Below are 72,089 nucleotides of genomic sequence, written 5' to 3' on the forward strand. Positions count from 1 at the left end.
AAAAACTCAGCAAAGAAGGTAAAGTGTTTGCATTTCTTGATCAGGAAATTGTTTTGAGATTATCCCAGTTATTTAAAAACTGTGGAAAGCAAATTTTGATCCTACATCTGTTTCTGTCAATAACCAATCCTGCATAGTTCTATGGCTTGATATTCAGGACACTGACCAGAGAAAACAATCACGATTTTCCCACTGACTGCATTTTGGGCCTCCAGGAGTTACTCCATTGCCCATCTCAAGCAGGCTGTACAGGAATTCTTTCGAGTGGAACAGCAGCGTTGCTGTTAACGTGTCAGTTCATTTTTATCTGTAGACAAATCATTGACTGCTCCCAGGAACGTTTCTCCTTCTGCTTGTATTGCCTTCATAGGAAAATGAATCATGCAAAGTAAGGCCTATGCAGATCATGCTGCTTGTGTCCCTATTTTGGAATCCTGGGTTTAGAAGATTTCTAAATTAGCATGGAAATCCCTCAGAACACCTCGCAGCTCTTTCATTATGAAAAACAGTCTCTGCAGTATTACCTGCATTCACACCCCCCCAGTCTGAGGGATAGAAGTTGTCCTTGAGATAAATTTGAAAAAGACAAATGCAGATCCTCGGTTCCAGAAGAAGCTGATAACGTCTGCTAGCAATGGCATGAAAACAAATTGAGAGCCACTTCCTTCTGCACAGATCTGTCATTGATGCACGGAGGGAACAGTCCTATCAGCTTGATCTAAACCTCACTGTCACCAGAACCACGGAGCTTTTGCCAAAATCCGAATGATTGCTTCCTCTAAAGGCATATCTGAGATTGTACAAGATGGAGCCCTAGAAGGTTTCACTTCACATCCGTTGCAGTGGGCATTCTGGAAATCGAAGCACAGCGTGGCACTGCAGCCGCCCGTCGGCACCGAACAGCACAAGAGTGGGCTGTGCTACATAAGCACCTGGTTCTGGAAGGAGGGTCTTGCAGAACCGCTGCAGTGGTGACAGCTTCAGTAAGACAGGATCCTTGACACCCTTAAGATTTCTATAGAGCATTTCAGCCATGAAGGATGGACAGGGATGTCTTTTATTCCTGTTTTGTAGACATTGCTTTTCCAGAGCCCCATAAATTTTTTGTAATGCTCTGAATGGACTTTTAAGGAGTTGAAGTATAACTTTTCTGGCTTAGAACAGGAAGTGTTGAAATTTGGGGTAAAAATCAAGTAAAATCCTGTAGTCTTCAGGGTGATTTTAGGAGCCCTGTATCTAATGCATATTTAGTTAGCAAACTTAATGATCATTCTTTGTCATGTACCCATTGACAAAATGATAGCAACATTTTCTTTTGAAGTGTTGATCAACAACTTTTTTGGCTACCTACAAACAATTCTGTAGGCACTCTTACAAATGGCTCCCAGAACAAAGTTTCCCTTTGTAGCCAGATCTTTTTTCAATTAAAAGCTCTGAGTTTTGAAAAGCCTATTTAAATAAACGTGTGAAGAACACTGAATGGGTTTCAACGGCCTTTCCATTAGTATTATCCCTAAACAATTCACAAGCACGTTTCAGTCATTAGAGTAGTACCTGGAACATGAGATGAGAATATACCATGCAGGTCATACCATTGTCTTGTAGAAACTCTATTTCATAGAACAGAAAAACAACTCCCTTCTCACAGCTGAAAGCAATGGCAGAGTCTAGACATCACAAGGTATCGTAAGGTCAGGAGACATTCGTGTTCTTTGCCACTATGGAATTGCTCAGGAGAAGGTGGAGATCAGATGTGGATGGATGGACCTCAGAATGCAAGACCAGATATACTCAGTATTACCAACAGCAGTGACTTACTGACCCAGGATGTGAAGCAGCAGGACCAACCAGAAGGTCTTTGTTGTTTCCTTCTGGCCTGTACCTCTCATCAATCTGTCTTTCCTGGGAAGGGCCAAGTCCCACTGTGGCCATCTTTCCCTGCCTCTGGCCATGCTCCTTTCCATGTGGACACAGTCTGCCTGCTGCAAGGTATTGAGTACTGAGCCCAGAAGAAGGAAAGGGGCTGTTGAGAAGGACAACGTCTGGGTGAAAAAAAGAGGTTGACTGCATGACTGAGACTAAGAGAGTGCGCTGGGACACTGAAACTCCCATTTTGTCTGTGTTGGTGTAAGTTGTTTTGTTTGTGGAGTCTGTTATGGTCTGGTTCTCAGATGGGTATAGAGGGACTCTGTGGTTTTTCTGCCTGATGTGTTATCACGTGCTAGTGGGAAAACAAGGCTGGGCAGCACGTGCATCTGTGGGGCACAGTCCTACTGTGCTCTGTAATGGCTTCTCATCACCTCTGCAGAGACTTCACAGTCCAGAAATGACGTACGTCATATCAGCCTTCCTAGTGTCTCCCTGTTCTTTACGTTTAACAACCTGGCTGAGTGCTTGTTTTGTGGAGATCTTGGGCAGCACAGCTGAAGTTAGCAGGAGGTAAGTGATATTTACACTGCTGTGAATTGGACTTGGACCCCCCTAGAACCTAATATCTGCAAGGTGGAAGAGACTGCCCTCTCTCTTTGAAATGGGATGGTTCACAGTCTGGCATGAAAGATAGGACTGGTACAGGTAATAGTGCTTGTAACGTTACTGGTGGTGTCTAGGGGCTTGTTTTAGGACAAAGTGGGAGCCCGTATAGGTGCAGGATGTATAGAATTCCTGCAAATGTTGCTAGATACTGTTATGAATCCATGAAATCCATTTCAAGCCATGAAAAATCCAAAATTTGGATGGAAAATGCATCCAAAATTGGATGCAATTTGGCCTGTGATGAACACGTGAGCATGGAGAGTGTCTTGCTAGAGGATACAGTGGTTGACTAGGTGCAAGGTTTCCTGATGTCCACTCTGTCCTAGGGCCCATTCCAAGGACACAGCACAGCCTGCTATAGGACACAGCAGCATTACACAGGATACCAGCTAGTTTTGAGTCCCTGTCAAGTCTTTCATTCTCTAATAAGACTACAGTTCTGGAAATGTGGGTCCCAGTTGTAGCCATGTTTGTCAGGGCCTACGGAATCTTAGTCTTCTTGAAGACTCTCTCCCTGTCTCTCTTCCAGTCAGGTTCTGTATCTCAGTCCTACACCATGTTTACTCTTGGCCAAGGGTGAGATTGAAGTGCCACACCTCAGCAGTTCTGATCTTTTCTGCAAATTCTTGCTTCTCAAGGATTGTGTGGTCACCATACTGTTTCAGGGAGTTCAAATTTTGTTCAGGCTGAGATCCCTTAAGCTTTTGGCTTGTCTGTTTCTGGAGTCTCCAGGTTATCTGAAGTTAAAAAGTATTTTGCTGTCAGTCTGGAAGTCCTCATGTGTTCCCAAGTGTGCACATCTCATACTCATATTATAGAAAACTGTATTTCTCCCCAAAAAGACTAAAACTGGGGACAAGATGTGAGAAATAGTTTCTCGGAAAGTAAAAACCCATTGGCCAGGTACTGATTTATTGATATCCTCCTCCTCTGCCTTTAGATTCAGTGTTAGGAGTGGTACTGTGTGTTGTGTTTGGAGGCAGTCTTAGCAGAGGGCTCACCTTATTTGAGCCATCTCACGGATTTCCAGCAGAAAAGATGGAAAGAAAGCCACCAGCAGAGTTACCATCAGAAACGGGGAGAGACTTGTATTTATGTACATTCTGGAACTGATGGTCAGACAAGGTTAGGGTGAGAGCTGGGTTAGGGTTAGCATCCTTTCTGCAGTTAGGTGATTGCACACTGCAACACCTCTCCGTTTGAAAGATAGACATCAGCCTCTTCTCATCTGGTCCTTACTTTCTGCTTAGGAGAGTCGTTTCTGTCAGAACCGCTGTCGTGGCCCATGGCTTTCTAAGATCTGAAGGTCACCGTTTACAGAAGACTAGCTTTCCTTCTGTGGAATTTAAGAATATTTTAAGTTAGCAAGAGTTCTTTTCAGAATGTCACCGTTAAAAGGCTGCATTTTCTTTGGCAGTGTCAGTCTGAAATACCTGTTCCCGCCACAGGATGGCAGCAGTCGCCTTTGACTCTCATTTCCGTGTGCGGCGCTCCAAAGCTAAACTGTTCACACTAGGTCAGTCTGTGAAGATGTGACAAACACAGGAAATCTTTTCTATGTTCTTATTCATTATTAATGAAAACCGTGTTTTACAAGGTTTATTACCATATGCTGATTTGCTCAGCTACAAAAGCTGGCCCAGGGATGAGCTCTGAATACCTTATTATATAGTCATTTGTACAGAAGTTAATTCTCTGGGAGATTAAATACTGAGGTGAGGTATGTAATCCCTTTTTAATGCTCCCCAGTGAGTAGATATTTAATTCTTACCAAATTCTGAAGGGTTTCCACCTGGATTTCCAGTGCCGAAGGTCATCTAAATGATCCATCACTGCAATGGGATGGGATCACTGCAGCGTGATGCCCAGCTGTGATACACCTTCAGTTTCCCTGGAATTTAGTGCCTGTTTGAAGTGCCTGGAGCCAGTCGTTAGCACTTTGATGACTTGTATTTACTTACATCTAGTTTGCTGTCATCTGAAACAAACTAATTTTTACATCCAGGATTCTTTTAAGTCGCTTGTAGAGGCCCCTGGTTATTTCTGTGGTTGTCATCAGCTGTGACTAGTGACCTGTGCCCCAGCAGTGACTGGTAAAACCACTGTATTCAGTAAAACTCTATGTGAAAGCGGAAGGGGATTTATAGGCTTTTACCATATGAAGGATTTTGTGAAATTAAATTATTCTTTGAATGTCCTCCTTTGTGAAGGCTGAGCCTTTTTATTAGAAAAGGCTGGTTTAAAAAAATCAAGAAGTGCAGGCATAAAACAGGATTTGTAGCCAGCGAGCTCCCTGCCCCAGCAGACAGCACATCCTGCTGCCTCCAGCCAGGGATCCCCATCTCCACCTTCGGAGGTGCAAACCACAGCCCTGGCGTGTGGGGCCAGCCTCTCTTCCTCCCCAAACTAACAAGGTGCATAAACATGAGTCCTGCTAATAAGGATGGTGCTGCTGAAGAGTTGTTTTGGCTGCTCACAGAACCAGTGGGAAAAACAGCCAGACTTTGAGCCTTTCTTCTTACCAGCTTGGGTATCTGTGCTCTAAGTCACAGGTTAACTCAGTCTCTTCTCTCTTTTGGTCATGGTGTGTGTTCATAAATCTTCCTCTTTCACCTTTTTTTTTCCTCTTAAACTTGGAATATTTGGGAGGTGCCTCAGGTGCAGGCCACCTCATTGGGGTCAGAAAGGCAGAACACGTCAGTGGGGTAGAGGACAGGAATCAGGAGTGTGCAGCACGTGCTTGGTGGCACTCCTGAGGTGAGGCAGCCACAGCTGGGAACTGCCAAATGAAGGGAGATGTGCCCTCTGAGGGGAAGGAGGCTACCTGATGTCTAGGGAGCACCAGAAACTCTACTAACAGGGCATAAAAACAAGGGTGAGGCAGTCAGCATGGTGGCTGATGTGAAGGGGGTGTGAGGAAGGCAGAAAGCCCTAGACCTCAGGGTAGCAGACTCGAGGTCCTTCAGGCATCTTGTGGATGGGGTACTCAGCTATACAAAGACAGAGGTAGCAAAGTAAAAGAGTTAACACAAAGAAAAATCTGACTCGCAATGAGCAAAAAAAAAAAAAAGGTGCTATAAATTTCAGGGGTCCTGCTGAATAAATTTCAGGTGTCCTGCTTAAATAAGCAGCTCATATGAGCCAGTATGGAAAGCCTAATACCAGACAAGACAAGACCTGAGTCTCTCAAAGCTATTAATAGCACTCTGGCAGGTAGACTTTCCTGGCTGCCTCTGCTAGCCCACACAGCAAGGTATTAATTGCTGTTCCAGAGCAGTCTACCAAAAATATGCTTGTTTTTGTCCACTCTTTTCCCTGCACAGATGATGGGAAGTGTCCTAAGTGTCTTTGCCCAGCTGTTTGACACTATGTCCCTATGGAATCTGAGAAGTCATTTTCAGTATTTGAAGAAAAATATCCTGAGGCAGTACATTACTGAGATGACACATTTTTATCTCATGGAGGTGGATAATCTGAGGCTGTGCCAGCAATAGTACTGAGAGAAGAAGCACTTCTGCTCATCTGCTGCAGAACACTTTTTACTATGGTGTAGGAGATAGACTCCTTCCAGCATTGGCTGCAGAGGATCACAGTAGATTGGGGCACATCCACATCTCAAGTGAGAGAAAGAATACCCTCTGGTGACTAATGTGGAGGTCCTTGGCATTAGAAAGAGAAACCATATATGGAGAGCTATAAGGGGGGATAGAAAAGGCACAGCCCATCTCTATCATCATTGGGTAGGTGCTAGACCAGAGGGAGGATGAAGGACCTATTTAACAAAGCTTACCTCCTTCTTATCCCTGAGATTTTAGCAAGTGTATGTCAGGAGAGGGAACAGAGCCATTGGCAAGATCTATATGATCTCACGTGGGACACAGATTTAGGTAGTAGATTTAAAGATTTGGGAGGGCAATTCTGAATTAGATGTGTCCGGTCAGAGCTCTCCACTTGTCATTCCTGCAGTGCTTGTGCAGGTTCCTGAGCTGTGTACTGTGGCACAGGGACAGTGCTGAGAAAGCATCTGGAAGATGATTTCCCTCCTCACACAGGTCAGAAGATTGTCTTCTTGGCTAATGGCTGCTTGCAGTCTTTGTATTCATCCAGCCTCAGTCTTCTGCTGGCAGCAGCTTTTCTTCCCAGAAGTCCCAAACAGGGTGAAAAATCTAACATTTCAGCAGAGATCTGTCTCAGCTGCCATGCTGTGAGTGCCTTGCCTGCTGGTTTTGCTGTGGGGAGAAAAGGATTATCTCAGCGTACTGAAGCACAACTTTCTGTCTATGACCAATGGCTGTCACTTTTGTGAGTTTATCTCTGTCACTTGGAATAACTTGGATGTCATTCAGTGTGACTTTATCTTGACCTAAGTGGAAGTGAACATTCAATAGTAGTACTGCCACAGTATGGGTAGCTCTACCAGCTCCTCTTTCCAGCCAGGCTGTTAAAGAACCAGTTCTTGTAGCCTTTTAAAGAAAACTCTCAATAGCCTTGAGCTTTACAGTTCTCCTTGTCAAACAACACAATATGATTGAAAATGTTACGAGAAAGCAAATGCATTTAATCTCTGACGTAGTATCAGAAAAGATCCTTAAAACTCACCACAGGTGCAAAAAAGGTTCAGATCCCTCAGCTGATGCATGAGCAAGCCCTGAGCTTGGCAGCAATCTGTTGGGTTTGCCTGGGTAAATAAAATGTCCTTTGTGGAAAGCATTGGCACCCTAAAGATGAAAAGTCCTCTTCAAATTTTAGACTTTATTTTTCCAGTTTGCATTAATAAAGTGACCTGAGGACTGGCTGACAGTGTTTTGAAAACTCACTTTTTGTGTGTTTATGAACAGTGATGGTCTCTGTTTCCCCCTCAGCAGATGCAGCCCTGGCTGACCCGCTCAAAGGATCATGAGCAGAAGCGGCAATGTGGTGAAGTGCCTGACTCCTTGGCCATGTTGTCAAGCTGCACAGTTTTGATGTGAGTAACTCCTCACCTCTTCTGACCCCACTTGGTAGCCTGTTCTCTTGCCCAAACAAGCAGCCTGTTTGCTTATACACCAAGCAAACAGCCCTGAAAAGCTGATACTGCTCCTTTTGAAGTGCTGAAGAATTTTACCATTCATTTGCAAGACCAGGGAGGCTGCATTTTTCAGGCAAACCACTCTGAAATGCCTACTGGGGTTGTTTGTTCCTTCTTCTTCTCTGAAATGTTATCTACTTCTATCCTTTCCCTAAAGTGCTGTCAGAGTGGAGTCCCTGTGAACAGTGCTGGTGTTTCAAAACTTTCCAGGCAGAGATGAGAGGATGTTTGCTCTTCCTATAGGTTGTGTTGTACTGAGTCTTTTTCTCTCACAGGAGTGCTGTCAGTCACATGGAAAAAAAAAAAAAAAAAAAAAAAAAAGGAATATATTTGTCTTTAGATATGTCTTGCTTCACTGTTTACCGTGAGAAAGGCTGGCATCTATAGCCTTTCTGTATACCATGGCAGCTTGAAAACTGCTGAGGTGATGGTATCTCTATTTTCTGTAAAACTGTTGATCTCAGCCTTGTTGAAGACAGACAGATACCACTATTGCCCTTTCTTAACATCCTTCTAACAGAAGAGATTGGGAAGACATGTTAGTAACTCTCACTTGGCATTATTAAAGGCTGAGAAAGCTTTTCCTGAAACCTTTTGTAAGCTATATGTCTGAAACTACTTTTCTGTTGCAGGCAGTTGGGATGGGCACATCAAATTTGCCAGGGAGGAGCAGGCTGATAGTGTGATGGCACACATGCTTTTTCCTTAGGAAAACATGCTGAAAAGCACTCCGTGTCAAAAATAAAAAACCCATTGAAGTGAGACAATCTACTTTCTGGTTTTGCACAAGTCCTGGGGTTTGGATGGGAAAGAAAATAAGTAAGCATTTCAGATCTGTGAAAACCTTACAGAAGAGACAGTAAGGAGAATGAGCCTTTGCCTACACACAAAAGGTTCAGGAAGAGAGAGTGGGGCTGGCAGCAGAGACAGGGAGAGATACAGGCTGAACAAAAGACATGGACATTTGCCCCTTGCCCTCATCATCCCACCATCATCCCACCATCACCCCCGTCCTTTAGTAAATGTGTATGGCTGTGTGCACGCTCTATCCAGCTTTCAGGTAAAACCTGGAGCAGTTGCCTGGTAAATTGAAGTGGCATGAGCTGTTCTCTGGAGGTGCTGGGGGTGAAGCACGGCTGGTGGTGGTGATGGGGCTCAGGTGTTAGGAAGTCAGTGGGGCAGCAGTGCTGCCGCTCCCCTGACTCTGAGACATGCTGTTGTGAAATCATCACCCATCCGTGTTTTATCTATAGGGTAACCTAGAATGTATCCGTAGTGCTTCCAAAATATTCTTAGGCATAGATAGGGAAGCCAAAACCCTAACATTTGTCAGAGCTTTATGGCATTACAAAATATACATAGGTGGTGACAATTTCCACTTTCTTTCACTTGCCTTGTTGCAAATGAGCACGAGTCTTCTTTTCAGTAAACAAAAGTTTAATGGAGTCGAAGTTTCTTGTGTAAAATCCCACTGCTTACATGGATGTGGAACTGCTTCCTCTCAAACAGAGTATACTTTAATTTGGTTATAAAATATTGTATATACAGTATGTTGGCAGAAAGCTGTCCGCTATAAAATGCCAACTTCATTTCTCAGCCAGAATGGAGTTCCTGCACAAAACACTCGTATTCTGGCACATAATGATGCTTCTGTTAGAACTGTTCGTGTGAGGAAATAATATCTGTGATAAAACTCATTTTCATTACCACATGGCCCAGATACCTGGGATTTATACAGAATTCCTTTGGCAGTCATACAAAAGAGCCAGTAGGTATCTAGTAGTAATCCAAACCTCAGTTTGCTTTTCCAGAAATTGCACTGCTGCATTCTTCCCCAAGTTTGGAAGAGAAACCGAAGTGGCTTATCCAAAAATAATGGTCTCACTAACTTTCCAGAATGTGGACATTAATCTTATTTTCCTATATCCTGTTCAACAAGGGACCTCTACTGTTGTGTAAGTAAGAGTACAATGTTTGCTTCTCTTTTAATATACTTTTGATGGATGGAAGAGCACTATCCTGAAGTAAACTAATTCATTTAATGGGAAGGTGATTTCTACTTTTCTCTCTCTTGGGAGCTTAAACAAGAAGGCTTGTGAGTGCTGACGTTTTAATGTATGGATCAAAACTTAGCATGGGAAAAATATAAAAGGGTGATATTTGATGGTAAGAAATAATGTATAGTAAGTAAAAAAAGAAAAAAAAGTGGCTGGCCTTCCATAAAAATTTCATACTCCTGACTTCATAATGTACTGTTATATAGTTTTTGAGTAATTCTCTGACCACCTGAAACTGTTTCTGAGTGATCTGGTAATACGTTAGGTGCTTTCCAAGCTCTAATCTCATTTGGAGGAGTGACATTCTTGGTACTCTGGAAATGTCCATTAGTACTGTTAGTGTGTGGGATGTACAGGAGCGTGAACCAGGTATCAGAAGAAAAAGCATTTTTCCTTTTCAGCATCCTGGGAGGATGCATGCCTTCTAATTTCCAACAGGAAAGCAGTAAGTGTATTACAGGAAGTCTAGAAAGGACAAGAGCAGAAGAAAACAGCATGTCTAGGATTCCTCTGCTATAGCAGCCTCCCAGACTGATCATTGTTATGAGACACTTCTATTATCATCTCCCACACCTGCTGGAATGCTGGTATTAGAGATCTCATTGAAGTCTATGTTATATAGCTCATAATAGCAACTGGCACCTGCAAACAACTCAGTGGATTCAGCTGATGGAAACATAATAACAGGTAAAGATTATTTATGTTTTCTGTAATTTCCTCCTCCTGTGTTATATTCTCTTAATCCAGGATTAAATTCTAATTATGGCTAAATCCTTGGAAAGCTCATCAACTTGAATGCAAGTTTTAGGCAGCCAACATATCTGAGGTTTGAATAGGAAGTTGTAGGGTGAGAATCCTACTACCTTGTAATTTCTGGGCATTTTGTGCAAGGCAAGCACAAATTAAATGAAAAGAATGAAGAAAGAATCCTTGCAGGCTCTGTTCTCAGACATGATGGTAAAGGCAATGGAATGAATGCACAGTGCCTTGGGGTTTTCTCTCATTTATGCTGCCTGCACACAATCTCATACAGATAAGGTGAAAGTCTACGTTGTTTTGCTAGTTTGGCTGTCAGAGCTGAGCACGTAAAGCAAAGGCATCATCAAAAGGGGAACCCACATTTTTATTCAAAGTGGTCAGTATCAATTTGCATAACTTGACACAGGACAAGAATAGGTGGAGTTAAGCAGAAGATTTGCTTTGTTCTATATTTTTTATATGAATGAACAAAACTTAACTGAAACCAATGCAGCTCTATCCAGCGACTGCCTGATCTCTGTAACCTGTAGCCCTACAAATAGTTATTGCTATTGCTAGTTATTTGCCATAGGCTATGTACTAACTCTGCAGTATTAAGGCATGTCAGACACGATTTGTCTCAAATTGCCATGGCCTGCCTCCAACTTTGTTTAGCTGGCTTACCTGTGACAGCAAATTTTTTTTTTTTTTTTTATTATCAGGTGCCTATTTCCTGATTTGTTTTCCTGATTTTTTAAAATCCTGGGGCATAACCACAATTTTTGTACACCCAGAAGTAGCAAGTATTTATTCTTGTGTAGAATGAAGTATTTATGACACTGTCTTAATGTTGCAGTGTAGGAGAGTATAGTCCTGGCCTGACAAAGGAGGACTTGTTCACGGCATCCCAGTGTGCAGGGGAGAAGAGTGCAGACACAGAGGGATAAGAGAAGAGGGCTGGAGCAGGGCAAAAGCAGCTTATAGGTGGCAGAGAAAATAAATATGTATACAACACATGTAAGACACTTTTTATGTAGGAGATTCAGGCTATGTAAAGTTGCAGACCAAATAAAAAGAGTGAGGTGTAAAGCATGAAAGAAAATGTATGAAAATAGCCCCAAGTGGACCATAGAAATAGAAGAAAGAAATCATTAGGTTCAACACACAGCTCTTTAGTCTGCAGCAACATCCTGCTTCTCCTGGAAAAGAAGAGGGAGAAACCTCTTACCACCACCATCATACTCCTCCCAGGAAAACTAGTGACTCCCTGTAACCATTCCCTCCTCTGAGCGAAGCCTACAACCTGAAGACTTCAAGAGAAAGAGTGGAAGGGTAAGTATGGCACCAGGGAGAAGGGTAAATGCTAGGAAATGTGGGGTTTATTGAATTATTATTGAGACCTTTTACATTTTGAGATGCTTTATGTTTTCCTTTTTTTTCTCTCATATAATTATCTAATTCACCAAATTTGCAATAGTGTGTGTAGTCCCTAGAATGCAGCTGTAAGATTCTCCTGACATTAAAGTTCTGGTGAAACATGAAATGCTGGGGGTTTTTTCCTGCGTTTTCTGCAGAGACTCATTGTTTTTCACATGAGTTAAAGTGACAGTTCATTTGATGCACCTGCCTCTTATAGCATACTTCAGAGTTTGGTAAGCAGAAAAAACCAGGATATTTTGCCTTTCTGAACCAACACCTAAGGAATAAATTTCATGTCCTCGAAAAACATTTGCTCACAATAATTTGTAATAACGTGTCATTTACAATTAGTAAGCAGTAAGCATGCTCTGTATTGAATATATCTGACAGTGAAGGGTAGCTTCAGTTTTGATCCTATTTGTAAGTGGTAGCATCTTCTGTTTTCATGGTTCACAATATTTCACAAAATCCCTAAGTTCTGCATGAAGTGATTCACTTCACTGGCAAAAGAGAAGCAGCAGTATGCTTACTGATATAAAACAGCATTTTAACAGTTTGATCTAAATGTGGCAGCGGTTTAACAAGATTCGACGGCAAGACACGCTTGATTTACTGCACAGAGGACAGGTCAGACAAAACTGTCAGGAAAGGCATCCCATTGAGTCATGAGGTTCAGAATGGTCTCCCTTGCATTCTAAACTCCTTCTCAAGAGGGGAGTTTAGGTGCAGCTGGACACAGACTTAGCCCCAGATTGGGTCAATGTTTATGTCTAAAGGATTGTATGTGCACAATCTATTCTTGACATCACTCAGCTAAGACTTCAAAGTTTCAGCACACTTAGTCCCAACTCACTTACAGTGTATCTGACAGGATAAGGACTCTTTCAGCCCTGAGGTGTAACTTTGAGAGGTGTCCCCGCTCAAGGGGAGCTCCTGGCATGCACTCTGCTGTGATGCAGGAGAATTCAGTGGGCTCTGGACCGTCCACTATTTATGGAGTAAGATAATTTACTTATAGTCATATTTACATACTGACTACAGACGTGAGTTTGTTCCAAATTTGCCTTGAGTCAGACACTGACCAGCACTGTGGTTGGGTGGGCACACTGTTCAAACTATCCCTTAGCTATTGTGTTATGATCTGTCTCCCCTGGACCCACTTTGAGCTGGACACAGCCAGCGTGACCAGACGCATCCATTGCGATCACCGCTGGTGACTGTCACTTGAGCAGGGTGACAGGGAAATACAGGTCACTTTGGGGGTGGGTGGCAGGGGGAGCACACTGACACATACTGCAGGCATATGATACAATGCTAGCCCACCGCTGGGGAAAAAATATACTTTAGTTGTTCTCCCTTCTCAAGTGGAGCACCAAAGTGCTGCTGCAACACTGACAGTGAAAGTGCCCCAGTAACACAACACCAAGTCAGTCGCCGCTTTGAAGTAGGTTTGTCTCAACCTGCTGCTATAATGAGCTTGCCAAGGATGACTGGAAGGCCAAAAAGCCAAGTTTTGCTAGAGCAGGAACTACAATAACATTTTTTTAATTTAAAAAAAAAATAATAAAAAATCACTGCAAGTCACAAAGACAGGTTTGACGTATAAGTGATCAAATCTTGAACTCTCCCACGCCACAGAGATGCTTCTGCCTTCCAGCCAAATTTCCACTCTCTCAGTGGTTGTCAAGAGTTCCTGATCCTCTCTCTTCCTTAGGAAACTCTATCATCTTAGAAGCAGGACTTCCCACTCTTCACTGTGATCTCTCATGAATTGATTCAGTTTCCCAGAGGGTTTTAGTTTTCTTTAGCATCCCGTAACCTACTCAGTGTATTTTCAGCTCAGATCAGGGAGTTTAAATAATGCAAAGCATCAGCCACCTAATCTGCACAAGATAGTTTTCCCTTCCCCTGAATCATCTTTCAGCATAAAAGTAGCACTTATTTGAAGCTGCAAGATAGTCTGTTTTCATATCAGCATCACTTTAAACACCGTGTTCCCTGAGAAATTGCTACATTTCAGACTGTATATTGCAGTAATAAGTGCTAACCAAGCATTTTTTCTGACAGGTAATTTTCTAGCTCTGTCACAAGCTACAGAGCACAATTCCTCAGAGAAACTAGCTTTCAGGATTTATGAGAATATGGGTAGAATATGAAGCAGAGTGAGCTAAACTCCATTAAAATCATGGCAGAAGCATGGATTTTACAATATATTAATTATATGATGTAATAATTTTCTTAACTGAATTTAGCAAGTAAACTAACAGGAGCTGAAATGTTGTTTGGACATTCAACTAGAAAATGCATCAAGTGCATTTGTTTTCATGGTAAAATGTCACAGCAAAAGAACAATTGAGGGTTAAATGGGCATGTTTTGAAACATAAATGGTTGAGCATGTTTCGTATGACAATCACTCTTCAATTTAAATATTTCAGATGTGTTTTTCTGCTATGAAATTGGCAGTTGCTATGTTACCACCAGTTGAACCTCAGCAACGTGGGAGCAGATTCAGGTCTGCTTTCTTACAGATAAGCTATTCCAAGTGGCATGCAAGTTGCACCGTCATTCCCATTCATCCATTGACATGTTTTAAGCATTACTGACTTGATCTGTTTCTAGACCTTTTTTTTTCCTTTTAATTCAGTGGGTGTTAGAAAAGACCCTGTGCAAATAATTTCAACAAGTTTGTTTTCTTGGAAACTGTGGACAAATATGTGACCTGATTTTGTAAAAATCATCTGTTACTGACATGAAATGCATTTTCTGACTACCTCAATTAAACCCGTAGGCATAACTGATCATTGCATCATTATTCCTTGCAAGACTAAGTGATACCTTGTTGGATATTGACAGGTTTTATTTTTATCGTGAATAGTCTAGTAAAAAACACAAAGTAGAAATTAAAATAATTTAATTTTTATAATCTATGTAAAGATGTTCCTACTAATGTACTATTGGATTTGCCTTGAAATCCTCCTGATTGATATTTCTGTAAAATTTCACAAAATTTTTGCCTTCCAGAGACAAAACTGTAGTTCTGTTCCACAGAACCACTTTCTATCTGCTTATGGTTTATTTTAACCCATCCTTTCTGCACACTTTTCCTTTTGCTTCCTCCCTCTTTTGCGCCTTTCTTTAATCCATGTGTAACAAATATCATACAAGAATAGTGCTGTGAGAACTTATGCTAGCTTTCCGACAAAATCATTCCTTTGGCAACTGCCAAATTCTTGATGCTCCTCAAGGGAAATAGGTGCTTGTTAGAAGCATACATCATATGTTTTCAGTCACACTCAGATTTTAATTTTTAGGATTTTTCTGTTACAATGTAGTGGAAACAGTCAGTAAACTGAACTCTAATGTATCTTGCCTGAGTGTCTCAGGCCAATTAATGCTGTTGTGATACTTGCCTTACTGTGCTGGTATATATGTCACTTCAAATGCATTTAGAGAGGTGAGTAGGGATTAAAAGGCCGTTGCACATTTTTAGCAGCGCAGATAGGGGCTACCTGATGGCTTATATCCGCTCTAAATTGGCTTTGCCTGCCACCTCAGAGACCATTGGTTGGTTTGGAGTGTCCATAAAATGGGCTTCATTAACCTGTTGTGTCAGAACCCAGCCATTTCATCACTCATTTTAGTCACGTAACCTGAGATATCGGTGGTTCCAGAGGGTTTCTTCCTTCACTAACTTTCCAATAACAGCCATGTTACACCTTCACGTGTAGTGAAGAATGAGTATTAATTTCTTATATTCTTTTATATAGAGAAGTTTCATCTGCTGTTAGACTTGAAAGGCTTAATGATACTTGTTAGGCTTAATGACAGTCTTAAAATCCAAATTCTGCTTTTACTTGTGTCAGTGAGGTTATTAGATTTCAGCTGGCAGGGAGGTGTGCAGGGTTGACCCCAGCCTACTCATGCCATTGTGCAGTCCCTTCCATGAAGTTCTGTGGAGAGCAGTTCACAGGAGGACTGAAATGTCCAGCTCAGACGTGCATTGCTGTGACACTGCTGTGGGCCCTCCTGCTCCCAGACCCCTGCGTTGGCTGGGTGCCTGCCTCCCACCTGACTTGGCAGGGGTAGGTAGGTGAAATGCTGGGGTTTGAACCCCGAGCCCCTGAATTAAGGTGGACATATGGGTGATTCCCACAGCCCTTCATAAAGAGGGGGTGAGTTTGCCTTATAGCTTCCCCCCAGGGTGCGGCCGGCCCTGCAGGGAGAGCCAGAAGGGAAATGAGCCCCAGGGGTCCTGCATTGAGTTGACAAAGGTCAGGTGTCCCTGCTTGGGGATAAAAGCTGGGACCACTGGCAGGGAGTCAGGAGGGTCTGTCTGTGGAGTGCACTCCCCAGAGCTTCCTGGTTCAGGGCAGACCTCCTGACTCTCCTGGAGCTGGGCCCTGGTCTGTTTAGGCCTTTGCGAACGTGGATCAATCAGGTGAGAGCCACCATGTGGGCACCTTTTTCTTGTGCTTTTAACTGGCTGGTCTGGCTGTTTCCCATGCCAACTGTGGGCAACCTCGGGTCACTGTTTGTACCACCTGTTGTGGGCTGCGTCATGTTGTTTGTGGGATCGTTGGGGGTGACATGAATCATGTATGAGCTTGTTGACCTGTTTGTACCCCCGGTGGTCATTCATATAGTAACATTTCTGTCTACAATACAGTCTGCATATTGGTTCATCTCCCTGCTGGTGTTATCATTTTTATTGGGCCTGGTCATTGGCAAAACAGTAGGTAAGATCATCTGCCATCTACTGAGAGAAAGACCTTGCAACCAGGTGTCGAGTCCTGCCTCCCTTCCCACAGGTGATAGGAGGTAGGTCTCACAGCTCTGCAGGCAGGTCACAGCAGAGAGGAAGGCACGTGGGAGTGTACCGCAGGAATCATGGCACCAGTCTGCCAAGGAACACTTGCATTGCTTGTGTTCCTTCTGTGGAGCCAGACTGTAGTTCCTACATACTTAGGAAAGGGGTATTTTCATGTCCAAACCATTTTTTTTTTTCATGTCTTTCCACAGTCATAGCTATGTCAAATACAGTAATATCTCCATACCACCCCAGTGTTTTGGCTTTCTTCTATTTATAGAACTGCCCACACTGTATACTCCTCTAATCTTTCCAAAGCACTTTGCAAAGATAATAGAAGCAGTCAGGGATAATCTCTGTGAGACCAGTAAATTGGCAACCACCAAAGCACTGATAAAAATGAAATGATGCAACTCTAGTCTGCTGAGGGAGACTTCTTGTCCTTCGAAATTACAGTGACCTGTGGATGCATGAAACAAACCACAGGAGCTTGCAAAGCCCCTGTTCTTTATCGAAGGGTGCCAACAGAGGGAGTAAGGAGAAAACTGCAACCAGGCCAAGATAGTAGTTACTCAGTGTAGTGTGTGAAGACCAAAAGAGGAAAAAAATCATCAAAAGGGATGCTGGACCACGGAGAACAGTTCACACTGATTAAAAAATATCCTTTTGATAGCAAAGGAAAAAAATAATTTTCATCTCATTATTATTGCAAGGTACAAGGCTTGGCAGAAGACTTTCTCGCTGAAATGGAAAGTTGAACTGAAGCCTTCATGGAGCTGAGCGATTTCTATGTAACCAAAAGAAACTTGCAGCTGGGAAAAGTCAAGATTCAAGCTGAGGATATTCAGGCAAATGATATAATTTGCTTTTTATTGTAGCAAAAGGGAAATAATGATCATTGTTACTTTATTACCATTCAAAGTGCTTATTCCTTAAGAGGTGATATAAGTAAACCATGCCATTTCTTTGAATGGCTTACACGAAAAATACTCTTCGGTGGTTGTTCCTCTTCCTATTTAATCAAAGTCACAGACACTGGCATTTCTGTAACAGCAGATGCCAAACTCAGATTTGGAAGTCCAGGCCTGGGCCAAATTCCATGGAAAAATTGCTTGTCCATAAAGGAAAGTGGTGAGCAAGCATGCTCTGCCACCTCAGCACTGCCGGTGGTGTGGACCAACACTCCCCATACTTCTTGTGAGCGTGGCTCCCCACGAGCTGGGAACCAACACCTTGTTCCAGGTCACCAGGTCCTGGCTGCACAAGGTGAGACATGCGTCATCATTGGAGGAGCTAGCTGTTCTCTTCCTTCTCACAAGGCTGAGGATTCTTGCCCAGAGGCCTTGGACTTCTCCCACAAGCGGTCTGTTGGCTGACTGATTAATTTTCTACAAGAGAGTAGAGGGAGTATGGATCAGGTAGGCAGTTTGTGCCCAACTTAAAGTGTCGTTCTTTTCCACATCTTTCTCTTGGTAGGTGATGAAATACACTCCAATGAAGACATGGGCATCCACAGACAAAGCTTTTGTCTCAGCTGAGGACCTCTTTGACCCAAGTTCCTTGTCCTGAAGAGTAGATGATATTGCTGGGCTTTGTTGGGGGGATTGAACATTTGTGAATGTCCCCAAGTACTGCCTTCAGGCACAACTTTGTTCCAGCATTCCATCTGAACAGTGATCCACTTACAGACAGGTGGATAACTAGCTAGAAGAGGCTGCTGTAGCTCAATGTTGAAAAGCTGTGGGTGTTCCCTGTAAAAGCTGATGCACATCCAGGGCTTTGCTGGGGATCACAGGATGCGTAAACGACAACCTCAGAGAGCAGCACCACAGCAGAGAAAAGACTATATGTGCCAGGCATGCTGGACAGCCTTCTGAGGGATGTGTACATGGTCAAGCAATGCCCAAAGATGAGGCTACAATGAGAATATTGAACAGTTATGGGAGCACCACGGTGAAGGACTTTGGCCTTCAGAGCACTGCTATGGACACTGTTAACCATCGAGCTGCTAAGTCCCAGGTCACTCTGTCACAGTTTTCCAGGCAGTGTGTTTTAGTTGGCTTGTCAGGGTTAAACTCCAGCTGTTCATACACAGGCTTAAGAAGAAGGCTCTACAAAAAGTCATCAGGAGGTGGTCTGTAGCTAGTGCTTGGGAAAATCAGGCCACTTGGCTACTTAAATGGGATCTGTGGAAGCTACCAGACCCATGCTACAGAATTCAGGCTGGGGAAAGAGAGAGCACCACTCCAGTGACTTGTACAAGAGTGAGATGGCCGGAGACAACTCAAGCCTAGCACCCTTGCAGGGGACTTCAGTGAAGAGAGTGTGTGGGTCACTGTCCTCACTATTAGCAGGAAGGTGAGAGGCTCCTGTCTTTCACCATGACATGGTTTTTCTCCCTTCTCTTTATAAAGGACTTCCCTTTCATTCTCATCACATTGTCTTTATTCCCCTGTCTCATGGTGAGGCTATCATAACAAACAGAAGGAAAGCTTGACAGGAGGAATCAGTCTGCCTCAGATGGGACAAAACCAGCTCATGGACAGTAGAGGTTCCCAGTGTGGTGCTTTGCTTCCTTCAGCCGGCTGATTTGCTGCTCAGAGGGGAAAGGGAAAAGCCGGCTGGGGCACCAAGAGGTGCACAGAGACTTCAGTCCAGTAAGAGTGTTACTCACCAGAAATATTTTGCTGCTCCAGATGAATTAATTCAGACTCAATTTTTAAATTTATGACTACAGCCTGATTGGTAAGAAAAGCTCTATCTGAAATATAATCATCCATACCTCAGGAAAAACTAAAAATACTCCAGACAGACTCACTTAAATAACAAATAACGTCTCCTCAGCAAGATGAGTTCTCATTTTTCCAACAGTGTGGCAAAATCCAACTATACTTGGAGCACACTAAATTGGGGAGTGGTTATCAGTTGAAAAATATGATTCAAAAGACTTAAATTTTGTTTTCAACCTGTACTGCAAATTATCTTCCCTTCTTTCTAAATAAGCGACTATACTGCTGGTGAAGTAACTTCATAGTTGATTTATTCTGCTATGCTAAAGTCACACTCTCAGGTGGTGACACCTCCCTGTTGTTTACTGTGCTGCTTTTTATTAAAGTTTTGTGAGTTTTTTTCTCAATTTCATTTGAACTAGAAATCTACTGGTCTTCAGTGAAGACAAGAAGACAAAAGTACTGCTATTTTAGCAACATATCGCTAGGCACGGTGTGTGTGTGCCTCTGAGCCTATATGTTATGTGGTATCACCCTATTTTAAAGGAAGTCATCTTTTTGTCAAATACACAGTCCTCATTAAAGATTTCTGCATGTAGCAGTAATAAGGATATGAGGAAATCTCCTGTCTTGGGCTGGCTACAGATTCACAGGCTGTATTAGTAGATAGGATTAGTGAAGAAGAACAGGCTGCAAAGCTCCTGTCCCTTGAGATTTCCTTCTTTAGATCCTTAGTCTCACTAAAGAGCTCCATTGAATACAGGCAGCAGAAACTGAGGAAAAGGCTGGAACCATCTTATTTGGGGAGACGTACTGAAGGAAGGGCAATCTCTGGGTCATAAGCTCCACTGAAAATGTCTGTCCAGCTTTCTTCACAGGCACCCTGGAGGAACAACAACATCAGTTTTCTGAGCAGAGAGGCAGCTGTAACAGAGCAAGGAGAGACTATCATAGGTTTCTACCTACTGGCTTTAGGTATGTACGTGGCTTGGATGTGAAGGAAGCTCTAAGTAACGTTTGATATAAAGTTCAAAGTGATTAATTTGGGTTTTATCTCTAATGGAACAGAATGTTGGAAAATGCAACTTTTTTTCTTCAGCTATTGCAAGATTAAAGAGGCACACCTTTCCTTTGTTAAAAAGATATAAATAATCAGTGTAGAAATCTCTAGGGGGAAAAAATTGCCAAGCCTCTAAATTTTTAACTGATGTCCACAAAACTTTATATGTGGGAAGATAAAAAAAGTACCTTACCAGGATTTCATGATAATTCTGCTTCTTCTCATGAATTCTGAATTCTGATGAGTTCTCTGATTTCCAGAGTTGCTGATGGTCAGATGGTATCCTCCAGTTACTTACTACAGAGACTGAAAATACAGTTCTGTAGTTTTAAACTTTTAAAAAATATTTTTATCTTGCTTTAAATGTTTGATGCACATAGAAATAAACTTCTTCAAAAAGGATCTATGAAAGATCTAAGTACAAACATTATCGCGTGTTAGCAGTTGCAATACCATGTGTTTATTTTGGTCCTGCTGCAAGACAGCTATTGTAAGGATTTGAATAATAACACCCAATACGAAATCACTTTGATCTTAGTGTAATTTCATTTTGTTTGTTTAAATACTGTCTATGTGAGGCAGACTTACTGCAGGATACAACAAAACGTTATGAAATTTCAAAGAATGCGTGTTTGCCAGGAAAGCAAAATTTCCAACCATAAACCCTCACAGGAAAACACAACAAAATGTAAGTCTTATTTAATCTATTCTTCTAAACAGCATATACAAAAATGTTTGTTTTTAAATTTATCTAGACAGATTTATTTTTTTGTGTTACCTTATCACATATTGCAAGTAGTTTACTAGCCCTGATTATGATTGAGAATGGTCTATGGAAGTTACAATGTAAAATGTTGAGTATTACATGAGGCTTTCTTTTTTTACCTAGAGGAACTAGGAAGGAAAAAAGTGTGTTTACAATAAGAACAGAGAGTCTAGCAGAAAAATGCATGGCTTCTATCTTAGGAAACTTAATTAGAAGAGTGGCTGTGAGATAAATCAGAGTTGTTCCAATTTATCCCCCGCCTGTTCACATCCGCGTATCCCTTCATGAATGGCTGGGAAATGGCTGCACCATCAGCTAATGAATTAATCAGTTGCACTTAAGACTAGAAAGAACATCTTAGGTCAGCAGGGCCAGTCCCCTGCTGTGACAATATATAATCTCATTTACAAAGCTATTGTGCTCCCTCATGTAACTGGCTAAGGCTTTTTTGGTGTTGCTACTGCTCAGTTGACAACCTGTTCCTGACAGCCTGTTTTGTTTCTCTGTTGGGTAGGAGCCTTTCCCTAAATTTGTGGCTAAAGTAACTACATCAACTTTATACTCTTTTTGTCACTCCTTTTAACTGAAATATTTATTCAGCCAGTCTGTGTTCCTGAAGGAACAATCATACACTGTGGTCAATCATTGTATTTCTATATTAAGCAAGTGAGGGGTTTGTTTGGGTTTTTTTGTTTTTGTTTTTTTGGGTTTTGGTTGTTGGGTTTTGGTGGTTTTTTTTGTTTTATTTTTTTTTTGGGGTGGGGGATTTGTTTGTTTATTTTTTTGTTTGGTTGAAGGGTAGGGAGAGAGATTATTATAATTTATCTCCTCTCATAATATCCTTTCTCCTGACATCCTAGCATATCATCCTGGCAGAGTTTTACACTGTCTTTTTTCAACCTGGACTCTTCTTTTCTCACTTTTTTTTCTTTTTTTTCCCCCATTCTTTTTAAAACTTATAATCATGACAGAATGCAGCATCCAAGCAAGGTCTTGCCATCACCATTCACATTAATATTCAGACTTCTCCAGCTCTATGATTACTCCTAGTGTTGCCTCCGCTTCACACTGGTAGTTCAAACTTCTTCCCTCAATCAACCAACAGAAGTGTTTTCCTCTGCTCCTTCCTAATGGTGACCCCACATCTTCTTCTTTTTCATTTTTAAAGTACCTAGGTGCATGAGATTTTAAATTGTATATCTGTTGGGTTTTGATTGCTTCAGATTCTTCTGCCAAGCTTACAAGTGCTTGGCATGTCATAGCTGCTACTCTTGAAACTTACCTCCAGATTCAAAACTCAGGCTGCATTTCTTGCAGAGTATATAAACCAATAAAAGCACTACTCCAAGCTATGTATCATGTGGATCTTGTTAAAATGTGATGGAAGTAGGTATACCTCTTGCAAGTAGAACTTCTGGAAAAAAAAATAAAATCTATCAGTTATACATTGTCTTTTTCTCCTCAAAGGTCTGCTACTGCACTTCTGCAAGCACCCACTATAATGATTTGCAGTTATTAGTTTTATGTACACGGATAACTTAGTCTGCCTGGGGAGCAATGATATGGCAGAACAAAGTACTCTGTTACGTAGACACACTCTTGCCCTTCTGACAGCAGAGGACAAAGACCAGTCCCTCTAATACCTGCTCGTACCTGTGCTTCTGTAGGGGTCTGGAAAGACAATTTGCATTTGCAGATGTTTATGGGTACTTCTTTACACAAAGTCCTGAAGATGTTAATAGTTTATACTTCTGGTTTTTTGATGCCCTGGAAAATAGCTTTAGTGATTACATTTCTGTAACTGTTACATGTTTTCCACTTTTTTGAAACTAAGTGTGCCAGTGCAACTTTTTGCAAATTCTGATGTACGTTTCTGACACCAAAGGGATGCATGTGATTGGTGTTAGCACTTACCCAGAAGATGGAGCTCCTCTGAATCTCTTCAACTCCACAGGATAAAGTCAAAAAAACCCAGCTAGATTTGGCACATCTTCCCACAGTCACACATCTTCACAGAGGATGTGAATATCCAAGAGCCGAGTCAATGCTCCATCATTCTCCCTGATAGTGCTTTGGCCAGGGGACTAGCAAAGTGAGGGAAAAATGCAATGCCAACCCCATAGTGGTGAGCCATCATAGCATGCTTAGAGGGACTATCTGCAGGTGACAGCAGTCACTGTGTTACCCTTTGTTAGGTCAGCTGCATCAGCATCCCCTTTTTGAAGCCAGCACGTTGTTTCCATTCTTCCTTTCCATGAGGTCAGAACTGTCTTTGACAGACAGGTGTGAGCTTGTCCTGTTGCTAGCATTACATCTCACCCCTTTTTGCCTATACCCTAGGAAAAATCCTTGTATAATTGAAATTATTAGGTGCAATTTAGAAGTACTGCCCCGAGTTGCTAGCTAAGCCACAATGAGACCTGGGGGGGGGGGGGGGGGAATTGAAACTTTTTTTTCTTTGTAATTGAAATTCTTAAATAAATTGTTCTTTTCCCTATTTATACACATTTATTCTGTGCTTGTTTTCCCTCACGTCACGGTTAACTGGAACTGTTAGAGTGAATGCTTGGCATAAAAGGAAATTTTAAGTCAGTACGGGAGAATATTTGTTAAAGAAAAAATCGTGACTTTTTGCGAGTGTTTATATCAGAAAGGTGTGCTGACAGCATTAGTAACTCCATCAGGAAGCTGGAACAGACCACAAGACCCAAACATGCCTTTAAATGGCACATGTTTCCAAACAGTAATAGTAAACTGTTATCTGACAAGTGACAGAATGAGCATTATTTTGAGAAGTTGTTTGACAGATAAATGCAAGAAGATGGGAACGGAAACAAGCCATTCACAAAACATTCGTCCACGGAATGATCACATTTATTGAATAAATAATCTCTTCACTCTTTGTCAAGTCTAAAACATGATGACTCTCCTACTTCATGCCAACGCTGGCAATATGACCTGGATAGGATAGTGTGTATGTATAATTAGCAGCAAAAATTAAAAATGGAGCAAGATCACTTCACAGTTGTAATAGTTAATGACAGCTTTGCAAATTCTCTGGATTTTAGCACCTTTTCAAATAAAGTTTTCTAGTCTGAAAATCTTTTACAGCAAACCTCTTGAGACAAACATTTATGCTTCTGTATAAGTAGTTGAATCAGTAACTGACTGACTTAATTCATGCCTGCTCTGTATCTAGGTGTTCAGTTCAATCTCTGTGCTAGAGGTAAGGTTATCTGCTGAAGGAAAAGCATAGCTTGTCTTGTGACACTGAACCTTCACCTTTTGATCTCATTTTTTGAATTCTTCCACTTAAGGCTCCCTGTATATTTTATATTGCAGATGGATAAGTTGTAAAACCCATTTTCCTAATTCATTCTTGTCAGATTTTACAAGTAAATGCCGTGCAACAATGTCTTATAAGAACAAGTGTAAGTACAAAGCATAATAACCTATCTTATCTGGGCATTGATGAAGTCATGTATTAGAAATGTGGATGACCAGCTCAAAGGTGTCAACTCCCTTTGTGCATGAGAGAAAAATAGGATATGTCTGGATGCTCAGGCTGGGCTAAACTGGCAGAAATCTTTGTAAAATCACTGTGTTACCTCTTAGATGTTCCCAGAGTTTAACAATCTCACTGTTCTGTGTCACTTTCAGCAGAGGTATTTTCAATACCCTTATTCACTCTCACTGGCTGCTTTTTTGGTACTTTCTTTGCATGGGCTGTTGGACAGCACACTGATACAGGACTTTGTTAATAGGGTTTCAATTCCTGAGTACCATCAGCTTGCTTTGGCAGCCTTTCTGTGCCTCCCCCAGAAATCACAGATAACAGCACCACCCTCCTTTGTGGAGTACTTTCTACATCTCTGGATCAAAATTCTCTGTTAGGGTGTATTATTCCAAGGGAAGGATTGCTACTGAATTATATAAGGGCAATACATTTTTAATATTGCTATCCATCCTGTTCCTCCTACATCCCAGTGTTTGCGAATGTGGTACCAAGTACTTGTAGTACTCTGTGGGTGTCCTAGGAGTGCAGGTAGCTGTTCAGTATTCAGCATTTATCAACAATCATTTAACCTATTCTATTCTGATACTGCCAATCTCACAGTAGCTGTTAGTCCTACCACGTGCTAACAAACTTCAGTAATTGCATATTATCTGTGTATTTTGCCACATCTGAAGGGCCAGCATCTATCTTCTATGAGTAGCCCATATCACACATTGTTACAGCTTATGGGGGAAATGTGGTGATTCTTCTCTGAAACTCACGTTGGGTGGAAACACTGTTCCTTCCTATCCTTTTTTTTTCTCTCAGCCACATTTTGATTTCAGTTAAAACCTGTCCTTTCTCACCACAATTACCTTAAGATGGCACCAGAGTTTGAGTTTGGGGTGGGGTTTGTGTTTGTTTTGTTGTTTGTTTTTTTTTCTTTTTCATATATACTTTTGTGAGTGAAGGAGTGCTGACAGGCTAAAAAATAAATAAATAGAACAGAAAAATAGAAAAAGAAACTAGTTGCCTCCTTTCTTTTCTATCCTTCGTTTTATTGTGTTTCCAGCTGATGACTCCAAGGCCTTATAGTGCTTTGAAGTTCAGAAATTTTTCTGGGCTCCTGATCTCCCTGTGATTTACCCTGAGGTACATGCCACCTGCAAAGCAGTTGTGGAGATCTCTGCCCTCACTGAGTGTCAGAGCTATTGCTGTGCTCCCTCTGCAGTGCAATTTCAACCTTTTGCCATGTTCTGCTGTCAGGGTTTGTAGGAGAGGGGGAGGGAGGTGGTTTGGTTTGAAGTGTTCTTTTGGTTAGGGTTGTTGGTTGGTTGCTTTGGTGTTTTAGTGTTGTTTTGGGTTTTTGTTTCAGTTTGGGTTTGCTTTTTGGTTGTTGGTTTGCCTGGGGTTTTTTGTGGTGGTGGTGTTGGTGGTGTTTTAATTTTTAAATCAGTCAGACAACATAGTCAGACCAGCACATCTGCCTGATGGTGAAGATATCCAGTGTCCTACAATCACTGTTCTGGTTGATAGCATTTTATGTGACCACTGTTTTTGTTATTCCAGTTTACTGAGAATTGAGTTCCTCCATATTATTTTTTTTAATCACAATATTAATATGTTCTACTGCCCAGGCAGATCAGATGTTTCAGGGACTGGATATGCCAGTGGAGGTTCTCCACCTGCTTTGATTAAAAGAATTGTGCCTACCTGCAGAAGTCATACTTGCTCTGTAACCTCTCTCTCAATGCATCCCTCATTCCTACCCTCAGTGTTTGAATGTACTTGCAAAAAATGATCCCAGACACTGTGTCATGTCACCTCCATCTAAAATGTGTATTGTTGTTTTACATGATATTTTGCTCCATTTTTTCCTTAAAATACTTTAGCTGAAATCTCCCTTACCATCCAGGCTAGGGTGAATTTGCTATATATATTCCCAGGATGTGCACGTGTCTGGCAGTCTAAGGCTAGTCCTCCTATCCATTCCTCTGCACTGACAAAATTTTGCTCTTTGCAAAGGAGGTGCTATTTTATTTTGTCTGCCATTCTAGTGCTATACCTTCCTATTGACAAGGAAAATATTTCCATGCCTACTGCCTCGAAAACTGTCTTAGCTTACAAAAGGTAGAGCTGATGTACACAAACAATGCACCTACTGTGTTTGCAATGCAGGCTGCCCTGACACGTTCCCAACGCCGTCCTCCTCCAGTGCCATGCTGGGGCTATTTGCTATACCTAGAATCAGGGAAAAGAAACAATTCCTGACTTAATGTGCGTGCAGCCATTGGAAATGAGATTAATTAAGAAACATTGTCACCAAGTGGCCAGAATAAGATGTATTATTGTTGATCTTATCTTTATAATGAGATATATATGTAAAATATATGCATGTATCTCGGTGTGACATGTCAGCTCTTCCCAGTTCAAAAGCTCTTTAAATAAACCATGTGCACTTGCAAGCAAGCCAGAGCAGCTGTTGCTTGGCAATTTTGCAAAGAAAAGTTATAAAAAGGAATTTGCACTGCAGCAAAAGCATTTCATAGTGCTGAATGGAGAGTGCCCCTTTAACCACCTCTCCTTCCACTCCAGACTACCCAAAGCACCTCACCAGGCAGTAAGTACCCAGCCTCTCTGTTTGGAGAGCCAGCACCTTGCTCTTTGGCATTTCAGCTTGTGATTCTCGCAGGTGACCTGGAGATTCAGAAACAGTTTCCTCCCCTCCCTTTCTAGCCAAGGCAGCCCAGAGGCAAAGTGATGGGTGCCTGATATATGGGGTTGTTGATGCTTCCTAAAAAGGCAGCTGCTGTCTTGCTACAACATCAAACCTATCAGCCATCTTTCATCTCATCAACTCGTTTGAATATGCAGAGATGCTGTGCAGTGTCATTGTGTCACATCCCTCTTCAGCACATCTATTCACCTCTTGCTGCATCAATATACACCACCCTTACTCTGGGACATCTACTGCTTGTGCCTGGAGAGAGGGCAATGGATCAACTCTTTTCTCCCTCACCTGGTAGTTAACATTGTACCCTGACACCACTGAGGGGAACAAAAGCACCACCTGTCCTGGGCTGCAGGCACTCGAAAGTGGTGTTGTTTTGCTCCACATTGCCAAGGTGAAGTGAGGCCACCTATGTGAGCAGTGGCAGAGCTGGTTTGGGAGGTGGAAATGGGAGCCAGTGGGGAGCAGCTGGGTGCCACCCAACCTGCTGCCCAACCCTTATCCAGCAGCCAACCCTTGAGCTATCACCTTCACTGGCTAGGTCCCATTTTCAACACTGATCCTGCCACTTATGAGTAAACATTATGTTAAAAGTAATATGTTTCTACATGTCTACATCATTCCAAAGTGTGGGACACCAACTACCAAGATCATGCACTGATGGGTGGAGCAATAGCCACGCACATTTGGTAACTCTAGGTCTCTCAAACTGAGTAAGGGGCTGACTTTCACCAGATTTACAGGAATCTTCCTTGTGTTTTCCTCATGTAACTAGCCACATACAAGTCAGGTATCTCTGTACCTAGAGAGTAAGGGAAGACACAACTTTCCTTAAACCTAACTAAATAAAGACTTTAAAGCTTCCAAAAGGTGTCTTCTAAATGTTCTCTTCATAGAGATTATCAGGTGTATTAATGGAAAATATTCCCACCTGGGACAGGCTTTGCTGCAAGGAAATCCTAGAATGTTCTAAGAGATCACACCTAATTGTATTAGCTGCATTTCTTAAGGGAGGACTGGTAAAGTGGCTCTTTGGCTCTGTGAATGAACTTTCAGTATCCATTATTGTATACAAAGTACCTAAATAGCTGCAGCTTTTGGCAGATTTTTTGTAGTCTCTGCTCCACACCACCAATATTTCCTCCTTCCTTTTTTCCCCAGCTGTTACGCTTCATGAATTTCATCTGTTCACTTTAAAAAAAAAAAAATTATCTAGGCCCTTAAATGGTGGATCTTCAACAGATGCAGCAGAATCTGTTTGTTTTGTTTCATTGCTGGAGTTATTCACTTATTCCTGCTTATGAAATGTTCCCAGCTACTTTAAAGGCTTCATGCATAGGTTTTCTAATGGACAATCTGGCTTAATTTGTTTCTGATGGAATAAAAGGGTAATTTTAGAAGAGGTGTTGCACATTTACGCACTAAACTGCTTCTTGCTTTATTTGCTTTTTGATTTCATGAATTTAAATTTTTCTTCCAGGTTGGCTGTCTTGGTTTGGAAACAGCATTGTGATTTTTGTCCTATACAAACAGAGACATCTTCTGCAGCCCACTGACTACCTCACATTTAACTTGGCGGTATCAGATGCTAGTATCTCTGTGTTTGGTTATTCACGGGGGATCATTGAAATCTTCAATGTCTTCAGAGATGATGGATTCATTATCACATCAATATGGACTTGTCAGGTAAGACTGGATTACACTTAATTAGACAAAACAGGTGCAGTTATTTCTGTGTATATGCTGTATAGAAATAACCAGACAGGCCCAAAAGAGTAAAAAGAAATACTGACTGACCTTCCAAGATGGCAGTGTTCTGTTTTGTTACACCCATAAATCTATGCATACGATCAGTGTTTGACCAATTTTCAGTGATTTTTTCCCTACCTATTCACAATAGCTCCTACTAGCTTGGGGGGTTTATTTCATGCTATAGCTCCCATGCATGTTGGAAAGGTAAGATGTAGGGGGACTGTCTTCATCTTCCCTGAAGTCAGCCTGGTTGTTGGCATTCTAACATTTGTCTTAAAGCAATGTAGACTCCTGCTTGACAAAGCATGTAGAGCAAAGCTTCCTCACACCACTTGGGTATACCCATGTATTTTAGCATACAACTTCCTGTACTAAATCAGTTGTAACTCTTCTTACTATTAAATTCTTTATTGATTCATTGCCTGTGGTAGGATGAGTGACTTAACTTTATGGCATAGTTATCCCTGAACTTGGAGATAACTTTTTGTTGGAGAACTCAGAAAATGTTATTATTTTTACTTCTGAAACACACCTGCATAGACAGAATATAAATGCATCCCATGGATAGACAAGCAGAAGCCTGGATCCCTGGTGCTTTTGGTAACATCTGTGAGAAAGATTATACTTCGTGTGTCTGTTTCATGAGGGGATCAAAAATCTGAAAATGACAGGATAGCCTACAGCAAAATATAAGAAACATCATGATGAAGGAAAAGGGAGAGAGAAATAATCCTATTTTCTTTTGTTGTTGTTGTATTTTTTTAATTTTTTTTTTTTTTAAAGAGGAAATTGAAATATTGTGCAATATTCATGAAAGAACTTTTACGGCTCAGGTCTCCTCCCTTTCAATACAAAGATTCAGTTTACTCAGAGAGGAAGAGTCCCCACAGAAGACTCTTATTAACCTGGCAGTTAATTCAATCAGTTGTAGCTTAATCTAGAAATTTATTTTCTTGTTTAAAATGTCTATAGCCATTTGGCAGAAAAGGATTTATCAAAATGAAGCTAATTATTTCCTCAGCAAAACCCCACTATTTCTTTAATGAGAACACCTATAATTGCTACCAAAGGTCTGTTAAGGAGAAACATCAGGGACTTTAATTCTTTTTATTAATGAAAACCTTTGAAGTCATCAGATAAACAAAGACATACCTGTAAACTGTAAAATTCACACCCACACTCAGAATTAAACAGATTCCCATTTTTCCCTGTTTCAAGGAAGGCAGGAGCTTAAGAAAGAAAAGGTTCAGTTCTAACTTTGCTGCAGACTTCCTGTGTTAGACAGGGTAGGCCATTCAGTGTGAAATCCTGAATCAAGATCTGTGGCATAACTTAACATTTATAACCCTGCAGGTTGAAAGAGGTAACTTTAAACGACCCTTCTGCTTCCCTAGTCCAAGCTTCCAGAGCCTTGTCTATGCTGGGGCTCCTTTATTGGGGCTGTAAAGCAGCACATTCGGGAACTGACTTGGCATGGCAGACCATGTTTGTATCTCTTGATTTGTATGTGAGCCTGCTGTCAGCAGCCTTACAGCTTTCTTCCACAGTGCTCTGCCTGGGAGTCCCTATTTGGCTGATTTTGAGCTGTTTAGAGTCTCGTTACAATGATCTGGATTTTTTTTTTTTTTTTGGTAAGAAGACTGGCATGGAGGTTTACTTAATCTTGCTGTATTTGAAATGCCTTTACAAGGAGAGAAGCAGTCCATAACATTTTTCAGGTACCCAGACAGTTTGTTGGTCAGGGTGTGTTCAGTAAACTTGGATATCCTGGTTTTTAAACAGCATTCATTTGTAAAATATGGTTATCAAGCAAAGTTTTAAGGTATTGAAAACCAAAGCTTTTGTGCAGGACATTAACAATGGATTGGCTTTTCTAAACACCCTGCTCTGAAAAATATTAAAGTTTCTGCTCTGGTAATCTTCTGTAGAGTCTAGAATTTAACATTCCTCATTTCAAATAGGAACCATAACTGTATTAATACTAACTGAAAATTCATGGTAACCTAGAAAAGTCAATCTGTACTCTGAATGAATAGTTTGAATTGATTGTGACTTACTGAGTGGTTGATCTGGCTGTGGCTTGTTAAGAGAAAATCAGGAAGGTTTCCTGTTTCCATCAAGATTTTGTCCTGTGTTGGGGGTCTCAAAAGCATCTTTAATGATTCTTGATAGTAATCGTGTTCTTGATTGTTAAGCCTGCCAAAATAGAAGTCAGTGATGAAACTTATGTGGAAGTAGAGTGGCTGTTCTTGGGAAGAATATTGTGCAGAAATAGGAGGAAGCTTCTGTGCATAAAAAGGATCTGAACGTTTGTGTGTGTATGTGGACAGCCAGCACAAAGGTCATTCTAAAAATGTGCAATGTTGAACAGTGGTATGGTTTTGATTGCTTGATTTTTAGTGTTTACAAAATGTGATATATTTGTAGTCCAACTAGAATGGGTCTGACATCAGGAACATGAGGAGGAAGGAGCTTGGTGCCAAGGAAGGTAAAGCTTTCTGTCACGAGTCTCCGAAGTCAGTGTCTCTTGTTCCCTTCACCACACTCAAGCTCCTCTGCAAGTAGCTGGGATGACAATTTGGGCTGTTGTGCATGTGAACACCACTTTTTCCTTAGCATGGCTCAGGTGTTTTCTCTTTATTTGTTTGCTGAGTCCAGAGGACGGCCTTACTTGGCTTCCTGTCATTGTCCATTTCACTACATATTTGCTCATATTTGATCAGTCAGCTTCTGCTGTCAGGTGTGCTTAAGGAAACTTTATTTTCCCAAGTTAGCCTGTCATTTCTGTTTATGAAGAAATTCCATGAGCTCACCTCACTTAATCCACCTAACTATTTTCCTTTCTTCTGACTCCAGCCTCCTTCTGTGCCCTCAGGTAATATATTTCAAAATTAAGGTTCACCATTCTTGGCTGCCCCAGTTAAAGGATGTGGGGAGAAGACAGACAGGTAATTCTCTTTCAAAACAGCCTAGACTCTGAAAATTCTTTGTAACAAAATATACACCTCTAGCTAAAGAACCATCTTGTGGCACACCTGCTCCTGTTCTTCTCTTCTGCATGGAAGAAACACAACTATTCTTTCCCCTGCCATTTTTTTTTTTTTTTTTTGGGTAGGGGGATTCTCTGACAGAGTTCTCCTCTCAGGAATGAGGCTGCATGATAGGTCTGTATCCAAATGCTGCCCCTGCTGAATGTTGTGTAAGGATACGTTTTTTCAAGGGTGACTTTTGGACTCGTTTCTTGTTTATCCCTTCCCTGCTCTACCACTCTGTCTTAGTCCTGGTCTGGACAGGGAGAGTACAGTCAGTCCCTAGCACACTAATTTTTTAGCTTCTAGTAATATTATCAGTAAATAAACTAGTTCATACAGTAAAGTTCAGGTGACAGAATGTAAGCCAGTGACCAAGAGCCATCTGTTCCCCATATATCTAGTGAAAAGCTACCTCAGGATATATTTTTGTCCTTTCCATATATTTTTTTATTAGTTTAACTAGAAGTTGCACTGAAACCTATAAATAATACTGCATGCAAATATTCTTACATATAGGAAGTAGAGAAACATTAATTCTGTCTTGGTAAACACCACCATTGCTTCTAAACCTTATTAATCAACCAACAGACATTTTTTCTTGTATCTGTTAATCATGTGGTGAATATAAAAGATGCAGGCTTCAGGAAGCCTCTAAATATAGGCTAAGGATTATAACCTATCTGATCCCTATAGGTGCATTGCCATCATGTCAGAAACCAAGGATGGAATGTGGGGTAACTTAGAATATTAAGATTTGAAACTCTTCATAAACCTGGTAGTTCAGCATAAGCTTGTTTCCACTAAGTAACTCCTCTAATTTTATTTATTTTTTTTTAAGAATACTTTTTTGTTATTTTGACATTACTTTTATAAATACTTAAGAATTTTACCATGAGGGTCAAGTAAATTTACTGCTCTTATCATGTGCTCACTCTGTTGGTGTTAGACTTCTTTTAAAAAAAAAGTTTATTTCTGATAGTTTATAATGCACAAGATGTATCTCAGGTGTGTGCAGCAGAGCACAAGGTAGTTCTCTCCAGGTCGTGGTACCATCACAGACATAACCACAGTTACTGACATGCTGATTGAAGCTATTATCACAGATGCACTCACCTTACTATCAGTCCAGGTATCCCTGGCCTATCTGGCCAGTCAGATGGTGCCAGAGCATCCCTAGCAGATCTGGGATGCACATAAACAGCCTCAGGAAGAACAAACAAAAATACATTCAGTGTTGAGGTGTTGGTGAGCACCACAGTAACCTGCCTGACAGGATTCTGCAGACACAGCCTCTGTCCCTGCAGCCTGCCCTCACCATCCAACCCAGGGCCAGCCTGGAGCTACCTGCCTTCAACCTCTTTTGCTGAAGCTGCTTTGTGTTGTGCAGAATAATAAAGCCACTGAGGGGAGCAGAGAGAGAGAGAAATGACTGTCTCACCCCTTGGTTGGGTTTACATGGTAGCAGAGAGGAAACCTGGTTTTGAATCTTGCACTGCTAAATGCTTTGAAGCTTTATACAGCACTTCTGTATTTCTGTCTGGCATAGCCTGGACAGAAACAACTGGCAATGCAGTGGGCAGGAGTAAGCCCCATATTGCATGCATGTATTGGTTTACTCTGTTTTCCCTAACTCATTTGTGCACACAGTTTGCCTGCCAGCACCAGACCTCTGGCTTACACGCATCCTGAAAGGGCATGCATGGTGTGGTTGGGAAGTCCCAATTTTTCTAGAAATGCCAGACTCAGTCTGCATGCATTGAGGAGCATGAGACCCACAGAAATGTCTGGAATTTCTTGCACTTTAGCAGACTTTTCAAAATTGTTGTGGTGTAGCTGATAACGTTGCCAGCTGAAATCCCAGATAAATGGGGATCTCTAAGAAAAGCTAGAGTAGATGTGCAATAGCCCTGCTTTAACAAGGCTGTTCTTGGACAAGGAGGGTTCCCCTCCTTCCAATGGGTGTCTGACCACTCATGTAGGAAGTTTGTTTGTCATTGGCCCTGATGTTTGTTTGCTGTAAGGACAGTGGAACATCCATGTACAATAGTCTTAGGGCCCCTGTTCCCAGGCAAGGGATGTGGGTCTGAGCACATTTGGGTGGAGAAAAGTGAATCCAGGTCTCCTGCACCCTCCATGTGGATAAAGAAGAATGGAGCAGCAATCCCTCTGCTTTTCACAGTGACGCTGCTTAATTTTTGAAAGGTCTGGCACAGTTAGGGGAAGGATATGGCAGTGAATACCAAGAAATCCCAGTCTTCTGTGGTCCGGAGCAAGACATTAAAAATCAAGAGGGAGGTAGAGTATGCCTTTCACCTTGCTCTGTTGGCTACTTTAGGAGTCTTGTTTCTTCACCAGCTTTTGCCACATCCAATCTAGGAGGCAAGCTTGGATCCATAACCCTCCTTGCACCAGGCAAGCAACCAGAGCCTGCAGATCTGAGCGTGGTGGCCCTTACCCCCTTTTGTAGATTCATCTTCCAGTCACTGCCTCTTGCTAGCACCTTAAAAATCCAACTTCTTTGCTTTTATTAAATGTTTAGAGGTCTAGTATGACATTTCTGAGAAAACAATTTCCATCTTTTGTAAAAATTAAGAGGTGGGGATCTGAAACACCAGAAGAAAAATTGCAACAGTAGAAAATTCTGAGATCAGTAAGATAAAAATATATGGGCTCTTTTCAGGAATTTTGAGGGGAGGACTTGTAATCTTGAGTAAATTATTTTTTATTTTATTGATGGTATTTGCTTTCTCAGAACATGCATTTATCTCTTTTCCTATATTGTAAAATATTGCTAAATCTTGTCTGAGGTGGAAACAGAAGATTAGTAACTTCTTATTTTAATGGAATGTTCTGTAAATTGTCTGATAAATCAAACCCCCTAAAGACATTTATGTTCTTTTATAACTTGCAAGACCTATCAGTTGTTGTCTCAGCTAAAGTATTGACTCTGTTGACTCAGTTTGTGACTTTATGTGTTTGGAAATGCCAAGACAGTGTTGACGTATTACTGTATGTGGTATAGTATTCCCTCACATTCTGGGTGAGATAACTGGCTGGTGGTAGCTCAGCAGTCAGCATGACTAGATAATGAAATCAATGGCCGACAGAAAGGTCTGACAGGAAAGCTCACAGGCTTCCTTTTTCCTTCCTTCTTAACACTTGGAAGATTACTGAGGTATCTGTACATGCTCTTCACCAAGCTTCTTCCAGAACAACCCTCCATTCACATTGCTACATCATCCATTCAGTTTTTCCTTCACAAAATCATCCCATTTTCAACTCACTTGATATGTTACAAGCACCCTCTGCCTCTCAATCTTCCAGCAGCTGTATGTGTGAGTATCCTGCTCACCATAAAGCTCTCACTCGTAAATCCAGACAAATCCACAAGCTGTTCATCTTCATGCCTAGCAACCATCTATCCATCTATCTATCAAGGTGGATAAAGGTTTACTCTTACACACCCTCCCTCACAGCTGGCCACATGGAGCTGAAGTGATGGTTGCTGTTACTGTCCTTGCCCACATGTGAGAGCACTTGAACGTTCTTCCATGTTTTTCCTCTTCTCTCTCCCTTTGGGGAATTGTCTGTGCAGACACACCTCAAGCTCACTAGTGCTTGCACACTGTGGAGCCAGAAGGCATGCTGCAGGATTACCTTCATCCTCAACACTGCCTTCTGCAGTGTCTGAATATGGCAGAGGTTTCCCATCTGAGCTAGCTCAACCTTGCTTGGTGTAAAAATCATCTTACAATATCACTATACCTCCCAGTGTCAGAGTACGTAGCTCTAACATTGAGGCTGAGACAGAAGAAAAGAGTTTATTTTTTTCTTAAATTGTAATAGGAATGCGTGCTTAGTTGAAAAATGTTCAGCTACCTACCTATAAGACATTAAAAGCAATCAAACCAAATTTAAAAGGAGAATGAAAAATAGTTATTGGCTACCCTAGCACAGTACTGTGGTGTGCTATTGCTGGGATTTTACTTATATGTAGCTTTACTTATATATAGCTTATTGTTCCTGACATTTCAGTAAGATGAAAATAACCCAAAGTCAAATAATAGAACTGGCACTAAGAGCATTAACAGATAAAACAGGTGGTAAAGGTGATGAAGAAAAGCTGTGTAACATTAGCTCTGTATTCAGCTCACCTTAGCACACTGATTCACTGTGAAAGGTAGGATGAGGAGACTGATCTATGAATCAAATTCAAAAAATTGCCCTTTCCTTTGCCTGTGCTGTGCTTCAAAAATCTTCCTCTTCCAGATATGTTTTTCTGAAAAAAAAAAAAAAAAAATTGTATCTCAGATACGAAGACTAGATTGTAATCTCATTCTTATTTCCTTGAGTAACTGAGATTTGGATACTAAAAACAAATAGCTGCAGAGCTATTGAGCTTCCCTATTTCTGAATTTCTGGTCCATCTTGATGTAACCTGAAGAGTGTGTACACTGCAGTCAAAGAGGTAAAAGCAACTCATGTGGACATCTGTGAGCTAAATTTTAGTGAGAAAAATACTTCATCTGCAGGGAAGAAGGGAAAGCTATACCTCTGCATGAACAGAATCATCAAAAGCTGTACCTCTGCATGAACAGAATCATCAGCAACATAGAAGATCATTTCAGTGTAGCTAATGTGACTGCATGGAAGTTACCCCAGTTTTCATTAGCCGTGAATTCCCCCTCATTTTCCTATAAATTATCATTTCTGCAGTCAATTGCAATAAAATAAGGAAGTTATGTATCTGGTACTTGAAAAATTATGAATGCTCAAACTGTCTGTTTCCTTGTTTGACAAGTCTGACTTGGCCCTTCCCATGCCATCCAAGCACTGCGTCAAACCACACGCTGCTGCCTGGAAAGGACGTTTGGTGCCTGATAGTGCCTCCACAGAACCAGACTAAGCTTTGATTCCTGCACTAGCTTTTCCTCTCAGAGGGCTTTAAACATCCTTTCCTTGTTTCTTTATGTGGAAAATAGTAGCCTTCCTCATTCTTCTGTGCTGATGTGTGAGTTTCTAAGAGCTTAAATGCCTTCTCTCAAAAAAATACTGTCCATCAATTACCTTCAGCATTCAAAGTCTTCTCACCACTGGGCTGAACAAGTTGTGTTCTTCTGGCTCCTCCCTGTGTGCCACATCCTCTCACTGATCACTCTGATAATATCTGTAAGTATCTTAAATAGTCCTACCGCAGGTGTACTTATCTTCTATTTCACAAATATATATTCCATTAAGTCAGTACCCCACTAGTGTATAGGAAGCAATTTGGGTCCTGATTCTGATCCTGTCCTGACTGAATCAGTGACAAGATGACTGTTCCTTGCAATGGGCTGTATATGACATGACATCTGGTATTTTCACACCACTGTCCCTGCAGAAGAGATGACACTGCACCTACTGGTTTTACCCTTCCTTCCAGGCTCTCCCTGGGCTACTAGGATTCCTTGGCAATTCATGTGACTCTCCTGTTAGGAGCTGTCAGGTCAACCTTACCCTTACAGTATCCAGAGGAGCCAAGAGTATCTACTGAAGAGGAGATTCCCTAGTAACCATGCAGTTTTTTAGGCTTTCAGAGACTTAGCATATTCTTGTCTTGGCCACTTAATGGCTGAGCTGGTACCACCACTAACATGCCCTGCCTTGTGCCTAGGATCTCCATGTGCTGAAGAATAAGTTCACTGGTAGGCATTCAGCCAGCAGTCAGAGATGACTTTGTATTACCCTGATGATTAACCATACGCAGATTCCCTTTTGCTGGGAAACAGAACAGACTATTGTGCTTTGGAGAATGTGGAAGGTCACTTGTAATCTCTGGGTCATCCTGGCAGAGACCATGAACAGTCTCTGGGACCACTGCTTCCCTTGAGATGTATGAAAGCCTTCAGAAACATCTGCCATGATATTCTGAAAAGGCAGAGATAGTACTTCTTTGCTTTGAAACTTAAAGCATTACTTTAATCCGATGTTAATGGATCTCAGTTATTGGGGTAGGATCACCACAGGCCACAAAGCCAAGCCTTGCTTTCTGTGGAAATGTAAAGATGAGACAAAGTGACTCATGAGGCTGTTTTCTTCTATCTGTCTGTGTATCTCTTTCTATTAATGGTGCTGCTAGTAACAGTCTCTGAATTAACGCTACCGAAGTGGAGAAGGTTTGGTTCAGGCCCACTGCAAAGAGTTTTATGCAGTGTAGCACCGATGTTTCCAGGGGGGAATGGCAGATTTTCCCATCTAGGGCCTCTAAATTTCCCTGTACGGTACTTCACAGAAAGACAATGGCAGTGCATTTAACCTGAAGATGTGAATCTTTCCACCATGTTTAGATCATTGGGTGGTATGAGCTATATGCTCGGTTGCTTCTCCCTCATTCATTCTTCATGGGTGGATGGGAGAGACATAAGACCTGCTGAGATCTCACAGCATCAACTCAGAGCTAGAAACCAGGTGCACCCAAGCACATGCAGATGAGGTACTTGAAGCAAGATTATAATCTGATGAGGCTGTGAGAGGAAATTCTGAGAGAAATTTCTGTCTCTTTGTTAAATTATGTGCACTTGGTCAGGTTGTCACACTCATACCCATGCTGCTTGATAGGACTATATAGTACTATGAGTATCAGTTGTCACCTGAGAGGGCTACAACTTTAATAGCCAAGAGTCAGCCCAAAGTAAGTGTACGATGAATCTCACTTGATTAACCCAGTATATAAACCTAAAATAACCACAAGAAAACAAGTAGATTTATTCTAGATTCCCTAACATTACTAAACCCAAAACTGGGCCTGCATATTTTAATAGCGGGCAATAAATATACATTAACTATGTAGTTTATGTATAGTTGCATATCTGTACACGTAACTATAGGAAAAATTTGAATGCAATATCTAGCCTATCTTTAAAACATACACAATCAACAGAAAGGTTTAATCACTTGGTGAATGCAAAACACTGAGTCTGATGCTCCCATTTAATGGCTTAAACCATCTAATCCTGTGGCATATCAGTTCTCACTGTTTATTAGTAAATGAAGTGCCTTTTTTTGTTAGAGATCTATAATGGTTTGGACTAACATAATCACCTCTATGAACAGCTACCTTTGAAGGCTGCTGAGATATTTTAAAGGGTAGAATGCAATCATAGCTGAGCAACGTTGCATGAGCAAAACATGTTGTGGAAATTGTGTTAATTAAGTCTCTTTCACTTCCTGTATTGTAGTAAATCTTAAACTATTTGAGTGCTTTAGGAGCACTACGCACTGGGAGTTTTAAGTAGTCGTCTTTGAAGAATGATTTTGATTAAGAACCTTGGTAGTTTCCCATTTGACAGAAGAGCTATTATTGTCCAGTTGAAACATTATTGATATATTGGAGGGATGGGAGAATTTTGTTGTCATCAGACTTGAGTGAAATATTTTTCTCACTGACTGCAAGTTTTAAGAATGTGCTAATTTTTAAAACATACGCTATTCAGATGTACCTACAATTGTTTTTCCAAATACATTTCTTAAACATGGATTGACTTAGGTGCTTTTTTGTCTCTTGAGGTTGAAGGAGGTTTATTGCCATTACCTATTTACATTATGATCTTGGAATATTCTGATGTGCATTCAAAAATATTCTGAAAGAGATTATTCTGCTGACTTTAAATTTATGCAATGGAAAAATAATCCCTGTTTAAAGTTTATCTTTTTCTTTACATATTCATTATCTCATATTTAACAAAAGATAAAAACAAGACATTGCAGTTCTGAAGGGAAACAAATCGACTTCAGAAAATTGAAAGAGATTCTCCAGTTGGCCAGAGGAGGGAGTGATGCAGCTTTTCTGGCCGGCAAGATCAATGTTTCAGCCTAAATTGAATGTAATAACTGTTTTGGCAATCTGCTTTTGCACCATTAAACCTCGATTAATGCAATAATACGAACAATAAGTTATATTTTACTCTGTCTGCTTTAAATGAAGACAACCCTTATGCATTCAGTAGGGATGCATAAGTATTAAAGGTAATAAAAGTGGGGCACACCCAAGCTCACAGCGAAAAATTTGATAGTGCACTGGGGATTCCTGATTCTCCTTGTGTGGAAGCAAAGCTTAAGAAATTAATTGCATACAGTAGGAGCTTTCTGTATTGTGGGTTGTAAATAGTATACCAGGAACATTAGTGAGATTTAAAATCAGGCACAAGTACAAGACAGAAAAAAATATAACTTTTTCTTCAGTTGTGTCTTAGCTTCCAGGCAACATAAAGATAATGAGCAAGTTCTGTGAGTATCTATATAGCCAAGGGAGTAATCTTAGTACAGCACTGAGAGAAAAAGCTTTTAAAACTGCTAAACTACTCCTGTTTCTTAATGACTAAAATGGAAAGCTGGTGGATCAAAATTACCAGAATTAATAATAGGAAGGAAAAAACTGCATTGCACAAAAACGAAGGAAGTATTATGACTGTAGAAGGAAGAAGTTGCCTGGGAGGTAGGATGAAAGAAGAGGAAAACAAGAAGCAGTGAAGGGGAAGAGTATCAATCTTCCAAAGTAATTAAATGTTATCTACTATTCTAGTATTTTGGCTGTCATTCCATATATCTTTAAAGATGTAGAAAACTGAGAATATAACCTATTTTTGTTACCTACATATTAATATCCCTGCCTATGGAAATCAAGTCTGTGCTAAAGCAGTTTTTCTATTGCTAACTACTCTGGGTTCCAAGTAGTCACTTTGGTTTCTACCTACAGTCAGTGTTGTCTGTTCAGGAGCAGAAAAAGTGGAAGAGATCTTTCTTCCATATCCAGTAGGTGTATGCTTGAAGCAGCTTATCTACAGCTAGAGTAAGATCCCTCATTTTCTTCTGAAGATGTACAAGTGACACCAATGTAAAAGTATTGCAGAGTTGATAGACTTGCTGGGAAATGGGGTATGCACAGCTAGGCTCACAAGCTAGCTTGTCACCAACAGAAGTTTGGCAGGAACAAACCAAAACCAAACAGGTTTGGGGATTCTACTCCCAAAGCAGCCCTAATCTGTTAGATGCTCTCTCATGTTTTAATGTTCCAGATATTCTCACCTTTGTCTGAGCTTTCTGCCACTTGAGAGCCACCTCATTTACTTCCTTTATTCATTTCAACCCAGCACTCTGATCATTGACAAAGCTACCTCTCCTCCTTTGCATTTTACCTTGTCACCTGCTCCTAAACTGCTGAAGCAGTTACCACTGCTGCCCCCAGGAGACTGGCCACTTTAGTCACTTACATATGGCCCTGGTCAAATCTCCAGTGATAGGCCCCACACTAGCAGAAGCAACAGTATTTTGATCTGCTGAAATGCTGTTATGAAAGAGTACGAAAAGAAGACAAGATGCTGACAATGGCTCAGTCCTATGAACTATATTGATTTAAGTAAAAAACCCCATTTTCTTAGCAAGGCACCACTCCAAAGAAAACATTTTGGCTTGTTCTTTCTCATGCTGACAGTTTCATCTTAAACGGTAAAGGGTAAAAGTGTATTTTTAGACCCACTTTCCTCCCTTCTAAGTGTGCTCAAGGGCTGCCTGAACCACTCACTTAATACAATTGTCTCCCTTCGGTCCAGTAGGAGGGAATGGGAGTGGGAGAATAATGGTCACCTCTGCAGGTGATAAAACATACACTGAGGCATTTCAGAAAAACTTAACTAAGTTTAGCATAGAAGGGCTATGATCCACACTAAGCAGCTTGTCCTACTACTTCAGCTAATCTCAGCTCTTTAGACTTTATTTTGAAGTGTTTAGTTGCATCACTGCTGAAACACTGCTTCTTTCTAATCTAATAACTAAGGCAATTGCTTAAGCTTATGCAGCCTGGTTTCTCAGTGGTCCTTGGGCATGCCATTTTCTGCATCTGTGAAGCACCGTTAGAGCAAATGGAGAAGTGGCAGCTGTTTGCACCAAAAAGGCTAATGAAATGCATAGCACATTTGCATATCCAGGTATTTCACCAATCTCCACAGTACACAGCAGGCCAAATTCAGCCAAGTGCAGCTTCTAGCACGTAGCTGAGACATCCAAGAAAGTCTGTTCCCTAGTGTAAGCATAGTTGCATTTATATACCAAGCATCGGCTGATTGTAAGTGGAGCACAAGTGGATGCAGATTATTGTAGTAGCAAGTCTTGTATGCATTTAAAACAGGGAGGGGATCTGTAAAAGTCGATATTAAGAAGTATACAGAGTCAACATGAGGGCATTGGTAGCAAGAAAAAACACCATTGAAAGGAATGATGAAGTAACCCTTTTCTAACCCTTCACCCAATTTAATTTATACAATCTGCCATGGTCTCAGCTTTAAGCCTGGATTAAAGCCCCAGATTCAGCGCTGGGATAAACTGAATTCCACGGGAGTTGTGCCCATTCACACAAAGAGAGAGTTTGTTCCCATAGAATAATGATGTGCCTTTCTGTTGATAATTTTGCCAGTTGAATGCCAAGTTACAGTCCAGAGACCCTTGTTTAGTATTCCTGCTTCACTTGGTGTAAAACTGGCACCTCCAAAAGCTCTTCTGCTCTGGTCAGTTTGGTATATCATTGCAAGCTTGCAAAAAAAAAAAAAAAAAAAAGATTGCCTTCAGCATTTTGCTTGGATCATTTCCCAGTCATATAGTGCTCCCTAGCAGATGGCTACATCCATCTCCACTACACTCAGCAGCAACTTCCTTCCTACACCCAAAAACGAAGCTAACAGAGTTGTAACCCTCCTGGGTGTATATTGCTGAGACATTAACATCAGTGGGAGCCTACACAACCGTATGGCTCTGCCTGTGTCAGTCAGAGGTGGTGAGGATCAAGGCTTAATACCAGGTAATCAGTAGCACCAACACTGAGACTCAATCTATTGAAATTATTTAACTTTGGATGATTTTATTTAATTTTTTACAAAGTTCTTCACACTCAGCTAAGCCATTTGCCTCCTGCATTCTTCCCTCTTTGGCCTAACTTTCATGGGTTCAGTTTGCATGTTCATTCTGCCTAAGCAGGGCAGCTGCATCCAGTGAATTTTTGCCTATTCAGGACTTTCTTCTTTTCAGCTCAACATTTTTCTCCTTCATTTGGCAGGTTATTTCAGGGAAGCAGAGATATAAGGGTGTGTTTGCTTGTTTATTTTATGTACATGACAGAGCACTTATATAATTATTGAACATTTACTTGCTCACTGATCCTATAGAAGATAACTGCACCTGACATTTTATATTCCCCTGCTAGTTGGGTTTCTGGAAAAAAACTTTCAAGAGCATTAACATGAAAACAACAGGAGCAATCTCTGTGGTTCTTTTCCCCTTCAGCTGTCTGCAGTAAAAGAAATATCCTGCACTGCTTTGTTTTTCAGGTTGATGGCTTCCTGACACTCCTCTTTGGCCTGGCTAGCATTAATACCCTTACAGTAATCAGTGTGACTCGTTATATCAAGGGCTGCCATCCTGAGAGAGGTAAGGAATAAAGCTAATTCCAGTTCTGCCTTCATTGAACCTGGCAGAAATCTGTACTTCTTTCAGTCACTGGCTATATCAAATATAAATTAAATGCATTGAAAACCAGAAAATAAAGCAGTCATTTACATTACAAATATGTTTGCATAGAATCCTTCAGGGTTAACCCAAATAAGAGCCAAATTATGACTAGTACAGTTTGGTTGCCATGGGTTAAATTCATGCTTCTGCCAAAGATACCACAGGTCCTGCTGACCCTCCGTTTCCTTCAAAATGCAACTTAATGACAATGCATACATCATTGTATGGACCTCACTATAAGCAACAAACTTCATCTTCTATGAGATGATGTTTGGGAAATTTCCAGTCATCGATAAGATCCTTGGTTCAGAAGGCTGCCCTACATACAAACATTTTCACTCCTCAGGATGTTTTGCCAGGGTTTACATACAGCAGGCAACAAGGATTGCTTTAGATGGTGCTGGAAACAGTCAGTCTGCACATCTTGTCTCCAGCTTTCGTAGCACTTTGCCTGCCATCCCCACATGCCTCTCCAGCCTCCTTTCCATAAACAGTTTCACACCACAGGAGATGAAAATTACTCCCACCACTCCCAGAACTGACCACGACCTGACTCAGCCTAGACATCCCCTGTCCCCTGCCTGTCTCCCAGATCTGCAAAGCTTCATCACCACAGTCTCACACTCAGTTCTTCCTTCTCTAATGCCTTTTTGACCTATAAGCTGAATATCTCAAGTAACCACTGTTCATTACTCTCTCCAGCACTAGAAACCTTCTACTAACTATTCTCTTTCCAGTTTTTTTAATTTCATTTTATTATTAACCTCTGTAAGGGCATATGAGTGTCCCAGTGTGGAAATCTGGTCTGAAACTCTTTACATGTTCTTCTGCTGACTGCTTGCCCAATATAGAATGATGTTTTCATTAAAGGGCAGAGCAGCAGCCAAACTCCTCTGCTACTACATCACACACCAGAGATCCAAAGTGCCAGACAACCAAAGTGAGGAACAAGTCAATGCACTCACCCACCACAGTGGATGTGAAGATGGAAGCAAGCCAGCCAAGGAGCCAGGTCATGTACAATGGTAGTAGCCAGGCCATGAGCCCAGTCATATAGCAGGACTCAGAGACAGCTTCATGTTCTGGCCCTGCCATCCTGGGAACACCACTTGCTACAAAGAGTCAGGGGACCCTTCCAACAGCTAGAATCCCCACACAGCACACACACTGTGTAAACAGAGATCCCAACCCCACTGCAAGCAGTCTCAGCTCTTATAGAGGTGGCTTCTTGCCCCACCTCCAAGTTAATGTGGAAGGTGGGGGCATCTGGTGGTGATCTCCTAATCAGTTCCCACCCAAGACTGGCCAGACCCTGTGCGAAAACCAATCAGGAGGATCTTTCTTGCCTGGTTGTGGACATCATCTATGTGCCAACCCTCATTCAGGGCCAGGGGTTCAAACCACAGCACTTCACGTTTACCACCCTGTGAAGCCCTCATCATCCCTGTCATCTACAGCTTTCCCCTTACGTCTCTATGTAACCACACTCAGTCCAGGCACTCTCTTTCACAGACCAGTAGAAACCTTTCCTTACCATTTTCATCCTGTGCCTCCTACATGCTGAAAACATTAATTTCCACTAACTGGAATGTAATCTCTTTTCTTTACACCTACACCTTCCCTAAATTCTCCCTAGTTTCCCTTTCACCTCAGGTAATGTATTATCAATTTTCATGTCTTTGTTATAACTGGCTTGTACCATCTTTCAGGGAGGAACCTATTAACGTCCACATGTAAACCATGCCTAAATATACTGTATCATATGACTTTTTCTTTCTAATAGCATGAGTAGTATTAGCAAAGAAATAAACATGTGCAGAGAGGGCTTTTTTTCCGCTAGGAATTTCCTCTGCAGTTCATTGTAATGATAGAGTTGTTGAAGTTAAGTTTCAACACAAACTGCTGTTGGAACTGCTAGAATTTGGTTGTGATGTATTCTGTATCTCATATTCATTGCATATTATAAAGTCATATTTAAACCCCATGTTTCCCTTTTGCAAAGCTGTATCACATGTTCATCTGAAGGAGTACATAATTTATGTTTGACTCTTGAGGAAATTTGAGCAAGTACTCAGAATAACTTTATAGAAATGTTGATGAACAGAGATTGGTGGATGCATAAATATTTCATGTATAAATGAAGAAATAACCACAATGTATGGCAATAGCAAGACAGATTAAATAATTTGTATTGTATGGCCAATGGAGTTTGAGTATCTAATGTATTTTCTCCTTTTTAATAGGAAAAACATTGCCGTGAATAAGAAAATCTTCTGAATTTAGATTTATCTTTTTTTTTGTTTCTATGTAAAACTTAACATACAACTGTTTCCTGCATTTTACAAAATTGCTAAACATAAATCTAATGTAGAATTTACTAATTCTGCAGTGCTCAGCTAACACATTGTCTGCTATTTAAAAGCCATTCATTTCCACTGTTCCCAAATGTTCTTGAACACAGGCCTGAGAGATGCTTTAAAATTTAAGCTTTTCTTATGAATAATCTTTTTTTTTTGTCTTAATATTTTTTAAAATAGCTGTATTTTCTTTATTAGCTGTTGATATAGGATTGCATTTACACTTCAAAGTTACCTTGGCTTTCTAGATATTATTTTTTGACCAAACTATGCCATTGCAGGTCACTGCATCAGCAACAGCAGTATGACAGTGGCTCTGGTTCTCATTTGGATAGCAGCTTTCTTCTGGTCAGCAGCTCCATTACTTGGCTGGGGCAGTTATACAGGTAACAGGTATCTTTCAGTTCTACTTATTTGGCACCTTTCCACTTAACTGAGCACAGATACTTTTCTTGCTTGCTGTTTGCGATAAACCAGAGCGATTATCATTAGAACTGAGAAAATCATTCATCATGCATGACGTACATGCAAAGTGTTGCCTGCTTTGGTATCAGCTATAAAGAGATTTTTTTTTTAAGATATCACAGGAAAGACTTGGACCAAGTGCATATTACCTATGAAAAAAAAGACAGGCCAGAAATAGTTGGCATGGTTAAGCAATGAGATAAAGGAAACTATCAAAAGACATCCTTCAAAACCTGTCAAGATTAGGAAGCTAGAGAAGAACACAAGTTCCAGCAAGTTAAACTTGAAACTATAATAAGACAAGCCAGAAAGATTTGGTGAAACAGATTGTTGAAAATATGAAAACTAACATAGCAGAAGAAAAGGATGTCAGAAAGTTTGTCAGTCCAAGATGTTATTACGGTGAAAGATAAGACCATGGCAAAAAAAGAAGAGGGGGTGAGGAAAAAAATTTTAGTAGTGACCACTGCAGTAATTCAAAGGCTAGGCAATAGTCTCACACTAGAAAATCTCTTCATGGGGAGAAGTTGGACAAATTGTCTCAAATTAAGTCTCTAAACATTCAACAAATAAAATCTCTAGGAACAAATGGTAATGATACAGAAGTCCTAACAACTGAAATCATGTTACTGAAATAATCCCACAGTTATCTGCCTGGATCCTGTAGGCATGTGTATCCTTTGAGAAGTAATGAAATTTATTTATGAAGACTTATTAAAAGGAGCTTTGTGAATATATCCTCTTAAGTATTCAACACATAAGCTTTGAAGTATCACTGGACCCTTGAACTATGAGTGTGAGAAAAACATCAATTTCTGTGATTGGTTAAATCTTCTATCCTTCCCAAACCAAAATGTTACCAGGGTATTAGGCCCAGTGGAACTTTAGTTTGAGACAAAACTAAACTGTTTATTAGTGTGTTCTAATTTTATGTCATGTTTCTGCACTCTGGACACATCATAAAGTTGAGAGGTTTGACTGCTCATTTTCTGTGTATCTTCTCATAACCTGTGTTTTATTTTTACATTAATCTTATTAGCTTTTCATTAGCATAAGGGTTTCTAATGTTCCTTTTTGGCCTTAAACTGGAGGCAGGAACTTCTTGGGCGTCACTGCCTTGCCAGGGCATCCAAGTGCCCCCATGGATCTTGTTTGTACTTTAGATTCAATTCCTTGACAGTGGTCTTCAAGAACATTTCTAGGAGAATTTTCTCCCTACTGAGAATCACAACGGTTTCAGGTTCCTGGGGTGTGTGACTCTAAACACATTTCCATTGAGGGCACCCACGGAGATGTGGGAGCCCAGCATTGACAAACCCAGCAGCAGGCAGTGGGTGCCAGCAGACCACAGAACATTACATCTGGCTGCCTCAGACCTCTCACTTATACACAGCAGCTGTGGGAGTCCCCAGGATCCCACTGAGTTTTGGAAATGCCACTTACCAGTGTCCCTGTCAAGGTGGAAAACACAGCTCTGATTTTTGACTCACAGAAAATCTGCAGGATTTTCTTTTCTTGTCATCTGGAGGCTGCTTTCATATTTCAGTCAGGAGTTTTCACAAACCTGGGATTAAGCGGAGTTTACTGTTATCTTTTTGAATCCTGAGGTCTACTGATGAAAATGGGAAGGGAAACAAAAATCTATTTCTAATACTGAACACATCCAGACAGCAACACCTAGAGCTTTTGGTGGTAAAGATACCAAGCTCATTTTGATAAGAATCATAAAAGAGATTCTAATTTTTTGTTCCTTTAACTCATCCTGTCTAAGCCTCCTATCACTTGTGAGGAATTAAGGGATTTTATTTTCTTCAGAATGATCACTGGATGTCAAGGAGGGATCTGTTGCTAAATCATGCAGGCTTCACCTATATTATATCTCCAGGACTTGTTAACACTTGACTTACATAATTTTGGTTCATGCTTCATTTATTTGTAATTCAATATGCTGCCATAGCTGTCAGAAAAAAAAAAAAAAAAGAGGTTTTTCCACTTAAGAAGACAAATCAACAATTCACAATCTGTAGAAAACCTCTAATGCTATCGAACTAGAGTTTCCTATCAGGACACATTTGCAAACACATCAGATGATCTAGAGAAGTCAACTGTTATTCACAGAGGTATTTAAGCAGAGAATGCACCTTATTTCCACTAACTTTCCCTTAAGTACCAGATCGGCTAACATCCTTCTGTAAATCCCACTAGCTGCAAATCCTGCAATCTGCCTGACTTGATTTTTAAGAGCCTGCAGCTCCTTTGTAGTTATAGAACTGTATGTTTTCCATTTAGCAAAAGGTCTCATATCTTTCTAAATACTTATATGTTTCATCTTCCCATAATCTTTATCATTAGCTGTACTGACTTGTTTTCATGACTCTTGCTACACTAAAAATTTAATTGCCTTTTTGCTTCTGTTTAAAAAAAATCAATATTTTTATTTTCTACTTTGCTATGTAAGCAATTACTTTTTACATTTAGCATAGTCTTTTTATAATTGCTTGTTACACTGTTAACAGTGCTGATCTTAAGTTACTGTGTAGAAGATGGTGACCAAAAAAAGTAGATAACACTCAAGAATATTACTACTGAAAGATTGCCTTTTTTTTTTTTCCCTAACAGAGTATCACAAGTTCCTATCCTAAAACCAACAGTTTGTGCATTATGGATTTATACTGGAAATCTAAACTGGACAGAATGATAATATGATAAAACTAGTTATTGTCTAGCTGGTCTTGAAAAAGTTTGTGTAGGAAATTATTTCATGGCTTGTTCAATCAGAAAGATCAATCAGTTCTTTAGTGGTTAAAAGAAGAAAAATACAGCATTTGAACTGATAAATGAATTGCTGAAAAGCCGACAGATGTTCTAAAAATGCTAACCAACCTATTTTTGCTTTCCAGATCGCATGTATGGCACATGTGAGATAGACTGGGCAAAAGCCAACTTCTCTACAATCTACAAGTCCTACATTGTCTCCATTTTTATCTGCTGCTTTTTCCTACCTGTCACAGTCATGGTCTTCTCATATGTGTCAATTATCAATACTGTCAAGCTAAGCCATGCATTAACAGGACTGGGCGATCCCACAGACAGACAGAGGAGAATAGAGCGAGATGTCACTAGGGTAAGTTTGGGTTTCATGTTGGGTGGGATTGATCTCAGTGAAATCAGTCCTTCCAAAAATTGGTCTTAACTAGAAAAAAAGAGAACAAAACCAATCAGTCACATTTCATTTCTCTATAACTTCTAGTGACCGAGTCTGAACTCGGTGAAGAATGCAGGGTTTGTTTAAAATTGCTGCCCTGTCAGTTGGCCAATATTGGTGCTACATCACATGTGGAAAATAATCTAAATATAATTAGAGTGGGTTATACAGCACAAAACCAAAAATTTGCTTTGGCATATGCTCTTCTGTTTCAGAAGTTATGTTGCTTCTGAGCATGCACAGAAGTTACAGTAGAGCTTTCAATTTACTTACCGTTGACTTAAGTCTACCCAAAACCTTCTGAATTCATATAAACATACAGGGGTCTGTAGCTATTTTCATTCCATTAGATGAAGCATTGCTCAAGCACACTACCATGCCAAAATTCAAATACAGCTTCTAGGCCTGCCTTGCTCCATCAAAGCAAACCTTTTGCTTGCCTGTATTCTCTTGTGGGCCATACTCTTAGGACAATCTGAATGTTTCCCTTCCAGTCGAGTGTCTGTGCTACTGTTCCTGGCTTGTTGCTTCCCTAATGTAGTCTTCCAGAATAGATTTAAGATTATTATTCTTCTGTTTTTTTAGGTTTCTATTGTCATCTGCACAGCCTTCATTATTGCATGGTCACCATATGCTGTCATCTCTATATGGTCTGCCTACGGTCACCCTGTGCCCAATCTTACGAGCATCCTTGCCAGTTTGTTTGCTAAGTCTGCCAGCTTCTACAATCCCATTATCTACTTTGGGATGAGCTCCAAATTTCGGAGGGACATTTTCATCTTGTTCCATTGTGCCAAGGAAGTCAAGGACCCTGTGAAGCTCAAACGTTTCAAAAACCTCAAGCAAAAACAACAAGAGCCCTCTCAGAAAGGAGAGAAATATGCAGGAGACATGCACCCCGCACCAAGCCCTGATTCCGGTGTGGGAAGCCCAACCAACACCCCACCTCCTGCAAACAGGGAAGTGTATTTTGGTGTTCTTGATACACCATCTAATAACCCTGATGTTGAATGCGATAGACTGTAAATTTTGTGGCCGCTTGACACATGCATCCACTGTGTTCAGGAAGACCCTTCTTCAGTGCTTGAGTGATTTCCTAATTCCCAGTCCACCTGTTTCTTGCTATATAGCACTGATGATTATACAACTGAAGCAAATCAGACTGTAAAGTGATATTTTCCTTCTATGTAGGTACAAAATGCTACGAAGCACATTACAATGTGGGCAGCACACCCAGTGCCAGAAACATTCAATTTTCACATGCATGCAGGAAAGGAAGACTGACTTGTGAAGAGCAGGCATTAGCTAGCAAAAATAACCAAGATGTTCCTATCTAGATTTGATTAATTAGGAGTTTACATCTCTAAATATGCTTTTTTGCTCTTCAACAGTACCAGCCATTTTAGCTCTGTGGTGCTGTACAGCCCAGGCTGTAGGAGAAGATGGGCTCTGCTGAGATTGCTGTGGAGCTGCTGCAGCTCCAATGGCTGCGAGCTGGTAGGCAAAGCCCTGTGGGGCACCAAGGTGTGCCTGCTGTGGGGCTCCCAGGCCCTGTGTGAGCATGGGTGTGTGTCTGCTCACCTGTGCCTGACTCTGTGTGTCTATGCAACTGCTAGGAGTTGTCGATCTTAGCATTTTCTAGTCACTGTAGTCTGAAGAGTGGCTTCATACTTTTCTTTGTTGGTCTGTAAAATTATTTCCATCTTCCCTGACCTTCCCAGTGAGCAGGGTCTGGCTGTAAAGTTCAGATTCAAGAAATCTGGCCTTTAATTGTACTGGTCTGTCTCCAGACTGGTTGTTTTTCTATCTGACAGTTCAGGGGGAGCAAGAGGTGTTGTATAGGCAATGAAACAAAAAATGACACTAAGGTTTCAAGAGGACTGATGAAGTGTGGCATCAGAGCTATTTACAAAATATAATCCAACACTTCACTGCTGTTTCTAAAGAAAGATTTTGTACCTAGCTATGGGTAAAAAATGAGTTTTAGGTAAACATAACTAAGTAGCAATTAAGGATAGTGATTTAAATAGAAAATCTGTAGGCTTAAAACAGTAGCAAGACTATGAGATGTTATAATATCCAATTATTCCACCTAGTTCATTTTACAGAATCAAAATGAGGAAGTATAACTTCATAATTCCCTGTCTTGGAAATCAACTGCATACTCAGAGACTTCTGTGAAAATGTCTCTGTATTAGCCATGGAAACTGTGGGTTCATTTAGTGTCATTTGCAAGCTAAACAAGGGGAAAAAAGAGAAGGAAAAAAACCCAACAACATTGGTTGCTAACCTCACTGCTATTTATGACTTTTTGGAATCTTACTGTCTGGGTGTGCTAAAATGTAGTTGTTTTGCAAAAGTACACTTTTCCAGATGTGTTTCTTGGGAAAGTTACAGAGAGCCTGCCTTCATTTCCCCCATTACTCTATTTGTTTTGAGAAAATCACCTGTGTTTTGAAGTTGAAAACAAATAAACATTATAATCAACAGTAGGGAACTGTGTTTTCTTTCACGGCCACAGATCTGAACTACAAGAGTATTCATTTTTGTGGAAAATCTTGAGGTATGGATGCTATTTCATTACCATAAATAATTAAAAGCAAATAAGTAAACAGTTTGCTTCCAGATAAAAGTGCATGCCATAGCTGCAGGAATAGATGAAATCATTTAGGGCAAAATCCTGTCACAGCTGGATAAAGCCAAGCTGGGCTAGCCAAGGCTAGGGTACAATTTTTGAAAGCTTCTAGAACTCTGTTCTTGGAGGTGCCTTCAGCCACAGGTGTGCTGGACACATGGGCATAAATGCCAGACTAGCTTTTAATCTGTATTTCTGCTAATTTATGGCTAACTAGGAAAAATTCTTGCCCTGCTGCAATGTAGCAATGGTGTTGATCTGCAAGATTCAGACTTTGACATAGAAAGATGTGAAAGGGCAAGAGGAAACGGAGAACAACAAAAGCATTTCCAAGAGTGACCCCAAGCTTAAGCTGAAATCTCTACTGGTTCACAAGCCATTGAGTAGGTACAGTGAGGTTAGATGGGGGAAGAGGAGAGAGAAGTATAAATGAGCCAGAATAGGAGCACAGCAGAGGAAAGGTACAAGAGAGAGAGAACCAGATAAGCAGGGAGGCAAGCAGTCAAGAGCCAAGGGATGCATCCCTGCTAAAAGACAACTAGAAAAAGCCAACACAGAAAAAGCCTTGTCTGGACCGCAGCAGACCTCCCTCCTGCAAGGCCCATGGCTACAGTCATTTGTAGATATACAGTAATACCATGGGACTGCAGAACTGTAGAGCAGAATATCTGTTTTTTCAGCTTACATAGGGGAAAAGAGGATGGATGCCCTTGCAGACACCAGCCTGTGCTCCAAATTCAGTAACAGCAGGAAGGAACGTGTGTCACTGAAGTTACCCAGGTTAAAAAGCTTCCAGCCCTAAAGCACTATTGCCCTGTAGTGGCATCCATGACACCAAAAAGTAGCTGAAGGCAGAAAAAAAAGGCTCCTCTGTGTGCCAAGCCCACACTGCTAGTCAGGGAGGAGCAAAGAGCTCCAGGGCTTGAGGCAGTCAGTGAGGATAGACATGGTCTAGATACGTTGAAGGGTTTTTATGCTTTTTATTTAGCAAGAATGAAGTACAGTGCAAACGTACTTACGTTCTGGTGGCAAGGATGGCAAGCTTTCCTGGGAAGCTGTAGCTTTGAACACTCTCTAAGACAGTCTTACAAGGGAGATTCCACTCACCTTGATGAAGCAAAGGGTTACCTGGTCCTAATGCTTTCTCCTTAGAAACACTATATTTTAATTTTTTTTCCTAATGCAAAAAGCCGATGAGTGAGCCAAAGGCAGGGCCAGACGTTATATCTCCATGAGATAGGACATCCCATCCTAGTGCTGCCACTTCACCTTGTGTGAAGCCACACAGCAGGCAGGCAGCGTGGGCTTGCTAATAGGACCTGGTTCTTCCACTACCTCTACCAGGGGCCTTTTTCAATGTGATTTGTATTGAATGGATTAGTGACAGCCTGCACAAATGAGATGTCATCACTACCGCTAGTATCCAAATGGTCTCTTGTCATGAGGTAGGAGAACAATATTCAGATATTCCTCCCCTTGGCATAGAAATTATGGCATGTAGGCTTCTCCTGTCTCTCCTGCTCAGCCCTGGATGTTACTGTGGGATTTTGAAATTTTTGGGGTTGCTTTCATGTGTGACACACATGAAAATTACTAAATAGCATCATCTGGTAGAAGGAACTCTACAGTTTCCTAAGGACACTCTCAGCATTTTCTGGCTTGTTCCAACAGGATTTGAAAATGAAGTTAGCCCTTTTTTACCCTAAGTGCAATAAACCCAGTCAAATAAAAACCTGCCTAGGTGTTCACCATCCACTTTTGTACTCACAGTCTTGTTGACGCCATCAAAACACTCCAGCAAAAATGACATGCCTGAGAATAGTAACATCACTGCAAAATCTTGAAGACCTTAGGCCTCCCTTCAAATTACATCTTTACCCTACACATTCATTTCCAAATTTTTCCAACTGTTTTAATTAGCTATTGATTAGTACACTCAGCAGGTGAATATTTAACAGATACAGAATTCACATATTTACATGTGTATCAAAATCTCACCACCTCTTATTTCTTACTATAAATATTATTCATAATTACCGATATATCAGTATTATATCATAATCACTGTAGTTATTGATAATGAAGTGCAGTTATTCATACTCACACGTACAACCTTGCTTAGCGGGTGGGTTACCGACATCCCTGTCACTGACACAACCCTTTGACCTGGGCTAGACTGTTCAAACCATCAAGTTAACCCAGGATTACTTCTGTTCAATTTCCACATTTAAAAATAGCATTTTCTGGTTTAGAGGGAAAAAAAAGTAATAATAATAGTTTGGTTATTTATGCCATTAAAAACTTTTTTGTCCCCATTTCCCCTGAGGGCATTTTTGCCAAGCTGAAAATCCTTTAGGGATGAAATACATAGCAACATTTCTTAACAGCTTCAACATTTCTAAAGGTAACATGAGTAACTTGAGTGTGTAGCTGGAGGGAGTGGAACAGGCTACTGCAGTTCAGTCCCTGTTCTCAGTGCTATTATGACTTTTTGTCTAATGACTCATGTAAAAGTATTTCTTGTAGCAGAGACCAGAAAACAGCAAATTCCCCTCCACCTCACTTAAGCCACTTAAGTGACTTTATTACAGTGTGAACTACTCAGGCTTGCAACCCCTTACAGTATCTCTCTCCACCCTTAAATCCTTCATTATATGCTGCACAGATTGACATGATAAGAGAGATAAGGAGTGTGCTCTTCCAAGCATGGCCTATGGCTTGGCACTTTTCTCACAAGACATGGAGACAGCATCTCTTCCCAAGGGCAAGACTGGGCAAGAACATTGTTCTCCTGCTACCGTGGTGAAGGGTCTCAGCACAGGCAATAAAAGGGCTGGTAACACTACCACATCTGGATTTTTACCTGTCCTGGAGATAAGCTAGGCTGGCAAACCAGGTTCTCCTGCAATGCTGTGTGTCCCCCTCTGTCTACCCCTCAAGTTGCTAAAGGCTTGGAGTCTGAACCTTCTCAGTAATCAACAAATGCAAAGGATTTTTGCAAGCATTTCAAGAACTCTGCAGACCAGAGTGAAGGTGCCTACAGGATCAGATGGGTCTGTGTCTAGCAGGCGTTCTGAAGTGCCTAGTTTGCAGCAAACACTCCACAGTAAGCCAACCAACCTTTCAAGGTGCTCATAGTCAGCATATACTCCTGTTTTCTGGTAATGGCAATTAGGTGGTTCAGATGAAGCAGGCTAAAAGCTGAAGATGGGATCTTTTCCAGAAGAACAAAGGTACTACTGGATACACATACACACAGATCCTGCAAGGAGCTTTGTGCGTGGAAGACTCTCAGAAAACTTCATACCCCCACATTCAGATTAGGAGAGGTAGCTATGCGAATTGCACTGACTGCAGGAGAGAACAGGAGCTTGGCATCTGGGCCTATAATTTTTGTCTACAGCTTTGAGTACCCAAATGTGTATTTAACACATAATTCTGAAAGTTTGTTTTCTGGGTTGGATTTTTTTTCAATCTGTCTATAAAACAATAGCTTATCATAAAAGAGAAGCAAGACTGTATTCTTCTTGAGGTACAGGAAAAGCACAACAATAAATTTAAGATTCAAAGGATATACAAATATTACTACATAAGAACAGAGAACAATAAGAAAATTAGTAAATATAAAGTAATAATCCCATTGTTAATACAAAAATCAGGAGCACAGTGAATGATAAAAATAAAAGAACTACCAGCTGTCTGTGCCAATAACCATCATCTTTAATGCTCACTGAATGAGACAAAAGCCCTTTGGGGATAACAAACATACAACATTTAATTATGTAATAGGAGGCAACCTAGTACAAGAGTGGAAGGACTTAGAGAAATCACTGCAATGAATGCCCTCCCTCACTAACATCTCACAGCCTCCAGTAGACTTTGACGCTGTCCGCCAGCCACCCTGGCTGCTGGGAAGAAGCACCACAAGCCTAAACCTGGGATGGTCCCAGAGGGTGCACCTGTGGCTGGAGGCACATCTGCTGGGTCCAGCACAAGCTCATAGAATCATAGAATAGCTTAGGTTGGAAATGACCTTTAAGATCATAGAGTCCAACTGTTAACCCAAGACTGCCCACCATTAAACCACATCCTTACACTGCCCAAGCAGGAGGTGTCTGTGTGTGGTACATCTGCAGCAATATTTCCAAAGGAAGTATGAAGTCAAGAATCATGTATAGCAGCACAAGTAAGTGTGAGAGCATGCCTTGGTGGTGTGACCTGGCAAAGCCTTACCACACACCAAAGATAAATTTTAAGTGGATTTATATCATATAATACTGAGACAGAAAAGTGGGGGAAACTTAGTGGAGTCAGGGCATGCTTCACAGCACTGGTGAACTGCTGTATGAAGAGAACAGAACTAACTTCTCTGAGAACAAGCTAGCCAATCCCTGGGATACCATGTGGCCTATACATGGATTTAAAGGGAATGGAGAAAGGCGTTTTGCTTGTTCTTGACTGATACCATGTTACCTGACAATCCAGCCCTCAGCTTCCTTTGCTGAAAGACAGTTAAGTACAGCAAAGTTCTCATGTGTCCTATCAGAAAAAAATCATCCCAGGCAAATGACCAGTTCAAGAATTTGAAAGTTAAATCCTAGCTCCAGAGATCAGCCTCATTTCTCTCCACAATTTGGAGGCACAATTACCATTCCCAATGCTTGGAGTCACGGCAAGGGAAAATACTCACTTTTGGAAAGCTGATACAATTTATTTTTTAAAAAATGCTAGACATTCTTGTGAGTACACATTACTGGAAATATAATACACCTAATATCCAAATATAGTACACACCATGTGATGGCATAGACAAGGAGTCCAAAGAAGGGAGAGCAGAGCATCATGAAAGTCCCTGATCACTGTCTATCAAAGCATAAAAACACCGTGGTAAGTCAAAGAAAACTTGCATTGGCAATGCAACGTATAGAAGGACAAAAAGAAATGAGCTACAAGGACAGCAAATTGCCATGGTTGTCTCGTAATTCACTTTTCCTGGGGTGTAGCATGATGTATTTGCCCTGCAAATTGCTTTCATAGGTTTGCAGGCTGGGAGTGCAGGTTCGACCCACGTCTGGAGGACCTGTTGCCTATTTGGTAAGCTACAGTACTGCCTGAACTGGCTAGGTTTTTTTCTGGGAGACAAAGGTCACTGCTAGACCTTGGATAAATTCACAAGAAAGTCTTACACATTTCAGCTTCTGAAAGAAGTCAGCGCTTTTACAAGAGATGAAGCACACAGGCTCAGAAAGAGTGGGAAAATGTAGCTCTCTCTTAGAGGGCTGTGAGGAAAGACCAGGCTAGCACAGGGACAACTAGTCACTTATACCTTCAGATAAAGGAGCCAAAAACCTTGACATCACAACTTACAATTGAGAAGAGAGAGGCTTTATCAACTGAGCTGCAGCTGGATTTACCAGACTTAAGTCTCCCTGAAGTGAGTTTAGATCTCCTGTTTGTTTATGCTCCACTCACTGGCGCTGTGTATAGTTGCTGGTGCCCACTCAGCACATCTCTGTTGATTGTCCCAGTTTCACATTTCTGGTCTAACAGAAATCCCATGTTTCGAGCTTCGTGTTTGCAGCTTGTTTCATTGCCACATCCCATATTATATCAAGGATGTACTACTGATAGCAGCTTTGGCGAAAGATACGGGAGAGTGCAGCCAACTACTAGGAAGTTAGCACTGGTGAACAGAACACTAAAACACTTTCTTACTGTGAAGCAGACCCAAATTTGCCCAAAATGCTTTTTCTCAACAAACCTACTGTGAAAATGGAGCATCACCATGGAACACCGTGAAACATGGGGAGTTCCCACAATGTTAGATCTTACCTGTTCTGCCCTTAAAAAGCTCTTTCAGCATTTACCACACTACCAGCAAAGAATATGCCTAGCATATGCACAAAAAAAAACTTCCAAGAGTAATCTCCCTGAAGTCCTCCTGCAAAGACAACATGGATTTGGGACTGTTTTCCCTTTGTAACCATATGCAATGGAAATTAAGCTAACCATGTTAGTTACATTGCCACAACCTATACCTCAGGCCTCATAAAATAAGACTATTCAGTGAATCTGCTTAATAACCTAAAAACTCTTCTCTAATGCCTCCATCTGCAAAACCTGGAACTGTACTTCACCCAGAAAGTTCATTTGCAGTTTAGTAGGCACAGTCAGGTCTAGGGATGCTCAGCATATGGCCTCTCAGCTGTAAATCCCACAGGATTTTAATGAAGATGACATGCCTCAGCTGTTTCTAATCCCAAAGGATCTGCTTGCTTTCTGAATACCAGACTGCAGCTAAAACACTTCTGCCATGAAAAAATTCATTTTAACTTTATTTTTTAATATGCAGTCTTGCACAGTAAGCAAAGCAGCTGTAGTCTAGGCAGTCAGTCATAAACATTGATGAAATTATCTTCTCTACTTAATCAGAACAGCAGGTTTACCTCATCTGTTGGTCTCACAGACTTACAGCATTCCACTGATCTACCTAATCTTCAAAGAGCAGAAGCATCCTGCCATCCTAACCTATATCTTAAAAGAGGAAGCCCCCATTTTGAACTGACCATTTTCATTCTTAGGATATGGACAACACAGCAAAGCAAGCTTTTCCAAACTCACCACAAGAAAAACAGCTCATCCCCATTGGTCTGAAAATTCCTGTATTAGCCCAGGTTACAAAGAGAGGACAAAACCCAGACCATTGGGCAGCGAGAGGGCACACTCCCAGACTCTGGTTGCCATTCAAGCCCTTCCTTGACACCTGGATAAACCCAGCAAGGATTAAGCATGCACAGCAGGGCTGGGAAACTAGCCTGGTCTCCCCCTTCAGCACTGCTTTGACTTAGTCACAATTATTTCAGGCTTTGTTAACCAGGCGTGGGTCGATTTGACTTACTCAGCAACAAGCTTAAAAAACAAATAATCCAATTAATGAAAGAAGCAGAGTGTAAAAGTGTTTGGAAAGGGTTGGGAAAGCCAGGAGGAGCAGCTGGCACGTCCCTGGTGGGATGTCTACTCCCAAACAAGGGTGTACAGAGGCCCCTTGTTAGCTTGGCAGGGACAGTGGCGTGGCTGCTCTTTGAACCCCGCAGTCCCTGGGACCATGACATTTAACTGGGACTCAGAAAACCAAGGTACAGGGGGCAAAGCCTCCTATGCCATGCAGACATTCAGGCTTTCAGTTAAATAAACTCCAGAGACAAATCCTCACGTTTGCAACCGCTGCCCGCTTCTGATCCTACAATGACATCTCAGCAAGGGCTTATACAAAACTTCCCACTAGCCCATCAACCTACCCTTCATTAGGCAACAACATAGAAATGTCAGAATTGATTTAAGAGTGTATCTTTACTCCTGAAATGAGCGTTTGTGCTTAGACTGAGGGGGGAGAGGGGAGTGGGAAGAGGCATATTGAGGAGCGTTCACAATTATTCACATTGCAGCCACAGAATATGTGTGTAGGTCTATTCATTCAAAATGTTGTCATTGATAATGGCATTCAGCTGCAGGACTCCCTAAATATCAGTTAGAGAGCGAGACAACTCCTCTGCCCTCCTGGAATGATGAAAATTCAGGGCTTTCACTCAAATTACTTTTACCACTACTCCAACCCTGTGATTAAGAAGACATGTGACTGCAATAAACCCCACCATTGATGCTGTCCTTTAGAAAGGGTCATCACAAACATTATCACAAACAAACCTTTCGGAATCCAGGGTGAAATCACCCTAGCCCTGAGTAAGGACTCAACTTTGTTGTGCATGGCCACAGCAATTTCAAGACATGACCAGGTCATGACCAGATCAGTTTCTAAAGCACTGCAAAAACCCAAGATTTTCTCCAACAGCTATGTTTGTTCCTGTCAGATTCAAGCAGCCAAGATCATGCCTACATCTTCTCCCCACAGTGCCGAGGGAAACCTGATGACTTCCACTCCACACAATATTTGACGGCTGAAGTGACGGTGTTGCAAATCTCTTCTGAAATACCAGCCCTACCACTAATATCTGATTCCTAGGTACCATCTTTTTCATAGCAACTGACTCCATGGAGATCCACTTGCACTGTCCCAGTTTGTTTGTTTGGCAAACTGCATCACTCACAGCAACACCAATTCCTTCCCCCGTCATGTGCAAATATACAGAGGGAAAGACCAAAAGCAAACAATTACTTACCACAAATTAACCCAATTTATTACAGGAAAATTAGTACTTGTTTCAATTGTCTTTCTTATTCTTGTAAATTGCTATTTTACAAGATGATGACAAATATTCTCTTACTGAAAGAAAAGAAGGAAGAATAAAGCTGTAAAGCATTAGTTTTGTGAAGATCAAAGAAATTTGCTTTAGAGCAGCAGAAGCTTGAAAAAGTAATTTGCCCCAAAATCACTACCTGCTTGGCTGGACAAGAACAGCTGGATGGAAAAAATTCTAGTTAGCACTTGCAGGTCTCTTTACAGGCTTTCCTATGCAATGTCACAAAGGAGACAAAGTGAGCTTCTGGTGACTTCCAGACATCTGAGCTCCTTTAAGTGTTGACTCAGAGTATGCACACAATCCATAGCGAAGACAGCTTGATGGTAGAAAGCCTATGAGGAGGACACTCTGAGAGGGAAGCTCAACAAACACAATGGAGGCTGAACGCAGAACCACTGTGTGATGCACCAGGAGCCTCAACAGCTACTATTCACAACTTGTTTGGGCTGTCAACAGCAGCAGAACCACACCAGAGCAAACAGCCAAGGCAATCAGTGAGCTGTAATGGAGGGGAGCGTGTAATATTTAACATCACAGCTGACACAGCATGGTTACATCCTTTACTAGCTTGCTCAGGAGGGGAACACATCATTTTACATTGCCCTGCAGGCCTGACACCTCCTTCTCTTACACTGGCATGAATCAGGATCTTCTCCTCTGTTCTCTCTACAAGTACATTACACAAGCACAATATACCAGCAACATTTCTCACTGATCATAAATGTCTTTCACTTACGGTAAGGGACTCTCCGAAATCACCACCAGCACTGGACAGCCTAAGATAAACTCACCATGGGGAGTTTAAAACAGCTTTGGGCTTCTCTGCCTTGGTGAGCTGTCAACGGAGATGCAGAAACTGAACCAGGATCTGGACACACCAAGGTATGGCTTCAGCTGTAACTCACCACAAGAACACAACAGATGCCCTGCTCAGCCTTACTCTGAGCTTAGTTATTCCTTGCCCTTCTCCCTGGAACTCCCAAACCCCTACTGGGATGCAACAGAAACCATCAGGATTTTGCAGACCAAAGTCCAAGCACCGACCTCAGCAGATGGCACAGTGTTGCAGGGCTGTGAGTGCAGCAGCACTGGAAACATTTCCCTTTTGCCTGGTCCCAATCAACTCCTTCCCCAGCACACACATCTTTGCAGCATGTATTTGCAGAGCTTTGGTTGTCTCTTGAGCTGTGAGAACCACGAGCATGCCTTACTGGAATGGGAAAGCCAGATCTTGTCTGCAACATCTTTTTTGTTGTTGTTGCTGGATTAAAAATGGCAATTGTCTCATACACACCTACGTCTTCTGACAGAAGCCATCAGTTTTCAAAGCTATTTGCTGAGCAATTAGCAGAAGAACTCCCCTATTACTATCAGTCCAAACAATGTAGGCCAGGTTAAAGGACAGAGCTCCCCTCCAGCAGCATCCTTCGCTCAGGTTTGGGAAGGTGAGGGCTGGCCAGCCCAGCCGAGGGATACTAATTGGCAGCCGGAGATGGCAGCATGCAGCTGAGCAGGGTAACCACCTCTTAGATGCCTTTTGTGGAGCAAGCCCTGGGAGAGAGGCTCCTGGTCTTTCTACAGATACGTCCTCCTCTGTATCTTCAGTAACCCAAACAACTTTTCAAACTTGGTTCTGCAAGCTCTGTGCTTCTCAGCTTTCTTTTCAGTAAAAGCTGCTTGCCTTTCTTTTCTTCTGATACTTTACAAGAAGATGCATGTAATTAAATTTTCTCTTTCCCAGAACTATTTTTCACTTTCTTTCATTGTTTCCTCTCTTCACAAAACAGCTTTGAGACCCTAAGGTGGAAAATGTCAATTATTAAAATAGCTTGAAAGCATTAACATATATTCCATAATATAAAACACTCTGAGGAGTTAGCACGCATAAAATGTAAAGGCTTTCCTCTTAGAACTCTTATGGAGATACCATGCTGGCAATTATAAGAATGTAAAAGGTATTTCCAGCTTAACTGTGCTTGTGACTAAGCAATCTATTAGAAGTAATTTACTTAGTTTGGGGATCAAAATGCAGAGCTCACCTTATAATACATGGTTGTGGCACCGAAGGCAAGGAACAGAGGATAGAGCTTATTGAGAGAGATTTATTTCTTAATGAGATTTGATGAGGGTTTTTGTTTTTTTTTTTTTCTTTTAAATATAATGAAAGAGCAACATTTCTTCTCAAGGCTTTATTTCAGAGAAGGATTTAAAATTGTATTGGATCATTCTGTGGCCCTTGAGGGCATCACAGAAGAATGATGGTTCTCCTTCGCTATTTTATTTCTATATTACTGATTTTATAGTGAATCAAATTACTACAGCGTGGAGCAATGTTTATGCATACAGTCTGTTTTCTGCTTTTTTAAGTGGAAATGAATTATGAGAAATCACTGGTTTACAAAAAGTACAGATACAGGCTACTGCACTGCAGAAACCTGTGTCTACATCTTTTTTCCTTTAGGGTACGCTTCATTGCTGGGTATGCCTGGAATTGTCCCAAACAACTTGGTGCTTGGATAAAACAGTGGAAATGGGCAGCAGAAAGGGTCCTAGCAGCTCTTCACAGCCTGCACCAAGCCCAACCTGTTTGCACATACATTACTATAAAAGGTTAGTTGCAAATACCCTGAGCAGGAGGAAGGGGTGTGAGTTTCCTGCTCAAAGCCCTGCCCCACAGCCCCCCGGCATGACAGAGCCTCTGCCAGCTCAGCTGACCAGGCGACAACAGGATTTCCCGTGTTGGGCTGGTTCACACAAAGCAGAGTAATTTTTTTGAATGTGTTTCAGCAGCTGACAGTAGTCTGGAGTTTCAATACCTACACAGCACAATGAACATCTTGGTGGTGACCAGTTAAAGAAACACCACCTCTCCCATCCCTCTGCAAGAGGACAGGGATGGGGAGGATGGCAAAGGCTGGTGTCTCTGACAGTCCACTGGGGTCTGTGTGCCCAGGGAGGCCCCTGCATCACTCTACACACTCCTTGTATCCTCATCACAGGGACCCCATGTGCAACCCCCAGCACCTTCCCCCTGACCCACCCCTCCAGCAGGACCCCTACATTCCCCTCCCATTTCCTCATTGCCTCCCTCCACTCTGCCAGCTCACAGCACCAAGACTTGTCTCGTTTTCTTCCCAATTAAATTCAGCCTTGCTGAAACACAGAATGGTCTGTCTCCACAACACCTACCGTTCCCCCCAAGGAAGGTGTGGTCAGCACCTGGATCCACACAAAGAGAAGTTTATATGGGTACAGCACCACATGGAAGTTGGGAGGCTCCTGTGTATTCCCACCCCATGCTGAGATCCCCCATTCCTACCCGAGTATATGGGCATGCAACCTCATTCCCCCTCCATCAGCTGGATCCCTCCTGAAAATGTTGCCTTTCTGGAGGCAAATGGGTCTCTACAAGAACAGTGGGCAAGGAGACCCTAGAGGGTGGCCAAGCCACCACCACTCAACTGGTAGAGAGTGATGTAAGCCGCAAGCCTGTGCACAGGGGCACATGCAGAAGGGCTTTTCATGAACTCTGGCAAATACTGGTTTTCAAAGATGCATACCAGTAAAGAAAACACATTTAATCCAGCCATTAAACACACTGGCAGTTCTGGCCCCACTGCATGTTTGGACACTTCTGGTTGCCAGAGCAGCACTCTGATTTCTGCATGTTGCCTCCAGAAACAACCTGCATTTTGAACAGTCTCCAGTGTCAAGAGCCAAAGCTGGAGAAGACAAGGATAAGGGCACCACAGAGGAGATGCATTCAGTTGCTGGGAGGCGGCCACGAGCTCTCTGCTGTGAAATGGCTTTTACTGGCATTACCTACTTGCTCTGACACATGATGCCCTACAGAGCATAAATAGAAAACACATCAGGAAAATAGTCGGGAAGAACAGATAGAAGACTGTTACTGGGTTTACATTTTCCAGGCCTGATTTGCAGTGAATAGTCAAGCATTACTGCCAAGGTAAAGGGCACTAGGATCCAGAGTAAGACCTGATATTCTTGGCAAACAGAATTAACAGTGGCAGTGATAGCACAGAGCCTGCACTGCAAGTACGCAAGTACAGAAAGCACACAGAAAAAGCCATTTGTATTTTCTGAGAGCTGTGGTCCTCAACTGCAAATCATAGAATGCTTTGAGTTGGAATGGACCTCAAAAAGTCGTCTAGTCCAAGCCCCTCTGCATTGAGAAGGGACTTCCCCAACTAGAACAGGTTGTTCAGAGCCCCATCAAGCCTGAGCTTCAATGTCTTCAGGGATGGGGCTTCCAACACCTATCTGGGCACCCTGTTCTAGTGTTTTACCACCCTCATTATAAAGAACTTCCTCCTAAAGTCTAATCTAAATCTACTCTGCTCAAGTTTAAAACCATTGCCCCTCATCCTGTCATTACATGCCCTTGTAACCAGTCCTTTCCCAGCTCTCCTATAGGTCCATTCAGGTGCTGGAAGGCCACCATACAGTCTTCCTGGAGCCTTCTCTTCTCCAGGCTGAACAACTCCAGCTGTCTCAGCCAGTCCTTGTAGGAGAGGTGCTCCAGCCCTTTGATAATTTCTGTGGCCCTCCTCTGGACTCCTTCTAACAGGTCCATGCCTTTCCTGTGCTGAGGACTCCACAGCTGGACACAGTACTCCAGGTGAGGTCTTACCAAAGCAGAGTAGAAGGGCAGGATCACCTCTCTCAATCTGCTAGCCACATTACTTTCAATACAGCCCAGTACGTGATTGGCTACTGGGCCAGGAGCGTGCACTGTTGGCTCATGTCTATCTTTTCATCCACCAGTACTCCCAAGTCCTTTTCTGCAGGGCTGCTTTCCATCACATCATCCCCCACCCTGAACTGATACTGAGGATTGCCCCTACCCAGGTGCAGGACCTTGCTCTTGGCCTTGTTGATCCTCATGAGTTCCACGTTTTCGCACAGAATCCAGCATTGCTGGAACTTTTGCTTAACAAAAAGCACTCTCCTAAACAGGTGATTTGACTTCTCATATAAAGAGCTTTATGCTGTTGAATTGGATTTTATATGAGATAGTAAGACACAGGAAATATATCCCACTTACCTTGGGAAGACTCAATCCCCACCTACACTGAAGTCAAGATGAACAAAATCCATATGCTGCACTTCCTACAAACCCAGTTCTGTTCAGTCACCATGCATTTTTGTTCGCAATAACTGCAAGTTCTGCCAAAAAACAGTTCCTAAAATGTACTTCCATTGCAGCAGCCTCTCGGTTACTGATGGTAGACTGGTGCGATACAAACATCACAAGTCCACCTCCATAAGAACATAGCTTTCAAAGTTGGTTACACCCCTTCAGTTCCAAAGGCCTGTGGCCACAACCATGGCAATCTCCTCCCAAGCAGCCACCCTTGGCATTTCCTCATCCCAAATATGACAGGGGCTGTTCCAGTCTCTACATTTACTGTTCACTTTATTTATGTTTCAGCATGGCATTTGTGGAAGCCTCTGTTCCAAATCTGGCATTGGTAAGATGGGACACATGAGGCATGGGTAGATTTGGCTGTATGGCAAAAATAACAAGGATTTCTTGATGCCCATTACAGCTCCTTGATCTATAGGCAAACCTAGCTGATTTGTTGGTCTTTACTGTTATCTGCATGCCCTACAGCTAATGGACTACACATTAAATTGCTCTGAGTATATAAACACTCTTTACAAACAGTAGTAACTTCTGAGTTTGCTCAAATACCTTATTAGATTCTCTTTCCAAGCCCAAGTTCACTTTTCTTTATGTCTTTTAATTACTAGAGAGAGAGATGTGGTCAAAAATTTCCAAAAGCGTCTGTCTTCCCAGAACATAAAAAGAAAATAGTTCAAGTCTATGACAATTAAAATGGCCACTGCTCAACTGGAAAGGCTCAAGCTCTCCTTGTATCAGCCACAGAAAAAGGTCCCTTTCCCATTTCCCACTATCAGCCCCCATTTTATGAGCCTGCCCAGTTGGGACAGCAGGCTCCCAGGCAGAGCCCATTCCCATGCTGTAGGCTGGAGAGGATCCAGGGCACAGGGCTTATCAAGGAGGTTCAAGCTCTCACTTGCACATTGTCTCCTGGCAAATCTGAAAAGGCTGATTTTGTCATCTTTTGTCCCTTCCTTCTCTGAAGAGTGAACAGATGAACCTGGGAGCTGGGGCTTACTGACAGAGCCCAGGTTTTCTACCATCTCAGGAAACACGGCCATTGCAGTCTTCCCTGGGAAACATCCAGGGGGTCAAATTTACACAGTGTAAGTTTGGTATCCATCCATTTAAGCCAAGCATGCCAACATTATGCATTCATTTGGCCCATGAGGTCTCCTCATTCATAAAAAGAAAAAAACAGATGCCTAACTACCAAATTGCTCTAATTATTTAAAGAAGTTTCTGATGCTGGCAAGAGCTACAGCATACATAATTCAGCCTCCATACCTTTCTCAAACACAAGACAAACACATCAGTGTATTTTATATAAGCCTTCCAGGACATTTGTTATTTTATTTACCTGAGGTCAATTTAGATCTAAGTGCTTTAAGCAGCTAAAGCCAAACAATGTTAACTCCCTAGTTGCCTTGACATCTCAATTATACTTTTAATGTTCCACTGCGTTCTCTCCGTGCCTTGATTTCCTTATGTATTAATGGTTTTAAAGCACATATTACCTTAAGTGTAATAATACATAAGTTAATATTTTCACAAAGTTTGAGAAATGTAGAAAAACTGCAGAATTCTAACTCCACTGCCACTTTTTAAGGACTTAAGACTAACATGTGCAACCACCCTGCCTCTGAACAGATCCAGCACTGCTAGGATGTGTGTGACATCTTGGGGTGTTGTAACTTAGAGAAGATTCTGCTCTCTGATTCCTGTGGTAGGACTTCAAGGAAACTGAGAGCAGAAAACTTGTTCCTTTCTGTTTAAATACTTGGATGGGATTAGACGTGACATAGCTGCATGTTATCTTGCAGAAATTATTTCATTTGTCTGTGCTACCTGTCCTTGTATGCAGAGTCAGGACTCTATAGTACTGTCTTCCTACACCTGCAGTGGTCAGATGAGAAGATACATTCAACAGTTTCCAATGATCACAGGCCAGTTAGCTCAGCCCTGGATTTCTTTGTCTGGTCTTCCAGGTCTGCTGTTCTGTTTGAAAACACCAAACCTCCTTGCTGAGTCTAGTACCAGTTAAAAAACTTGAATTGAGACTCCTGATTAGAAGCAATCGTGGGAGTTGTGAACAGATACAAAGCATTTGTCCATCTCCTAGACAATCATGTTCAATACCTATTGTCTTTGCACTAGTGGCTTCCTGACTGCATGGTCATGTCCTTTGCAAACAGATCTTTTCCTGGGGCAAATCCCAGTACCAAAGTGAAGCCACAAAACACAGTTCACCTCTCCCTTCTGCACTTTGTGTTGCCAGCTCTTGGGTGGCTGGGAATTGCTTCTGTCAGGAAAGAGCACAGGCAGCAGGACTCAGAAAAGTTGTGATAAAAAGAGACAGTCAGTGTCCTCCACAGTGTTTTGTTTTGATATCCCAGTTCTCCATTACACTGGATAATGAGTGGCTGAATACCCTGGATAATGAAAAACCTAGATAGTTTTTCTTTTTCTGCCTACTCAGTGTTTCTGCTCCATATTTCCTGGGATGCTCATTTCCAGGATGCCGGCTTAGCTCATAGGCAGTGATGCAGAAATGTGTCAGCCCACTGGCAGCATCCTTGACCCTGAGAGAGCTGGCCAGGCTGGGAGAGCTCAGGTGGATGCAGTGTGGAAACCACTGCTGAGTTTCTGGACTCAGCAGAGCCATGTTCACACACCACTGCATTGGAGCTAAGTCCTGCCAGGTCCACGCTGGCTCTTTGCCCTTGATACAGTTTACCCACAAATTAGATAATCAGTCCATGGAAAATGAGAAATGGATCTATCAGCTGTTTCTTTTGTAAAACTACCACCCTGCAGTAGCAACAAACAGTGAAGCATGACCTTGGTATAGGCAGCATCACAGCTGCTTTGACACCTTGCAGACCACATTCCAGGTGTCAACAGCAACAACCCTCCATGAGCTGATGCAGATACCAGAAGTTGGACCTTAGGAGAACTTTTTGCCTGTGCTGGTTATCCTGATGGCCCACTGCTTCTGACACCTCAGCTCCATCACTCAGCGCTGGTCCAGATATTTCTATGCAGTCTTGTTGTGTGCTCCGTGGGCACAGCCTGAGCCTTTGCCATCTGACCATGTCTTGGCTTGCCAGAAGCTTGCACTTCAGTACTTACACTGGTTTGAGATCAAGAGGCTTCCTTGATAACCTGCCTACCTGAGACTTTAAAGCCATATAGGCAACCCAACACATACAACGATGCCCACGGATTTCTGAAAATAATGTACCTGAGAGGAAAATAAGTGGCTAAATACCAGTGAAGGTCTGTGCCCAAAAACTTCAGAGTACTTTCATCAACATCTGCAGGTAAGGAGCTGTGGGGACTTCAGCCCTCGACTAGCACTGGGAAATGGCACATAGCCACTTAGCTGCAAAAACCCAACATTTAGAAGTCTTGCCCCTGGCACCTGTGTACCTCTAAACTTCCAGTTCTAAGGTCTCAGCCTTTCTGCCCATGATTATCTGAATAAATAGACCTCATAAAGCCTTATGAAAAGGGTGTTGATATTCTGAAAGTATTAGCTTGAATAAATAAGACTTTGGGGGATTTTTGGGAGGTAGGTAGATCTGTTAACACGTTTGCTGTCTGGAGAGGCTTTCTGCCAGTCCATAGCATTCTGCTTCACAAGTGACTACCATGGCAAGCCAAGCCTGAACTTCGGTATTAAGAGAATATAATTAATTATGGATCATTGTATCTTGGTAATAAAGTTGGGACTTCTTGATAAACTTTTGATATTGTGATCTTTATTGACATGCTGAGCTGTTATACAGTTTCCTTAAATACTGAAGCAGAAATTCACAAATAAGAAGTAATCACTTTCCCTTAAACCCATGTAATCACTTTCCCTTAAACCAAACACATTTATGAGATTGTTAGATCAGAACTGGCCAGGAACTACATGTCTTTCAAATGTGTCTTTTGAACTCAGTCTTCTACACTTATACCAGATTTTTTTTTTTGCCACCAACAATGATCATACATAAAACTGTATGTTTGCTTGTACATGTTATCTATACACTTCTGAATACCTAGCTGGAATTGTAGATTATAGTTTGCATTCCAGCATCCTGGAATATGATACCAGCCCCATACCAGACCTTCTAGTGATAATCTCATAAAAGCTTGATAGTCTCAATAAAATTTTCTTCTTAAGTTAACCAAGAATTCTAGGAGACCTGAATTTTAGAAGGTAGCTTAAATATTAATAATTTTGTATTATTTAGCCAGGTCACACTTAATGAGTGCCAGTTTAGTAGTCTCTGAAAGCATTTTATTAAGTTCCCATACTGAAATTCATCAGAACTCTATGATAACCTTCATGTCATACTTCTGCCTCTCTGTGCCCAGACTCGCAGACTTTCTCTGTCACTAATCCTCCAGCTTCAGAGAAATTGTTTGAGGGAATATGATGCTATTCACACAAGTAAAGACATCACAACCTGTCTCTTCAAAAGCTATTTTCCCCCTTTAAATCTGACTTGTACCTAACTAATCTAGTATTTATAATATTTAGAGCTGTGTAGTTTACTCCTGACTACTAGTTGTTGTCCTTTTACTACAATACTGAACTGCACAGAGAGACTGAAAAACATTTAGCCAAAACATGAGTCTAGTAAAGCTTCACTTCCCAACAGAAAAACTTGACAAATCTGACAGGCTAGTGGAAAAAGAACAGAGAAATCCCCACCAAAAATACGTGGGAGGGAACATATATTTAAAATAGGACCGCCTAATTCAGCTGCTAAATCAATGTAAGGAGCTCTGTAAGTCTCTGTGTGTGGGAGGGAAAGGGAGAGACAGATCAACGGAGAGACAGAGAGGGAGAGAGGAGCAGAGGGAGGGAGGGAAGGAGGGAGGGAGAGCAATGTGCCTTTCACAGAGCTGGCAGCTTGATGGGAATGTTTGATTAGCTCCTCTCTGAAAGAGAAAAGGTGTCCAGGCCTCCCTCCGCTGCCTGCCTCTCCTTCTGTAGAATAATGTTGGTTGGAGTTTGGGGTACAGAAAAGCTTGGAAAAAATAGAACTTTCATACTGTGTGAAGAAAAGGAATAAAAAGTTGCACACCTCAAGCAAGGTAATTTTGATGTCATTTCTCTGATATATTTACTTACAGGGGGGAGGGGGGACTTGCTTTTTTTGCCTGTTGATAATAGTTAAATATTTTCACTGCTAAGAAACTGTGAGGCCGTAATTTTTTGTTTAGTATTCCAGATGTGTGCATAGGATCAAAGACCTAAGCAGATGAAGACACAGACGTAGAATAAAACTGTACCTTAAATTATATATACTTCATTAGGCATTTATAAAAGCATTAAAACCCTACTGCTTAAAGTGGACACATATGCTCACTGCCTAAACAGTAAGGGCTTAACTATTTGATAAAGAATGGTGGTATATTAATTATACACCAATAAACATCTATGCCTACTGTTCAAATAGTCTGTAATGCAACTTGTTTCCTAGGTTTAAAATGGTTTTGCTTTCAAGACTTTTTGTCTCTTTGATCAATAAGAAGGTGTGTGTTATATCATTAATTAGCACTACCTGACACTGGGGAACACTAATCCCCAAGATACAGAATGGAAAATGGTATTATTCCAGTGATGTGTATTTATGTGGTGTGAAATCCCGTGCTAGATGGATAGATACAGATGTATGAACAGTACAGTACCCTAGATGCTATACATCCTTTTGTGCTGAGTGCTTGTTTTGCTGGTGAGGCTCCAAAAATGAATAGCATTGTCAAGCCTGCCACAGCCGTTCAGCTCTCTGCAGAGAGATTAGAGTCTCGATAAGTCTCTTCCAAATGCGATTTCTCTCAGACTAGTAAGAACATGAACCAAATGCCCCAAGCAAACTTTCAACCCTAGTTAATATTTTGTTCCTAGAGTTTATGGGATCTGTGCCACGTCCAAAGCAAAAAAAGAATTACAGATTACAGAGGCAGATCCTCCTTGGAGCACACTCCTTTTCCTCTAACCTCTCCAAAATGTAAACAAAACACCAAAGCCAAACAAGCACACACAGAGAAAAAGTAGTTTAGGTGGCTTTTAAAGTATCTTTGACTAAGAATAGCTATGGAGTCGTATATGTTTATAGCTTGTATTTTACTATACACATCCCATAGTTAAAAATACCTTGCATTTGATCACACTCAAAGAATATCTATGTTTTTCTGTATCTGTAGTATCATGTTCTTCAAACTTTATTCAGTTCATCACCTGAATGAGAGTCATGGCTGTAAGATGGGTCTCTTTCAGAGATGTAAAGAGAGCTC

The 72,089-nt window shown here is 41.5% G+C and overlaps 1 protein-coding gene across 1 annotated transcript; it reads left to right on the top strand.

Moving 5' to 3' along the window:
* Window positions 1–20,208: 20,208 nt before the first annotated feature.
* LOC103768579 (opsin-5-like) lies at window positions 20,209–50,779 on the top strand. The gene is made up of 6 exons (XM_008935731.1): window positions 20,209–20,329; window positions 28,888–29,093; window positions 43,546–43,645; window positions 46,365–46,469; window positions 49,449–49,672; window positions 50,339–50,779. The coding sequence occupies exons 1-6, from the start codon at window positions 20,209–20,211 to the stop codon at window positions 50,777–50,779; spliced, it is 1,197 nt and encodes a 398-aa protein (XP_008933979.1).
* Window positions 50,780–72,089: the final 21,310 nt, after the last annotated feature.

This window comes from Merops nubicus, unplaced genomic scaffold, assembly GCF_000691845.1.
Source record: "Merops nubicus isolate BGI_N331 unplaced genomic scaffold, ASM69184v1 scaffold12362, whole genome shotgun sequence".
Taxonomy (NCBI): Eukaryota; Metazoa; Chordata; class Aves; order Coraciiformes; family Meropidae; genus Merops; species Merops nubicus.

Bases quoted from the DNA above. Each gene is read 5' to 3' on its own strand.
- LOC103768579 (XM_008935731.1), top strand. From the start codon at position 20,209: ATGTCTGTCCAGCTTTCTTCACAGGCACCCTGGAGGAACAACAACATC. The intron at 29,094-43,545 runs GTAAGACTGGAT...TTTGTTTTTCAG, and splicing joins CATCAATATGGACTTGTCAG to GTTGATGGCTTCCTGACACT. The intron at 46,470-49,448 runs GTAACAGGTATC...TTTGCTTTCCAG, and splicing joins TGGCTGGGGCAGTTATACAG to ATCGCATGTATGGCACATGT.